This window comes from Ostrea edulis, chromosome 7, assembly GCF_947568905.1.
Source record: "Ostrea edulis chromosome 7, xbOstEdul1.1, whole genome shotgun sequence".
NCBI lineage: Eukaryota > Metazoa > Mollusca > Bivalvia > Ostreida > Ostreidae > Ostrea > Ostrea edulis.
Window position 1 is genome coordinate 69,211,236 of NC_079170.1, and position 72,089 is coordinate 69,283,324.

General features: G+C 37.0%; 2 protein-coding genes and 1 long non-coding RNA gene across 8 annotated transcripts; 2 read left to right on the forward strand and 1 right to left on the reverse strand.

Moving 5' to 3' along the window:
- The first annotated feature begins 7,886 nt into the window (after positions 1 to 7,886).
- Positions 7,887 to 11,987, forward strand: LOC125672969 (uncharacterized). The gene is made up of 3 exons (XR_007369196.2): positions 7,887 to 8,276; positions 9,130 to 9,279; positions 11,483 to 11,987. It is a non-coding gene; the product is annotated as an uncharacterized LOC125672969 (long non-coding RNA).
- Positions 11,988 to 16,639: 4,652 nt separating this feature from the next.
- Positions 16,640 to 18,577, reverse strand: LOC130048754 (uncharacterized). The gene has a single exon (XM_056145799.1). The coding sequence runs from the start codon at positions 18,575 to 18,577 to the stop codon at positions 16,640 to 16,642; it is 1,938 nt and encodes a 645-aa protein (XP_056001774.1).
- A 2,717-nt stretch (positions 18,578 to 21,294) lies between these two features.
- LOC125656335 (uncharacterized) lies at positions 21,295 to 56,746 on the forward strand. Of its 6 annotated transcripts, none has more exons than XM_056145206.1 (5): positions 21,295 to 21,584; positions 21,937 to 21,988; positions 45,216 to 45,850; positions 50,209 to 50,256; positions 51,354 to 56,746. In XM_056145206.1, exons 3-5 carry the CDS (start codon positions 45,238 to 45,240, stop codon positions 55,388 to 55,390), a joined length of 4,698 nt encoding a protein of 1,565 aa, XP_056001181.1. In that variant the 5' UTR covers positions 21,295 to 21,584; positions 21,937 to 21,988; positions 45,216 to 45,237; the 3' UTR covers positions 55,391 to 56,746. The 6 variants fall into 6 exon arrangements, with proteins under 6 accessions (XP_056001181.1, XP_056001179.1, XP_056001178.1 ...); XM_056145204.1 differs by having other exon boundaries at positions 21,296 to 21,584; positions 21,937 to 21,992; positions 45,211 to 45,850; XM_056145203.1 differs by having other exon boundaries at positions 21,296 to 21,584; positions 45,211 to 45,850.
- Positions 56,747 to 72,089: the final 15,343 nt, after the last annotated feature.

Consider the following 72,089-nt stretch of genomic DNA (forward strand, 5'->3'; position numbering starts at 1 on the left):
TCCTGCATTGTCTAAGATAAAAGTCCATGCCATACCTTGAGGAGTTTCTCTCACTCCTTTGACTCTTCTATAAACTGGCACGTATTCCATCTTTTGGCAGACTGATTTTTTTTATTGTGGCAAACCTGTCTTATATAGGTACACACAACACAGATTTTTTTTTTTTTAATTTTTATTTTGTAAACAATTAAACATTTGAAAAATTAAACATTTGAACAATTAAACATTTGAACAATTACATCAGTGACAAGTTAATACCATGACATTGACAACTTTGTCCTTTATGGGTTCTAGGTTTACGAAATGTCTCTTTAAACCATTGGGCTACATAACGATCTCGTTGTAACGCCGTGCCTTTCCAAGGAAGTAACCAATCTTGAACCGTTTTTCTTTTACGATGGCGTTGATGTAGATAATGCACACAATACTGTCCACAGACATCCGTGTTCAACGCTTGATAACAATTTGTGTTATGAATCCAAGTGTCTCCGTGGCGTCGCATAAACGCTTTGATTTATTGATGCATCGGGGGTAATCCGTAAGAATCAAAATATTCTATGATGGGGCTGTTCAAATACAAACACACCCAGTGGGTTCCGGGGCGATGATGAGGGTCTGTATTGATCACGATCGCTTTTTGGTGGGGTAAGATCTCCGGTAATACATCTCTAGGATACACACCTCCAAACGCAGGGCCTAAATCTCGAGATAAGACGTCTCTCAATTGATACGTGTCCATCAGTAATCGATGCTGACTTCTCGTTGTTTGTTGATTTCTAGCAAATTGTCAAAGACGGCATACACCACGCAGTTTAAGGTCGTCGCTATGCTGTCGGCAAATTGTACTTCTACTCTCAGGTTCCCCGTCTGTATGAGATGAAATTTATCCGTCTGAGCTTCTTGATCTTTGGTGAAATCCATACACCATAGGGTGTAACCGTTTTTATACTCTTCCAGAGTAATGTCGGGAGCCCAATCTTGCCCTAATTTTCCCAATCTTTTGTACAGACTTAAATACGATCTCAGATACTGATCGGCCGTGAAATTCGGTTCCACGGGACGAGTTTCCATCATGTCTCCATTGATACTGACTTCTAATTTTTTGATTTTCTGATTTTGGAAATTAAACGGATTTTTAGCATCATCCCCGTTAAAGGCGGCGTTTTCCACAAACCCCAAGAGGATGAGTTTGGGCATCTGGCCTTGAAATAGGTGATCGGTGATTTTCGATTGGGTCCCGGTGGGAATCGTGAACGTTTTCACTTCCACTCTTCTCAATGGGTATTTAGTTGTTTGAGTACTCAGCTGTTGATTGATCAGATTGATGATCGTTGGAGTCGGTTTGACTTTTCTCACCCACAACACCATACTTTGAATGACTACTTTCCCACTACTTCCGCCATCGGTCATCATGTAGAATTGAGGTCTGGCACGATTGAATCGGAGACGTACGTCTACTCCGTTCGGCAGACATTTCTCTTGCTGAAACAAATCCAGATGTAAACGATCCATCAAGACAATTTCCTTACTGTTATTTATTTTGTGGTGACGTTTTCTCAACCCCACATTCTGAGAATCGTCGGGATATATTGGGGTGGGTAACATTGCATTGATGGTGACTTTTTCACCAACTACGGTAAAATCCTTTGGAGGTTGAACCAGACCAGAATACTCTCGATCTTCCATTTGACCGGCGATATCTTTTTCCCACAAGGTACAGGCTCTCATCTGAGTTTTCAGAGTTTTGGGGGTATAAGACAGTAATTTTTCCAAGTAGGCTTTGTACGGATAAGTATCCGTTCCGGGGGTAATGACTTTGCCATTGAGACTCATATCGATTTCACTGAATAAGGAATGTAAGATGTTATTGACCGGGGTGGAAGTAGAACCCGCTCCCGTGAGAGCCGTCCCGTCTGCTTTGGTGAATTTACAGACCATCTGGAGATACGATTGAGATAAATCCAGATATTCATCTCCTTGACCTTTGATTTCAAATTCAATGGGAGCCGTATCCGAATTTAACGTACTGGAAATCGGATAATATTCCATCCATTTAGAGTTTTCTAAAGTGACGTTTGTCGGGGGAACTTTAAACAGTTCCAAACTGTCGGTCCCACACGCGCAGGATTCTCTGTGCATCATTTTTGAACGATGTGTTACTGATCGTTGTTAGGAATCAAATGGGTTCACCCCTCCCTCACATCTCCTTTTTATAGGTTCAGTCGAAAATGTCGAGAGATCGTTTCTTCTTACCCCGGACCGGTGGATGGGGCTTTCTTTTACGCGGTCCTCCTAAGAGACGTTGTTGAGAGGGGGTCTTGGACTGTTTCTTACGATGTCCTCGTGCACCGGCCTGTCTTTTACGGGGTCCCCCTCTTGCTAAGAGACGATGTTTGGCCATACCGGCTGTATTCTTAGCGGCTCGCATACCATGTGTCTTAAGAGCGTCTTTGAGAGATCTCTTATTTTCTAAAACATCTAACCCCGTCTTTGCGGCGGCCGTCAAAGCTTGTTTAGCTCCCGTTTTGAGTAAATCGGTAAAAAAGCCTTTTCCTCTCTGTTTTCTTCTTTTCTTTCTCCTCATAGTGGTTGCTAACGCCTGCCTTCTGTGAGTTCTGAGCGCTTGTTTGAGAGATCGTTTATTTTCTAAGACATCTAACCCTGTCCGGTACCCGGCTTTCATGGAATGTCGTGCTCCTCGTTTCACCATCCCCGCTAAAACACTGTCCCCTTGACGGGATCTTAATTTTTGTTGAATTCTCGGCATGGCCATACGACCGGTATTTTTGATGGCTTGTATTCCGTGTGTCTTGATGGCATCTTTGAGATACCGTTTATTTTCTAAGACATCTAATCCCGTTTTAGCGACTGCTGATAAAGCACTTTTAGCTCCCGATTTGAGCAAATCGGTGAATAAATCTTTTCCCCATTGCGTGGGGTTAACCTTTTTGAGGAAATCGATGTAACCTTTCCCCCCTTGTGGTGGCGGTACTATATTGGGCAAGAGAAATCCTCCGATGACTTTACCGGTCGTGTTAACAATCCCACGAGCCAAACTCTTGGACCAATCTCCAAAATATCCATCGCCTGTTTGTGGTGCGGGGCTCCCTCCCAGTAACCCTCCAACGACCTGACCGATCACGGGAGCCGCTAGTTTACCGACTGTTTTTAAGAGACTACCCCACCCATGACCCCGCTGGTGTAATAAACCTCGTTGATACTGCATCTTTGTCGAGACTGACCCCTTTCAGAGCCTTACCCGCTTTTTATACTTTTTGCGACCCCTCTTCTTTCTTTTCATACCTTTGCCTCCTTGAACGGCCCCGGCTATGGCCGTAACCAGCATGGGAAAGAGAATGGAAAATAACCCGTGTCCTTTCTGTCGTCTGACTCCGCGATGATACTTCATCATCACACGACTTTTCTCTTCAATACACTTTTCGGAAATGAAGTTTCACGATCGTTCTTCCATTTAAAAAGGGCATGGGGGTCCCCAGAGAGGTCATGATGTAAATATCGATGGTATCGAAATGTTTTTTACTCAGTTTCAAATATTCTGCTCGGATAGGTTTCCATTTAACTTGTTGTCTATCATCTTGATGAAAGGTACAAGGAACCACTCTTAATAATTTCAATTCGTTGGACCCCACCACCTGCGGATCCACCACATCGCAATACACGTACATGGATTTCAGATTTTCGTACAAATCCATGGTATGGTTAGCTAAGTAAGTCACGTTTAACCACGTAGTCATGGGTTCATTGGGAATGATGAGTTTCTCACTCCCTATTCCGAGTTTGTAAGCTAAGCCAATGGGAAAACGGATGGCTAAGGCTGTTTTTTTAAGTATACTACCATGAAACTGATACATGATTCGATCATATTTCTCGAAGTACACTAATTTCATAGAATTCTCTTCTCGCGGATCGCCGGCTGTTTTCCATATCTTTGCGAATGTTCTGTGCAAGGCTTCATTGATTTCATCGATTAAAGCCGTGGAATGAATGTAAGCCCCGGTTCTAAAGTGAATTCGGTAAATAGTCATCATAGCATTGAGTGGAATGACATCCCCCCAATCCGTATGGGTCCAATCAACCACTACAGCACAACGATTTAAAGGGATCGAGGTTTTTTTGGTCAGTGTAAATCGCCCCCATTTAAACGTATCTGGATTTTTAACCTGTTGGGCGTAAGCTGTAGGGATAAGGATGTCAAAATAAGCCTCTTCCTTTGTAATGTTTTTCAAGGCATTGGTATACATCATTTCGGTTAGCCCTACTTCCCATTCTCCGTCCGTTAAATCCAGGGTTTGTGGTAATAAGGTTTTAAATTGAGCAGTCGTATTATTTGAAAAAGCTTCCATAGACCCGTCACTGAGGAGAGTCATGTAAAACCCTTCTCGGTGAGCCATGATGATTCAAATGATGACCATGTCTCCGTTCCTTCTCTATTTATACTCATAACACAATGAACATTTTCATATTTTATTGAACATACAACATAATGTTAATACACAATTTTACATGTCATTCTTCTTGATCGCGTCCACCACCGCAAGTCAACGATTGTAGAAAGGAGTCTTCCAACTCTAGTGTTCCTCTCTCGACTAAACGGCGGTGCATCATCAGATAGTGTCGGGTTCCCCAGCAATCGGCCACATCATACCCCTCCTGTAATCTGTCTTTGAAATGTCGGAGACAGTCCTTGGAATTGTCAAACCAAGGACTCTCAATCAATGTACATTCCGATTCGTGTTGTCGTCCGAAACATCCCCAATGGGCTTTCACTTTCCAACGAAAATCTTGATACTTGGTCTTCATGATAAAGGCTGACCATCCATGAGGTATCAGTATACGTTTGTACAAGTACACCGGTTGATCTAACACTTTGTGTTGTTTACAATGTCTCAAACACATCTTCTTATCCGCAAACCATGCCGTTTTCTTTCCCTCCTGTTCCCATGCGTACTGTGTGTTAGCCATGGTGAACTGGTGAATCTGAAGAAGATCGTTCCTGTTTTATACTCGGGCTCACTAACGTCATTTGTGGACTAGGCATGACGTATCCTACGAGAGAACTTAATGTGACCATCCAAAAATCACGATTGGAATCGCCCAAGGCTAACATTACGACCGACGTAATAATGATTGTTAAACACAGGAATAATTGTGCAAAATACACAATTTCTGCTCGAGGGACTTTTTCACCCAAGAATTTCCATTGGACGGTCATGGCAGAATGAGATCCGCTTGCGGAATCCATGAGTCAAAACTAGGGGGATATCCTTTCCAACGCACTTTGACTTCTGAAATGACTTTTTTCCCCACGCGGCGCTGTTTATACCCTAAGATCTCCTCCACTTCGTAGACATCGTCTTTTTTAATTACTGCTTGCAATTCTTTATCGTAAAACGTTCCTTCTAATTCTTCTCCATGGTCGTCTTTAATTCGATATACGTTGCGTCCTGGAACTTTTCTGGAGATGGTAAACAATTCTGTCGTCCACTTCGGTAAATAGCCTTTTTCAAATGTACGTTTCGCTTTACTGATCCGTACACGATCTCCCGTTTGTAATGAAGAGGTCGATGATAGTCTCTGTTTTCCGAACAAGGTTTTCCATATTTCAAGACGTTCTTGGCATTGACTTGAGCAGGAGCTCTCTGAATACTGCGATGATACGTGTGATTGTAACCGTGTACCAGATCGGGTAAAACATCCACATACCGTCGTGTTTTATGACGTGTAAAATATCGCCACATACGTGCTTTCAGGGTGCGTTGAAAACGCTCCACGATACTGGCTTTGGTTTCGGCATTACGAGTCGTAAAGAAATGAATGGATTTGAAGGCTTGCAGAAATTCTTTATTTGTGAATTCTCTCCCTTGATCCGATTGAATGCGAACGGGGCGACGTCCGTCTCGAAATATCCATTTGAGGCCTCGTATCATTTCTTTCCCCGTTTTCTGTTTTAAAGGCACCACCCACGCATATTTCGACAACACGTCAATCCCACACAATAAAAACGTATACCCATCATTGTATTTTTTCAAGTTCGAGACGTCGGCTAAATCTAACTGCCATTGTTCGTCTATATCCGTCACTCGCGTCTGTTGTCTTTTAAATTTCCGACGTATGGGCTTATGTAGGGTATACGTATCCTGTTCTTTGAACCATTCCCGAATTTGAGCAAGAGTAATCTTATGACCTAATTTACGCACTTGCCGGTATAAAGCCTGTACTCCTCCATACCCTGTCTTAGGGTCGTAATAAAGTCGCTGTAAGATCTGATTCCTAGATTTTTTCATTGTAGCGTTAACCATTTTCCAATTTCACGTGATGTCTTTTTACCAGCCTCCCTGATATTTTTAGGGGTCATCATTCGTCTGGGAGTTTCATAGAAAGATTGGTCAAAACCCGAGATTTCTTGAAATCCGCTCTCATCTTCATCTATAGGTTTAGGAGTACTGATTTTTCCGGGCTTGTCCATCGCTTTTATAACATCACGATTGGTCACATATCCTTTAGGGCATTCGTTTCTTTTAAAGCTTGGGCAAATTGCTGTAACCCTGCAGGGGGTTCACGATGTTTTAAAGGTTTTTGTCTCTGGGACTCGGTGATTAAATCCACGATATTGGAATCGGGGACCTTATGTCCTCTATAACTGATTTCTCCTTCTTTACTCCAAGTTAAGACTTTGGATTTCTTGAGATGATCGAGTAATAAACCCGCTTTCTTTTGACCCGGTTTTCTGACACTTTTGATAATCTGATCTTCTAATGCATTGGTATCTGCGGCTGTGGCACCCCCAGGCGGTGTCGGTGGTAAAGGTTTAGACGGAGTCTGTTGTCATGCTTGTTGTAAATATTGTCGATATCGATGAAGTTGATGGCCATACAAAACTACTTTTTCCCCCTCGGTTAAATCATCTCGATGTTCGATGTCATCTAATTCACTGCGTAACCCCACGGTCGATTGAAATTCGGGAGGCTTGGGTAATTTTCCCTTCAACTCATTCAGCATGGCTTCGGGTACTAATACCATTTTACGACTCATCTTCTATTGGGATATTTGCAAATTTTGTTAATTCCACAAACGAATGAAGCCAAGCCTCCTTTCTGATTTAGTAACGCTCGTAGTTTTTTCACGGGTTGCGGCTGCACCATGCGTCTTAAGATGTGCTTCTTCGGACCAAGTTGTCGCTTCTGAGCGGGAGTGAGAGGAATCACCCCTTTTAATATATTGTACACGATCTCACAAATCTTTAGAATGCAGTCATTGGAACAATATTTGATGACCTCTCTCTTTAATTTGGAGGAATAATGAGGAGCCGCTAAGGTTTGCAAGAGGGGAAATGAGGTCTTAATCGGAATTCACACTTCTTCGTATCAGCCATAGTGTAATAATGAAGGTCTGTGCACATTCCCCCTGCTTTTTATAGTGTTACACGCTCGGGTGCTGGGGATTGAAACGCCCGTGATGAACGGTCTCCTCGTGACGATCGCGACTACTTTTCAAATTGTATTGCAGAGGACAATATCGACATTTGTATTTCTGCTTAGGGGTCGATGTGCTTAAGGGAGTAAAATGTGCCATACCCCCAAAGGCTTGACCAAAAGTGGGTAAGGCTGTATCGGTGGTTCTGGAAGTTCCTATGGGTCCTCTCATGGCTCGTTCCATTTTCTTTTCAGCTAATCCTTGTTTCAGTTCTGCTAAAGTCTTCATTTTCCTGGGTGGGGTTATTTGAGGTGTCATATATTTCGAAAAAGGGATTTTCACGATGAGTTTAGGGGTCTTCTTCTTCTTAGGAAATTTAGCCATGCGTAAGAGATAAGGAGCCTGGACCCATATTTACTAAAGTTCGTAGACGTAGACGTAAACGTAGGATTTACGTCTGACTTAAGATTAAAGTTACGTACTCGTGAAATGGTATTTACAAAACCGTTCGTAGCCGCAAACGTAACTTACGATGTACGATTGCACGTACGCGTGCGCAGTGGCTATTTTCACTTCGAAGCGTAAAACGTGTGAATTTGCTCATTTACTTTGACTTCCCTGCGCTACCGCCGCATTATGACGAAAAAGAACACAGAACTTTGTGAGAAAGCAACGAATTTCAACGTATACGTATGCCTGCCAACGGCATGTCGATCAACTGTACCGCTATTCAGTGTTGTTTACAAATCCAAATGGAAGGTTCATCAAATTTAACGCATTTGACTTGTGCATGGATCTGCGATGCTGTAGGTCTTCAAAAAGAAGTCGGCATGGACTGACAAGTAAGTTAAGTTGTTTGTGTAGTAATAACCTTAAATGTTTTACCACTGACTACTCGTCACTAGGCCCCTAAATAATGTTAAATTGACTTCAAGGGGATTCAGTACATGACACACATGGTAAAATCACAGCCCCTTATTCATTTTGTTCTCAACCTATGTAGCTGCTACAATGCCTGGATCTTAATTTCTAAATAGTGAGCACATATACATATGTGTAAGTTATTTACAATTTGATGTGTGCCCACTATTAACACATTAAGACACAAGCTCATTTGTGTACATGGTAACTTCAAACTTTTGACAATACCACAATTGAAATTCAAAATTATTTATCCCATTTTTTTTAATTTCATGACTGGAACAACATCAAAGCAGTATCATAGCTACCTGTACACAAGTACGCACATGCTTTCACATCATTTCGCAAAAAAAAAAAAAAATATTGGTGAAAAATGAATCTAAAATATACATTATATATACAGGCACTTATTCTAAAATGTGTGATTTGTACGTGCCCCTCTATTGCATAGTTATAAAATATGAAAATTATTATTGCTTTAACAATATATACTCTGGGCGAACAGGTAGATAGGGTGAATGGACTCGGTACCAGATGAGGACAGTTACAGTCTCTTTTAGCATCATTTCAATTATTGCTTGTCCACATCCATGTGCAAAACTTTCAGAAAATATTGTGAAACAAAATCGCATTCAAATACAGTTGTACAACTGTGTGAAGTCAGTGTTAATTTATTTAATGTAGAATAACATTGACTATATATTAATTGGAGATATTAGGTGTGATATAATGCACTAGATATCCAAGTTAGCTGACCTCTGTTATTTTTCAAAGGGTCATAAAGGTGGTCAAGAAATAAATTGCCAAAAGACAGCAGCATTCCTTGAATTAGATACATTTCTCTTCATGTCCTCTCCTGAAAGATTTTCCATGATGCCTCAGGGTTAGGACTGGGATACAAGATGTACAGTACATATATATGATGTAAGTATATCCACTGTTTGTACACATTTAATCATTTCTGTACTTACAAAGTTTTTAAAAAATCCGAAACAAATTATGGTACATGATGTAATGATTTTTGTAATGCATTGATGATTAAATCCTTAGGCAAAGATTTAAGAACATAAATTTATGAGTTTTTATGATCAAAGTTTGTCCATTTTGCATGTTTTGTACCTGTCTGTCTAAGCATATCTTCACCTTTTTGGCAAATAGAAATTTAACCAATCTAAGGACATACACTATGTTTCTTTGAAATTTTATTTTTTATCTCCTCGATATTAAAAATTCTTGCATGATTTCCAAAATAATAGCTGTAATTTTGTCACCAAAATTTGAAATCAACACTCAATAAAAATTGCTCTATATTATATATTTCTGATCAGTAATAACACATGTATTCAGTTATTTGAAACACCTTTTAATCTCAAAGCAAGCAAATGAATATATGTAATTTTGGTGATTAAATAATTATTATCTTGCAAGCCAATAATTCTTCTTTATATATTTCTTTACACTAAAAGCGGTTATCAAATGTACTTTTATTAGGTCACCTGAGTTTACTCGGTAACCTATTGCAATTAGTTTTCATTCGTCCTGCGTTAACAATTAAACATTTTTAACTTCTTAATAACTACCAGTCCAATTCTTTTCAAATTTGGTATGAAGCATCATTGGGACAAGGGGGACTAATTTTCAAAAATCTTCTTATCAAGAAACACACACATATAAGAAAAACTAAATGCATAGTGATGTAGAGCAGACAGGCCTCTACCAAAATTGTAAATTTCATGATCCTCGGGGTAGGGGTTTTGACCCCAGGGCGGGGCAAATCTTGTTATATAGTGTTTATGTGTATAAAACACTTAAATTACATCTTCTTTAATGCTATTGATACTAAATTGAAACTAAATGGATAGAGGAGGTAGTCTTTTACCAAAATTGTAAATTTGATTTCCCCCAGAGTAAGGGTTTTGACCCCAGGGTGGGGCCAAACTTAGTATATAGTATTTATGTGTAAGTTTGCTGATACTGTATAAAATATAAATGCAGAAAAGGATGTACAAAAAATGGTGAATTTCACAACCCAGGGTTATGACTTTAAGATGAGTCCAAATTAGTCATATCTTTTGATGTTTTCATGTGAATACACCTATTTAAAGCCTTTCATCAGTGTATGCACTTTGAGGGATGTGAAGTTTTAAGAACACATCTTGTTTTATACTGTTGCTGAACATTAGAATATAATTAGCTTAGATATTTAGAACAGGAAATTTTTTCTAGATTTCATAGTCCATGGAAGTAATGCTACTTTTCCACTAGTATTCGGGTGACCGATAAGGCCTGTGGGCCTCTTGTTAGGTTTCTGTTGTTTTTTTGGGTTTTTTATTTTACTAAAGAAATATTTTTCTTAGTCAGTAATACATATTCCTTTGCCATTGGGAGATTTTGAGAGATAAAAATGGCTGCCATCACTTTCACAGCAAATATGCCCCTTTAAATTTATAATGTTGTACTACCATGTACTATATGTCAGCCTGAGTAGCTCAGTGCAAAGGTACCAGGTTCAATACTCAATTGTGCTAAAGATTTTTCTCACCTTCTTTGCTACAGTAAAATCCCATTCATATACCATACTGCAGTACATATCAGCTGATTTTACATTTTTACTTGCCACAACCAGGAACTATCAAAATATGTTAACTCTAGATTAATTAAACCTGAGAATTTTGTAGAAAGAAAATAGAATGCAAGTGAATTGTACCTGAATTGTCACAAAAAATTATTTTTTATTTATAAACGTGAATGACCTTAACTGAAACTTACCATTCTTGGTTAAAAAGTATTTTTTTCTGGTTTGGAAAGAAGCCAATTTCATTACAAGGGGAATGGTTAATGAAAAAATACTGAAGTTGACATTGGGGTCATTTGAAATCTTTTTCTTAATATGGGCTCTTAGGTTATAAATCATTAAAATTAGAAATTGTAGGTGATACTTAATGATATCTTCCCAGATATGGTGTACGGTAGATGAATATACAGTAAATAAAATGAGTATTATCACAATTTTACAGTTTATTTAACTAACAATTATGTTGCATGTATTTTTCAAGCCTTATGAAATTTGATTGCAGTGTAATGACAGTTGTTTATTTAAATCAATGTAATACTATTATTTTTCTAGGTCTATGGGTACATTGCTGTAATGGCCTGAAAAATCTTTTGCGAAACCGAGAAATGTTCATCTTCCATTGCCATGATTGTGTAAAAGGACGAGCAGAGGAATGATTCAAAAATATATGGCAGGATTGAGAATCTAACCCATGACCCGTAGTCTGGTACTCTACCCACTGATCAATCCATGCTGATGGTCCATCTGCTACATTGATGTCATCTTATATATTTATTTATTCATTTATATATCATATGGACATTTAAAAATTGACAGTAAAATAAAAAAAAGTTTGATATTCAGCAAAATAGAATTTGTTACAATACATGTTTAAGAAATTAAGTACATGTACATGCATTGTTATGCATACAATTATGTACATGTAATTATATTTGTTAATAGATAAATTCTTAGATGAATTTTCATGTTGTTATTGATATTGACATGTACATGTATTACTTCCATTTCTAGAATGATTTTAACATCTTGATATTAAAATGATGACATAATAAATAAATCTTAAATATTTGTCAACAAAGTTGTCTGGTGGGTTAAAATTTGTAAAGAGGAGCATTAGTACATATGTCGGTTTAATGTGAGAGGCCTTCAGAATGAACTTTTATCAGTGAAATTTTTGTAAATTGGGGGGGGAGGGGGGGGATGGACTTCAACAAAATAATATGTATGTTTAAGGCATCATCCTTGGAGTTTGGTAATATACACTGCAAAGACTTTTACCTAGCTAATCACATATAAAAGTCAATTACATACAAATCATGAATGGTAGAAAGATTCATATATATGCATTATCAATGAAGGTTTGACTCCTGTAGGATTATAGTTAAAGGAAATGGCACTCTGAAAGATTGAAAGTCTACACATGACTACACTAGTAGGCATCACAATTGCTCTCTGAAACAAATTACACCAAATTGTATTCTTGGAATGAAATGCATATCTTTTTTTTTTAAAGAAATATTTATTTAGAGGCTCATTTCCCTGTTGTGTAAGTAACAATGTAACAAATAGTTATTTGGACTACCAATATTTGCTTATAACCACAAAGTAAAGATCACATATCTATAAGTAGAAATAGTTTTTCTATAGCTGTCGATCACCATGTATTCTTGTACACACAGTGACTCTTCTTTTCAAATCTAAAACATTGCATGTTTGATTGCATATGTATACATTAATTCCACCATGTTTGGAAAATTAAAAAAATGTATTTCCCTGAAAGATGCTAGACCTACCCTATATAATAAGATAAATGGCAAATATTCTTTTTTTTTAAATAACCTGCATGACTAAAATAAAAAGCTTCCCAATTATTTCTAAAGGCAAGGTTAGATCCACCCAGTGTGATTAAAATCAAATTTCGCACTTTGCTCGATATACGGACACCGACTGTCCGTATTCCGAGCGAAGTGAGCGGTTTGATTTTAAATCAGACTGAGATCCGCCACAAGGTAAATTAGATCGGGCTCAAAATTTTGAGAATTGTCACACAATTGCAGATGATCTCAAAGAAAACGATAATCTGAATAAATACAATTAATTTGTGTATTACTAACCAGCTTATATCCATCTAGAGGGTTTGTAAGGTCTTTACGCAAGAAATTATCGATAAAAATGACAAGTCGCCATTTGCTTTGTTTATTCTTAAAGTTACGATCAGCTTACGTGTACTAGTGTAGCACACGTAGAGTTACGCTTATTTCTGACGTAAATCTACGTCTACGACTGTTCGTGAATACCGTCCCACACGTAAACGTACACTACGTCTAGATTTACGCTACGTTTACGTCTACGAACTTTAGTAAATATGGGCCCAGGACACTGGTTTTAGGATCGTGGGTCTTCCGGTGAATGATGAGTTTCGGAACTTTCTTAGGAACTTTAGGAACTTTCTTTTTTCTTTTCTTAGCTAAGGCTAAGAGGGAAGGGGGTAACACACGTGTTTTCTTTTGCTTCACGACTCTCGCCACACTACGGGGACGTCTTTTACGTTTTTGCCCCGTTTCCCATTTGAACAAATGACGAATGATGGTCCCTCCTAAGAATCCGGCTCCACCCCGTTTCAAAATGGCTTTTTTACGATCTTCTTCATTCGCATTCTTATTGGCAATGACATTCAAGTCGTGACGATGTGCTTGAATGAAACGCCCCGTGAGTTTATTCACGGGTAAGACTCCTCGTAATAAATTTTTAGCGCCCATGGCAAGCCAGTTGAGTAAGGCTTTACGTCCTAATTCAATGAGATGGGCTCGTTGAACGGGATCCCGTTCCCGCTGTAAACGTCGTAACGTTTTCACTAATTTACTCTTGGCTGTAGGTCTACCCATGATGAAAGTTGTTTGTGAAATGAAATGAATAGTCATTCATAATGATATTTATACTCTCGGTGGCATGTGCACCGCTAAGGTACAAAAGAGTTGACTTCTTAATCTTAAATCCTCGGGTGTCTGAGGACTTAAATCGACTAGTAAATACCCGTGAGGAATACTGGTGGTTTCATCATACGCGGGTAATAAATGAGGCATTTGTAATTGGCGACTTAATACCCCAATCTGAGATTTATCTCTAGGATTTTTAAACAACACGAGATAGTGGGCATTCAGACTGATAGTACGATGTTGCACGGCGCGATCAAATAGATTTTGCGTGATATATATAACACTGGTATTACGATGATGCGCTTTGCGCGTAAACCAATCTACAATAGATTATATGGCTTTACCGCCCATCATATCATCAAAAATGAGTAAATGTAGAGTAGTGAGATCGGCGACTAATTTCTCATCGTCTTGAGGAATGTTGTGAACGAATGTTACAGCTTTTTGTAATGATTCGTAAGCCGGTTGCCATTCTCGATAACACCATACTATTTTTTCTGGTGGTGGTGATATCCACTGCGTATTTTATACCAGTTGCTTCACAAATTCCGTTTTACCCGATTTAGAGGGACCCGCCACCACCATAGTAAATTCATGTTTCAATTGAAACGGGGCCAGTGTCTCGTAGGCATACATCTTGATAAATGACACAAGTTCATGGGATCATACATATTTATTAACAAGTAAAAATACGAACCGTTTCTACAAAAGAATCTCTACAAATAGGACATGTTCTAAGTCCTGAAGCACACATAGCACAAGTACATAAATGACCACAAGGTAAAAAAGCAATTCTCAAGTCTCGTTCTAAACAAATGTGACATTTCTGGGTACACATTGGATTCCCTGCCCCGTCTAAGGGTAAGTCTCCCCAATCGCGATCACTGTCTTTAGCACGGGCATAGGCATTGAAGGCTTGTCGTACCCATTTGACACTTTTATTGCACAACACGTAAGCACAATGAGGGCTCCAATAGGCATGTTCTATCCAAGGATCGTCCCCGGGTTCCCAATGTTTGAGAGACAATGTGCAATGAAAACAACGCACATGATCATCCATTCCTTTGTAAAAGAATCCGGCTTCTGCAATGTTAGGTAATAAGTTCAACAGAATATCGGGGGCTGTATGAAATGACGCTAGACGAGCCGATAATTCACCATAGAATGGCACTGAAGGATTCTGTAGTGATCCGTATTTACTCATTTTGCAGACTGATGTTTTTCTCAAGACGCGTTTCCTTTTTTATACCTAATATCCATAAGGAAGCGTGTTGTAATGGTGAACCCGCTGTCGCTTGTCGTACACTACGCGGTATTTCTTTACTAAGGGGATGGTGCGAACATCATGCTGGCGCGTTCTCTGAATGTAGTGAGGATAACGCACATTGACTTCTTCTTCTTCTCCTTTTAACATTTTTTCTAAGGTAGCGAGTGAGACGATCTTAGAAGCGCGATAATTGAGCGTCAGTCCTTTAACTTTGCACATTGATTTTCCCCCCTGGGTCTCGTATGCATAATTTTTAGGGCCTCCCGATATGTACTTGATGATCGATCTCCACTCAATTCATCGGTCCAGCCGTCTAAACTGTTGACAATGGTAGGGTTAAATTGGGTCTCGTCATGTTGATAGATAATACTATCCGTATCAAAATAGAGGACGCGTTCCCCCAAAGGTTCTAACGTCTCGTAGAGATGTAAACGAGCATGCGCTGTGGTAAAACAAGCCAGCACTACGTTTCCAAAAGGACAGTCTTCTAGGAATTCTTCTTTCTCCTGATAATTGATCAGCATCATGTCGGTTTCGGGGTGATCTCGATTTTCCAGCAGCTCGACTCCTTTGATTTCTAGAGTGGCATCTTGTAATTTTTTCTGTAATTCTTCTTCTTCGGTTAAATACTGTGTTTGTGGTAGTTGTAATCGTTGTGCAAATTTTCCCCAGAGACAATTTAAAAAGAGTTTGGCAATGGTTCTACGGACGGGTTTTTTTCGATGTCTATTAGATTCATGAAGATGCCTTCCCGGCGCCGGATCTCATCGATGTAGTCTTGTTTTTGTTCGCTCGTTTGACAATGATCGGGGAATCCGGAAGCTTCTTGTTTAATTTTTAAAAAAGTATCGATGTAAGATCGAAACAAGTCCTGACTGGTCTTTTCAAAATGCCAGACTTCATAGATGCGGTCGAGCCGATAGCCGAGATCTAGAGCTTTGTGTACTTCTACGGTCACCCAGGTGCCAGTCAGACTGCGTTCTGAATCGCTGTGACTGCATCGATCGTCGGGTCCTAAGTTGCGATGTTCGGCGCAGGTTCGGCATAAGGGGAAAAGTAATTTTCCTCCCGTCTTATAGGGTAAGACGGGGTGATACAGACCTCGTGGTGGTAAGACACGACAATGAATGAGACCAAAGTACTCTCTCACATTCTTGAAATCGCTGGTGATGACTTGAGGATGATCGATGGGAAACGTTCTGTATTTCAACACGTAAGGATACAGAGAACACACATCGACGTATCGCATGTCTCCCTCCTTGCAATACAGGCGAGTAGCATTGGTACGACCTCCGTATAAGGCATCGCGGGGATTTAAGGGGTCCTGAATATCGAGGTCTCGTAGTAATGTTTGTAACTCTGGATTGTTTTTCACTTGTCGATCAAACTCGTGTTCCCAGATGCTCACGACTGTATATCCTTGTTGCTCTAAGGCGGCGGCGCGTTTCAAGGTTTGCTCATACAGGGTTTGATACGTCTGCTGGACTCGATGGGGGTGGGTTTCCGTCAACAGATTCGGATAACAGGTGGGGCACCCGTGCCAGTAGCAGCCGTAAATTCGTACACGGTGCGGGATTCCTCCTCGTAGCCGTCCACCGTATAAGGGCCTATGGTAATTTCGCCCCCGTTCTTAGCATGACGTATGTTGCGGTCCAGGGAGGTGAGCCAGCGACAGGCCTTGGCCGAGTAGCGGCGCGACGGTTGATATCCCATATTGGGTATGATGGCTATGGTGTCCTGTGCCATGAATCCTCGGCGATACGCTAAATTAGCCGTGCTAGCAAAAGTGATGGATTCCTGAAACGGGTCGACGCGGACGAGTCCGTAGAGCGTCGCCTTAAATTGCGCACAACAACGGCGTAAAATATCCACATCCGAGATACAGTAAGCCAGGAATTCCTTCTGGAAATCGAACACTTTCCCGGCCTGTTGAGTGTACCAGGTATAGAAGGCTGCACGATTAGCGATCGACATGTCGTCAGGATTGTAGTAGTGAGCATCGGGATAAGCCCCCACGTAATTCTGGTTTTGTTCCGTGTTAAAAAAGTGGGGGAAATAACCTTTTTTCAGTTCTGCTAATCCAAACGCAGAGGGCATCTTGGCGAGGGCAAAGGGGAGGGAATTGTATGAATCGATGAATCTCAAGCCGAACACACCCATACACAAGATTTTACTGCCGTTGAGGATGACTGCGGGTTTGATACAGGCCGTATGCACTAGATAGTTCAAGATGAACTGCCCATCGTATCCCTTGAAATTGTGCGCAATGGCGGTCGTTTCATCATGCTTAAAAGTCACTTTACCCTTCTCGTCCGTCTGGGATTGTAACAACCATTCCATAAACTGCTTTAAGGTGTCGGGGCCTTGAAATACGAAGCGGCGTTGCGAGCCAAACGCATGACAGTGATCACACCGCATGTCGATGTCTAAACTATCGCAATGTTGACACACGCGTTCGGCCACACAGAGGTTAGGGGTGTGAACTCCATTTTCCTGGGTACATTCAAAATCGTAATAAATGTACATTTTCAAATCCTTGTTGCGTTTGGGCTTGGGTTTCTGTTGAACGAAGCAGAGATGTGGGGTGGTGACGAGTTTCTTGCAGATGTGACATTGTGTTTTTCCACCGCACGCGTGCTGTTTTAATAATTTCTTTGTCATCCATTTCTGACACTGGTCACAACGTCCCATTAAACTACACACAGTTGTCGCGGTATTGCTACTGTAAGGTTTCAAGTGGGTCTGGTAACACGCAGCATTTCTAAAAAATCCCTTACAATGAACACATTCCGTGCGGGTGCCGTCCGGGGAACAGGGGGTGTCGGCTAAACAAAACGAACAGCGGTGAGGGCAGACGGTACGGTGTTCTTCGATGTGGCTATATCCAACATCACAGTAATCACAATAATATGTATTTTCCGTCACTCCCGGCATCGATGTTATGGTATCGTAATGCTCGTTATCCAGCAGGATGTGCAAACATTTTCCGCTCCCCTGACCTCTGTAGATGGGGTCTAATCGTAATCGCTGCGTGTTTGTCTTAAAATGGAATATTTTCAAGCGATACTCGGGAGTCAAGACCTGATGTAATTTCTCCCATTCCTGAGCCCCACACGGTTGGTCGCTTGCACACCCGGCGAGTTCCATGAGCGCTAAGGCCTGTCGTTTCTGGTCGAGAGCTTGTGTATCCCCTTTTCTCATCTTTAACCATTTTTTCTCCCATTCGGGGTCCGGAACCTCAGGTTTTTGACTGTGTAACTGTGCCACGGCAATAGCTCGAGGGAGACATAATGAATCGTCGGGGTTGTTAATACGAACGATGGCTCTCTTGGAGATCTTAAATTTCTTTTTATCGACTTGTAGATGCTTTTTCTTCATGCCGCCGCCACTCCCTTGAGGATATTTGACATGAAAAAAATCTAACTGTGTGGCTCCGTCTGTCATCAGGAACTCTTTTTTAGATTGCTGTACGGCTTCTATTTTGTTTAAAATTTTTATCCTCGTTGAGGTTTTTAGACTGGGTAAATTCGACCCAAATCTCGGAATCCAAAGACGGGTGTCGAATGTTGAGCCGTACATAATCATTGGGATTCATTTCCCGTTTCACATTTTTGAGCATATCTTTGAATAATCGCCGAATAAAGGAAGAATCTGGAAGCTCTTTGAAAGTAACGTTGTACACATTTTGTTTCACTTTAAATTTCCTGGAATGGCGGCCTCTGTCGAGCTTGATTCGATAATATTCCGACACTAACTGGCGTTTTTCTCTGGCTATCCCCCCTCCCCGCTGTAAAAATCTCACTCGTTGCCAGTTTTCTCTGCGGAGTTCTAATTCACGCTCTCGCTGTATGTGTAGTTGTTCCTCTAAAAATCTCAATCGCTGTTCAATATAATTGGTTGGGAGCCCATTTCTGCTATTCCGTAAGTCGTTGGGTATTCGCTCAGACATGGTGATGAAAGTGACAACGCGAAATGTGTATTGCGTTTATATACTTATTGTGACGTCATAGAAAAGCAGGTTTTTCCACAACGTCAGCTATAATGTTCCAGTCCTAGCTCGGCCACAGCGTCATATAGAATGTTCCACAACGTCAATAACACTCTAAATTAATTAAATTGTTTATTTAATAAATGTGTAAACTTAAAATCATGCGTTTATTATTCATAACACTGTGGATTTTAAAGGATTTTAAAGGATTCACACACGGCTCAGGCCTCGTCGTCATACCAACTTTGTTATCGATTTTTCCTACACCTGCACAGTACGCGCTAGGCACGCGCCTCCTTAGCAACGCGCTACCTCGACACGCGCTAGGCACGCGCCGCCTTAGCAACGCGCTACCTCGCCCGTTCTCGAGTGCGTTCTAAAACTTGACCTTTTGACCTCAAAAGTGCACTCAGTTGAACCACCCATCGAGCCGCCTTATACTACTGTTATGAAATTGATCACTGTTCGTAATCTTCACCTTTTCACACGCGCAAAATTAAGACCACGTGGCTATTTTTGTAGATTGAATAAATTATAACTATTTCACTACCATTTATTGATGCTTACGTAGTTATATACAGTTTCTTAGATGATGTGCAGAAAGCTCTAGGAATTGAATTTTAAATTTTAAATAAGATCATGCACAATCTTAAAGATGAAGGATAAGTAAATGTCTGACGTTTAAGTACAAATTCTTGCATTTTAAGCAATGAGGAATTGTTTACTAGTGTAAGTCGTGCCAATCTTCAAGAGGAGTTGTGGGAGGAACAAAAAGCTAAAACAAAACAGCATCAACCCAAGAATCATTAAGTTAGATGTGGAGTTTTGTCAAACACGTTCTTGTGCTATTTTTATTTTGGAATAATTCTCACTCCCAAAAGCATCTGGAGCAAATCTACATAAAATCAACTCCTATCAGTACTTTGATAATTTACATGGTATTGATTTGAATTGACGTAATGAAATGTTGAACTGGAAGGTGTTTAAAGGTTAGTAAAATTACATATATGTAGCTATGAGATGTAAATGTTGTGTTTGGTTGGTTGTGTTAGTAAAGTTAGCTATGAGATGTAAATGTTGGGTTGGGTTGGTTGTGTTAGTAACGTTAGCTATGAGATGTAAATGTTGTGTTTGGTTGGTTGTGTTAGTAAAGTTAGCTATGAGATGTAAATGTTGTGTTGGGTTGGTTGTGTTAGTAACGTTAGCTATGAGATGTAAATGTTGTGTTTGGTTGGTTGTGTTAGTAAAGTTAGATATGAGGTGTAAATGTTGTGTTTGGTTGGTTGTGTTAGTAAAGTTAGCTATGAGATGTAAATGTTGTGTTTGTTTGGCTGTGTTAGTAAAGTTAGCTATGAGATGTAAATGTTGTGTTTTGTTGGTTGGTTGTGTTAGTAAAGTTAGCTATGAGATGTAAATGTTGTGTTTGGTTGGTTAGTTGTGTTCGTAAAGTTAGCTATGAGATGTAAATGTTGTGTTTGGTTGTTTTCTTTGGTAAAGTTAGCTATGAGATGTAAATGTTGGGTTGGGTTGGTTGTGTTAGTAAAGTTAGCTATGAGATGTAAATGTTGTGTTTGTTTGGCTGTGTTAGTAAAGTTAGCTATGAGATGTAACTGTTGTGTTTGGTTGGTTTTGTTGGTAAAGTTAGCTATGAGATGTAAATGTTGTGTTTGGTTGGTTTTGTTGGTAAAATTAGCTATGAGATGTAAATGTTGTGTTTGGTTGGTTGTGTTAGTAAAGTTAGCTATGAGATGTAAATGTTGTGTTTGGTTGGTTTTGTTGGTAAAGTTAGCTATGAGATGTAAATGTTGTGTTTGTTTGGCTGTGTTAGTAAAGTTAGCTATGAGATGTAAATGTTGTGTTGGGTTGGTTGTGTTAGTAAAGTTAGCTATGAGATGTAAATGTTGTGTTTGTTTGGCTGTGTTAATAAAGTTAGCTATGAGATGTAAATGTTTTGTTTGGTTGGTTTTGTTGGTAAAGTTGGCTATGAGATGTAAATGTTGTGTTTGGTTGGTTTTGTTGGTAAAGTTAGCTATGAGATGTAAATGTTGTGTTTGGTTGGTTGTGTGTTAAATAAATGTGTCTTATATTCAAGGATATTTCATTGTTGTAGAAACGTCATACAACATCAAATAGAGCTCTGATATGAATATTCTAAAACAGACAATCCTCGTTTCCTTTGTTGTAATCATTGGGGAGAGTAAACGCTGAATAGCTATATGACAATGTAGTCATAATAATACAATCAATTCATGTCTTGGGTCAAACGTACTATAACTGACTGATTTTATGTCGAAATAAGTTGAGACCAAAATAACTAGGGTCGAACTTCCCTGTTCTGAACACAAACTTAACAATCCATTTCCGTTAGAAAACTTGACGAAGCGACGGATAAAATCCCTGACAGACTGCGCAGTTCAACACAACATAACCATCATCTAGACGGTTTTTCTGCGGCACAATCAGGTAAATATATAACAACATAACTATTTGTAGGCCGATTTACTGCGGCGCAATCAGGTAAATATATAACAACATAACTATTTGTAGGCCGATTTACTGCGGCGCAATCAGGTAAATATATAACAACATAACTATTTGTAGGCCGATTTACTGCGGCGCAATCAGGTAAATATATAACAACATAACCAACTGTAGGCCGATTTACAGCGGAGCAATCATGTAAATATATAACGACATAATTATCTGTAGACCGGTTTAGCACGGCACAATCAGGTAAATATATCAATGATGAACAAAGAATGTTAAGCGTTATGAACGGTGTACATGTATATTATAGATGTCTATTTATTTGTAGATATGGTATCGTCGGCTAAAGAGACCAATTCCACTCCTGTTTATCGCTAGATGTATGTATGTATTTATGCACTCCTGTTTATCGCTAGATGTATGTATGTATGTATACACTCCTGTTTATCGCTAGATGTATGTATGTATGTATACACTCCTGTTTATCGCTAGATGTATGTATGTATTTATACACTCCTGTTTATCGCTAGATGTATGTATGAATCACGGTTGGGAGGAATTACATTGTAAAGTATCACACTACATTACAGCTATCTTTATAAAGGCGTTTTATCACGACTATTATGCAATGCATGTGTAAAAGTGTATTATAATCAGTGTTCAAAATTATTTCCAATGGGACCAAAGGGCCCACAGCAAAAGGGTCTACATGAGTCCTTCCAAGGCAATGTAGGCCCAAAAATTACCCATCGCATTTTGTTCGGAAGACTTGAAATTGAACGCGATTGCTTAAATCATGATACAATTAACTAGTTTTACCAATCTCATACGTAATTTCTTTTAAAGACGCCCATTGGTTCATTTATTTCAACAAATCCAACCAAAATGCTGGATAGATAGAAACTAGGTAATCTAAATGCATACACTAACGCACGTTGTGAAGTTTTATACTCGGCAACCGCGTCAGCCCAAAAAATTGAGAACCCATTTAGTCGTACTATTCGCGAGTCCTTCGATGCGTATGTCAACGGACAGACGCTTATTTCAAACACTGATTATAATACCAGTATTTTGTGTAAGTAATCCATTACATTATCATTATATTTAGTTCCGTGCGGATCAGGGTTAGAACAGTATGAACCCAAACCAAACCATTAACAGGGCTTTTTTATTACCATTATTTTGTTTTAGTATTGCAATTTTACATTTTCCGCAAGCAAATTGCAATATTTTCATTATTTTGTTTAAGCATTATATATTTTTCTATACTGAAAGCAACATGCTATAATTTCATTACTTTAAGTATTACAATTTCTCATTTTCTTAAAGCAATGAGTTACATGTATAATTTCATTATTTTTAGTATTACAATTTCTCATTTTCTTAAAGCAATGAATTATTATTATACCCCCCGAACGAAGTTCTGGGGGTAAATAGGAATCACTCTGTCTGTCTGTCTGTCTGTCCGTCTGTCCGTCCGTCCGTCTGTCCGTCTGTCTGTCTCCAGATTCGTGTCCGGGCCATAACTTCTTTTTTCTTTGACATAGGCATACCATATTTGGCACACAGGTGGATCACCATGAGACGATGTGTCGAAAACCTTCATGACCTCTAGATGACCTTGATCCTTGACCTTAATGTCAAAATTGAAGGTTTTTTACAATGGATTCGTGTCCGGGCCATAACTTCTTTGTTCTTTGACATCGGCATACCATATTTGACACATGAGTGTATCACCATGAGACGATGTGTCATGTACCTTCATGACCTCCATATGACCTTGACCTCAAGGTCAAAATTAAAGGTTTTTACAATGGATTCATGTCAGGGTCATGACTTCTTTGTTCTTTGATATAGGCATACCATATTTGACATATGAGTGTATCACCATGAGACGATGTGTCATGTACCTTCATGACCTCCATATGACCATGACCTCAAGGTCAAAATTAAAGGTTTTTACAATGGATTCATATCAGGGTCATGACTTTTTTGTTCTTTGATATAGGCATACCATATTTGACACATGAGTGTATCACCATGAGATGATGTGTCAAGTACCTTCATGACCTCTATATGACCTCGAACTTTAACCTCAAGGTCAAAATGATTATAGGGTTTTTACATAGTCATACCATAAGACATGGGTGTATCACCATGAGACGATGTGTCATGTACATTCATGACCCCTTTATGACCTTGACCTTTGATCTCAAGGTCAAAATTATAGGTTTATGCCATGGATTTGTGTTCGGACTATATATTCCATTTTTTTCTATAAAGGCATACCATATTTTTACACTCAGGAAAGAGGTAATTTATACCTATTAACAACACCCTTTGGGAGATTGGGGTAAGCGGGGGGTATTCTTAGTGAGCATTGCTCACAGTACATCTTGTTTGTTTTTTTATTTTAAGTATTACAATTTCTCATTTTCTTAAAGCAATGAGTTATAATTTCATTATTTTAAGCATTACAATTTCTCATATTTTTTAAAGTAATGAGTTATAATTTCATTATTTTAAGCATTACAATTTCTCATTTTCTTAAAGTAATGAGTTATAATTTTTTTAATTTTAAGTATTACAATTTCTCATTTTCTTAAAGCAATGAGTTATAATTTCATTATTTTAAGCATTACATATATAGTAATATCAAACTATAAAGAACTGAAACAATTTCTCTAAATTGCTATCTTATGTCATATACATATGTACCGGTGCATGTGTTCATTGGATATCTTAAATCATTCAAAAACAGTAATCGTTGTTCTTAACTTTTATCCGTTAATGAACCCTTAAATTTCACTACTTCCAAATATATAATAAAAATAACAATGCATGGCCAAATCTGTATCACGCTCCATATCAACCCGAGACTCCAAGATCAGCCCGAGACTCCAAGATCAGCCAGAGGACCGTAAGCAAAGCATTGGCTGGATAGTTACTAATGGTGGGGGGGGGGGGGTGTTGGGAACTTTATAAAATAAGATATATAGGTTGGTGAGTTGCATAATGGTAGGAGGTGATGTACTGCTATTTATAGATTAGCTTTGATTGATGTATCCAGATTTGAGACTGCTGTAAGTGAATGTTAAACTCTTATTAATTGATAACAAGTATATTAACAGATTGTTATTATTATAGGATTGGAGATGCAAATTATTTTTTATCAAGAAATTAATAATAAAAAAAACCCCAAAAAACAAAAAACGCATCGCAAACTTCATTATAAAAGCCGAAGATAAATCGACATTTTCTGATAATCAAAATTTTCAATTTTCCACATCTGTTTTGATATTATAATGGTACGAGTTTTGAATTTATGTGCCGCCAAAATAAATGATTTTATGTCAGAACATGTATTAAGAATTTGCCTTATTGGACAGCTATAGTACATGTACAATAATTTAGATCCCTCTCTTTCTCTAAAGGAATCAGAACTATCCATTCCTCTCAGTGCTGGGTTACGTAAATTTTCCATTCGCAGTGTCTCACAATTTTTCAACATACATGGAAAATTCTGTTTGATGCAAAGAGAAATTTATCATGAAATGATTAACAAGTCTAATGTATGTGTCAATTAATAAGATACTCTTAATTACAACACATTTTTCAGGGGTATCAAATTGAGCTCATTGGAAGTATGCTCTGCCAGATTGATTGTTTGTATATTGTTTAACACACCTCTTCAGAATATTTCACGCATATGAAGACGTCACCATTGCCGTTGAAGGGTTGCAAAATTTAGGCCTATACTCGGCGCTTACGACCTTTGAGCAGGGAGAGATCTTTATCATCAAATAATTTTCATAAACAATCGATTCATTTTGGTGACGAACCCATTAAAATTGTATGTCTTACGCAATTGCATAAAAACGCTTAGTTTAAAATCTTATTGTCTATATTCAATTAGTATTTGAAATTGGTACAAGGTTGACCCTCTTTCGACGTATGTTAGTTGATACCCACCCCCACCCCCCCCCCCCCCCCCCCCCCTCCCTTACGAATCAACACACTCTTTGAAATGAATTTCCTAATACAAGTAACGATATTTATTGTCTTTAAGGTAGACGGAGATCAAGAGTTCGAGTTCGAGGTCCTTATTTCAGATTATATATAATGCAAACAAAATATTCAGCGTTAGGTTTCTGGTCTGTTTTTAATCGCCAGTGAATCGATAATCAGGGTCCAGTTTTACAAACTATCTTACGACTAAGATCTGTCTTAAATCCAAAATATGTCATAAGATATAAGACACAGCTGTTTGAAAAAAAACCCTGTCATATCTTAAGATAATCTTTAAATTGTCAGAAATCTTAAGACATTCAGATACTTGTCCTAAGTCAATACAGTGGCGTAGCTAGGTTTGAAATATTTGTAAAGAATTCGAAGCTGAGGACATTTTTCATAATATGTAATAAAAATTTACCGAAAATATTTCTAAGCACGTGCTTACCGTGCTACAATATAGCTACACCACTGTAATACTGAACTATGTTGTGCTAAGAGCTAGGTAGCTTATCAAGAGGGAACGTGGTTTCAGGGACAGAAACAATCTATTAGACTATATGGAGGATGTGGACATCATTGATAAGCTTCTAGTCCAGTCATTCTACTGTTTTACCTCAAACTAATTGCAACAGAAATGGTTTTTGCGAAACTTGTAGTGGAATATGCTTACAATGGTCATATAAAAAATCGAGAAAAATCGAGAGAGGGGAAAGTCGTCGATTTGCTAATTTAAATTAGCATATTTTCATAGAATAAACTTTGTTACGGCATGGCTTCCATAGAAGCAGAAGAGTTTACAAGGGAGATAATTGAAGTTATATAGACGCTCTTTGTAGTACTGCATACTGGTAAGTCAATTCTGTCCTCTAAAATACTAGTTTGTTTCAGCCATGTGCTATTTTTTACCACTAAATACATTTTCATGCAAAAAAAATAATAACTTTGTATACAAGCTAATTAATGAAGTTCAACGTTATACGATATTTTAGCACCCCCCTCCCCCCTTATGTACATACTATCCATATTGTGTCTGATTCTTACAGACATCGGTTCCAAAGCATCTAAAACCATGTGATCATATAATCAAAGAACTACAATTTGAAAAATATAAAATATTAGACTCTAGCTTCTCTCCAAAACAAAAATATCATATCAATATGTAAGCCTTCGCTAACAACAACAAAAAAGTATGGAAAGCAGTTATACCGCGACATGTAATCTTTATGATGAACTCAATATTCGTTTAGAATATCACACAGCCAATTATTTTTTCTACTTTCGCTGCTTAGGCATGTCCAATTTTTCCTCATTTCTTTCCCCGACTGGACAAAATCTGTTAAATTTACTGCATGAACTTTAGAAGTAACATTTCCCCCAAGTTTCCTTCATAGCATTGGAAACTATGGAGTTTTGTTTAGAAAACAATTATTTATACTTTTTTCCACATCTTCAGTCAATACTGATATTTGAGCTGGTGAAAAATGTGGACATCGTTTTATAGACGTCTTTAAAAAAATATTTTGACACCGATTTATCTGAATTCACGGACTTTGTAGCCACTCTGTGGTCACAAGTAAACGCATTCAACTATCTGTAGACACAAAAGCAGTGGTGGATAAATTCATTTCTTCACATTCTTATCTTTGGTAGCTGTCGTACTTTTTCGTTTTATTCAGTAATTGGCTTTTTCACGCAGGAACGCTTTCTTATCCAGCATATATAGTCGAACACGTATGTCGAACACGTGTTTTATTCGATTAATGCGACGTTCGTTCTAGGTTTGCACAAATACATGTATTACCTGTGTCTTTGGTTTTCCCGACCAACCCACGTCCTTGATTTCGGAACTTTTTATTTAGTATGTTATTTTGTTAAACGAGACAAGTGCGAAGTTGCGAACGTGTAATGGACGCATCAATCCTAGTATTATATTTTATGTTCAAATTAGTTAAGAAAATCAATTCTATTATTGTATATCATGTTCAAATTAGTTAAGAAAATCAATCCTATTATTGTATTTCATATTCAAATTAGCTAAGAAAATATTTATTTTCGGATGAGTGGAACGAGGCAGAATACCGGTACATGTATAGAATTTTACGTTTATTGTTTATTGTTTTGATATACACGTTTTATAAAACATCAATGAATACTTTCATTTCATATTACAATTTCTGTAATCAAAGGACCCACAAACGGTGAACCGAGCGTAATGTTTGAAATACAGAGTAACGTGTACAGTTGCATAATTTAAAAAGAAATACAAATTATTAAATCTTATAAAAACATTAAATCTTATAAATACATTAAATCTTATAAATACATCAAATCTTATGAATACATCAAATCTTATAAATACATCAAATCTTATAAATACATTAAATCTTATAAATACATCAAATCTTAATACATTAAATGTTATAAATACATTAAATGTTATAAATACATTAAATCTTATAAAAACATTAAATCTTATAAATACATTAAATATAAAAACATTAAATCTTATAAATACATCAAATCTTATAAATACATCAAATCTTATAAAAACATTAAATCTTATAAATACATTAAATCTTATAAATACATCAAATCTTATAAATACATCAAATCTTATAAATACATCATCAAATCTTATAAATACATTAAATCACATTAAATCTTATAAATACATTAAATCATTACAAATGACTAAAATCGTAATATTTCAACTTCCTGTTTATATTCTTACATACTTCAATCTTTCATTTAGCATTTAAATTCACCCATGCAGTTAAAAGATGATAAAAGAAACACGGTATTTTACAATGTACCGAGTATAACAAAGTCTTAAAGATCTATCTTAAGATTTCTTGAAATCAAAATAGTTTTGTGAAACGGAAGTGCTGTATCTTATGATTATCATAAGTCAGATCTTAAGACACTCTAATGATCTACAATATAATTATGTGTACCGTGTGCAAAACGTGACTCGTTCTGTACTTCTGTATATATAAATACAGATATTTAGGATGTTGATAACGATTCTCTGTAAACCTCTTATACTTGGGTTTAACATGGTGACTAGCACGCGAAGTGTTTTTTCCGTCCGCTTGCAAGGGTGCTTTTTATATGAAGAATGTTTTATATGAGAAGTTTAGATGATCGACTCTCTACTTAAGACATTGTAAAGGATTTCAGAATTTATTGGAATAAACACTTCCTAAATCAGACAGTGGACCTACATGTACTACTTAAATATTTTTCAAAGAAATATGTAACTGATTATTATAAATCTGTGTGTGAACACGATTCTATTTCCTTAAGTAGATCAGACAAGAGGAGTGGCGGATCCAGAAGCGTTACAACGATCACAAAGTCCTCCATTAGTTGAACATTTGCTTCTCCCTTTTACGACAGAAGAAGTACCATCCTGAGTCCAAACCCTTAACATTTTATAAATGTTCTGGATCCGCCCATGTAAAAGTGTGATAAGATCGAGAGGATTCAGTGATCATTGAATGCACTTGAGTCATAAGAATACAAGGACATTGTACTTCATGTTTCGTGAAATTTTATGAACTTTGCTTCAGAAAACAAAATTTCAAGAGGAGCAGTACGTAATCGTGGACAATTGTCCAAGTTTATTATTACAGCATGTAACTATTGTACAAGTTTATTATTACAGCATGTGACTATTGTACAAGTTTATTATTACAGCATGTGACAATTGTCCAAGTTTATTATTACAGCATGTAACTATTGTACAAGTTTATTATTACAGCATGTGACTATTGTACAAGTTTATTATTACATCATGTGACAATTGTCCAAGTTTATTATTACAGCATGTGACTATTGTACAAGTTTATTATTACAGCATGTGACAATTGTACAAGTTTATTATTACAGCATATGACTATTGTATAAGTTTATTATTACATCATGTGACAATTGTACAAGTTTATTATTACAGCATGTGACAATTGTCCAAGTTTATTATTACAGCATGTAACTATTGTACAAGTTTATTATTACAGCATGTGACTATTGTACAAGTTTATTATTACATCATGTGACAATTGTCCAAGTTTATTATTACAGCATGTGACTATTGTACAAGTTTATTATTACAGCATGTGACAATTGTACAAGTTTATTATTACAGCATATGACTATTGTATAAGTTTATTATTACATCATGTGACAATTGTACAAGTTTATTATTACAGCATGTGACTAATGTACAAGTTTATTATTACAGCATGTGACTATTGTCCAAGTTTATTATTACAGCATGTGACTATTGTACAAGTTTATTATTACAGCATGTGACTATTGTACAAGTTTATTATTACAGCATGTGACTATTGTACAAGTTTATTATTACAGCATGTGACTATTGTACAAGTTTATTATTACAGCATATGACTATTGTATAAGTTTATTATTACATCATGTGACAATTGTACAAGTTTATTATTACAGCATGTGACTATTGTACAAGTTTATTATTACAGCATGTGACTATTGTCCAAGTTTATTATTACAGCATGTGACTATTGTACAAGTTTATTATTACAGCATGTGACTATTGTACAAGTTTATTATTACAGCATGTGACTATTGTACAAGTTTATTATTACATCATGTGACAATTGTCCAAGTTTATTATTACAGCATGTGACTATTGTACAAGTTTATTATTACAGCATGTGACAATTGTACAAGTTTATTATTACAGCATATGACTATTGTATAAGTTTATTATTACATCATGTGACAATTGTACAAGTTTATTATTACAGCATGTGACTATTGTACAAGTTTATTATTACAGCATGTGACTATTGTCCAAGTTTATTATTACAGCATGTGACTATTGTACAAGTTTATTATTACAGCATGTGACTATTGTACAAGTTTATTATTACAGCATGTGACTATTGTACAAGTTTATTATTACAGCATGTGACTATTGTACAAGTTTATTATTACAGCATGTGACTATTGTACAAGTTTATTATTACAGCATGTGACTATTGTACAAGTTTATTATTACAGCATGTGACTATTGTACAAGTTTATTATTACAGCATGTGACTATTGTACAAGTTTATTATTACAGCATGTGACAATTGTTGCTGCGAACAAGTACAACCTATTGTTCACATGCGTGGATATAGAGTGCACCCCTACTAACGTTATTGTTATAGAGCGGGCGGCCTGGCATTTCCAAAGTATATATACTATTACGTCAATATCACGTCCTTATCATTCAAATAGCATTATAAAAATGTAAAAGTAACTAGAGAAATAGCCGAAAATCGACATTATCAATTAGCATAGCGTGATTTGCCAAAACAGAATGGCGGCATAGAATTTACCTTGCCCCACTCCCCCGGTACTACATGTATCCTAGCTGCAATAATGTAGCCCTCTCTGATTTTTTTTTAGGGAGAAGGCTACAACTCCTTAGGATCTCCGTAATGGTGCAAATGCAGGAGTGATTCACCCCCGCAACATTTGCGCTCATTCTAAACATTTCCTGACTTTCTTTACGTAAATAAAATGATATTCTATGTTTCTTAGTCAATATATAAATTTACAACCTGCAACTTAAGATTTGTGAGGCTCTTTTCTACCGTTTTCAACAATTTCGATAAATTCCAATTTCTCGATTCATATTTGTGCGCCATGTTTGATGTACTAAAGTTTCAACTTCCGATTGTCGAGTCATTTGCATATGCCATATAAGGTATTGTTTACATCAATGGACAAGTATGGAGGCGAAAGCTATTTCGTCGGTATTGAAAAGGTTTGAATTTAATATCAAGTTAAAAACCGAACAGCAGAGTGTAAATTCTTTCTGTATCAATATGATTTTCCTTTCTTTGTTGAAGTAGCTCGAGTAACTACATTTTCGCGCTGATTGTCAGTGTTTAGGTTTTTCATTAGATCCACCTACGAGATCTCGCGATAATAAGCATGGTGGAGCAGATGAAGAATTTTGCATGCTGTACATTATATTTAATGAAAAACACCTTTATTAGACATGCCCGAGCACAAAGTTGGTACTCCTTTTGGTGTAAACAACATTTGGGACTAATACACAGAGTTTATTGTCGGTTATTCATAAAATTATTTTGCACCATTACGGAGATCCTATGGAATTGTAGCCTTATCCCGAAAACGTCAGAATAAAAAACAATTGCATAGGGCTACATCATTGCAGCTACATGTATCCCCAATCCCCCGGTACTACATGTACCCCCATTCCCTCGGTACTACATGTACCCCCACTCCTCCGGTACAACATGTACTCCCACTCCCCTAGTACTACATGCACCTTCACTCCCCCGGTACTACATGTACCCCCACTATCCCAGTACTACATATAACCCACTCCCTAGTACTACATGCATCCAACTCCCCCGGTACTACATGTACCCCACTCCCCCAGTACAACATGTATCCCCACTCCCCCAGTACTACATGTACCCCCACTCCTCCAGTACTACATGTACCCCCACTCCCCCAGTACTACATGTGCACCCACTCCCCCGGTACTACATATACTCCCACTCCCCCAGTACTACATATACCCCCACTCCCCCAGTACAACATATACCCCCACTCCCCCAGTACTACATGTACCCCCACTCCCCCAGTACTACATGTATCCCCACTCATCCAGTACTACATGTACCCCACTCCCCCAGTACAACATGTATCCCCACTCCCCCAGTACTACATTTACCACTCCCCCAGTACTACATGTACACCCACTCCCCAATACTACATGTATCCCCACTTCCCCAGTACTACATGTATCCCCACTCATCCAGTACTACATGTACCCCACTCCCCCAGTACAACATGTATCCCCACTCATCCAGTACTACATGTACCCCACTCCCCCAGTACTACATGTATCCCCACTCCCCCAGTACAACATGTATCCCCACTCCCCCAGTACTACATGTACCCCCACTCCCCCAGTACTACATTTACCACTCCCCCAGTACTACATTTACCACTCCCCCAGTACTACATATACACCCACTCCCCTGGTACTACATGTACCCCACTCCCCCAGTACAACATGTATCCCCACTCATCCAGAACTATATGTACCCCACTCCCCCAGTACTACATGTACCCCCACTCATCCAGTACTACATGTATCCCCACTCCCCTGGTACTACATGTACCCCACTCCCCCAGTACTACATGTACACCCACTCCCCCAGTACTACATATACACCCACTCCCCCAGTACTACATGTGCACCCACTCATCCAGTACTACATATACACCCACTCCCCTGGTACAACATATACCCCCACTCCCCCAGTACTACATGTATCCCCACTCATCCAGTACTACATATACACCCACTCCCCCAGTACTACATGTATCCCCACTCCCCCAGTACTACATGTATCCCCACTCATCCAGTACTACATATGCACCCACTCCCCCAGTACTACATGCACCACTCCGCCAGTACTACATGTACCACTCCCCTAGTACTACATGCACACCCACTCCAGTAGTACATGTATCCCCACTCTCCCTGTACTGAATGTACACCCATTCTTCCAGTACAACATGTATCCCCACTCCCCCAGTAGTACATGTACCACTCCCCCAGTACTACATGTACCCCCACTCCTCCAGTAGTACATGTACCACTCCCCCAGTACTACATGTACCCCCACTCCTCCAGTAGTACATGTACCCCCACTCCTCCAGTACTACATGTACCACTCCCCCAGTACTACATGTACACCCACTCCCCCAGTACTACATGTACCCCCACTCCCCCAGTACTACATGTACACCCACTCCCCCAGTACTACATGTACACCCACTCCCCCAGTACTACATGTATCCCCACTCCCCCAGTACTACATGTACCCCCACCCACCCGGTACTACATATACCCCCATTCCTATAGAACTACATGTACCCCTTCTTAATCGAAGAGTGGTTATATATGATTAAGAAAATAAGATTTACATGCTTTTACGGATTTTATGTAACATCTCAGAACGATGTGAGCTTGGGTACACGAGATTCAAAATGGAGAAATACATGTCCACACGCTGATATTCGAATTGACGCCATTGGGACAAAACTTTTTAAGTTCCATATAGGTATGGTTTAATTTTTCATTAGTTTTCTATATCCATGTATATGGGTCATTCTTGTAAAAAACTAGATTTGCAAAACAATTTATGACATAAATAATGGTCACTATGTAACAAGCGTTACACTCTGGTGTAGGTTTTAAAATGCTTCAAAATGTCCACAAAACACTTGCTAATATCTTTTTATCATACTTTTAAGCTATTCTAATCTCTAATCTACAAATTAACATTGAAAGTAAAACTATAGGGCCTTATCTAAAAATCTCTCTATTTGTCCCATCATTTATCACCTGAGTATCGTAGAATGACCCATATACGTTTTACCTATAGAGAGAGCCTTTGGACCGTGACAGGGCCTCTCCCTCTATTAATAAAGAAAATAGCTTGCAAAAATGATACTAAAAAAACTTGAATTTTCATATTAATAAAATATGATACCCCCCCCCCCCCCCAAAAAAAAAAACATTGTAAAAGATATGATAAAATAATTCTTTTTCAACAATTTTCACCAAACATACCTTCTTAAATTGAACTTGCTTTTATTCGTAATTTAGTTCTACACCTGGTATAATACATATATTTATTGATGTATCACATCAAATATTAAAGTGAACGAGTCCGATGTGTATAAAAGGTTCGCCTCATTTGGGATGAATTTATGTGAAAGTTCGTACATTGTTCCGATATCATGCGGATTAGTGTTGAACCCGAAGAGATACAGCGGGAAAGAAAGATTGAAACAGAACTAATGAAAACTAAGGTGAAGTTTACGATCCACAGTATGAGGAATTAACAGATATGTAATAGTCAAAAAGACGAACTGACAATTTCTGCTTGAATGGATCGAATTAAAAGGTCGTTTCATTATTAATCTAAATATTAAGATACGAGTATTTGAAATAGAAATAAACTGCAAGAAGTCGTCCCTATTTAGGATTGCAGTGCCGCTACCACAGTCTTTGTTATTTAAAAAATAATGTATCAAACACAAGATGTTTAACTTACTGACTTAATAAGATCACGAATTGTCGTTGTTATATACATACCACACTCCCTGTTGTAAGTATGCACGTAACACGGTATTATATGTAAATTTACATGTAAATGTGCGTTAATGACGTAAAGTACATGTGTTCTTTCCATTCTCTATAGCCATAGGTGTCACTGCTCGCTAACACATCTGTCAATGACGATATTAAAATTCCAGTAAAACGCTTTGTAAATTCTTATACAAACGCTTAACTTCGCTTAATCGATTAATGATGCAGAATTTTAAGATAAAATTGTTTTACCTCTTGTATACAAATTCCCAAACTTTGGATTTTAATCATAATAAAGTATTTTCTTCCGATTTTTTGATGTTATGTTAGCTACATTAATCATTCTAATTCTTAACTCCCTTCCGTTCTGTTTTCCATTCCGCGTTTTAGCAACACCCCTGTGTGAAGGGTACGCAATCACAAAACTTTGACTTGTGAGGATGGGTTTGATCGAAAAGAAGTTTTAAAAATTTGAAAAATGCATATTCCATACAGATACTTAGGTGTTAAGATATGAATACAAATCGATGTATAGCTTTAAATGTGTAATAATCATCTGTTAAAATCCAAGCACTTGTGATATTCCAAACTGAGGTGATGTAACAGTTTTATACAGATATGCAGGTCAAGCACAATCTCTTCATTTCAGCTGTACATATAGCTAAAATCATTTCGAGAATCCACACATTACGGAAAAATATCGCTGCAATAAAAAACAAGAGGTCCAAGGGCCACATTGCTCACCTGAGTCACTTGGCTCATATATAATTTCCCTATATATCTTTATGTAAAACTTTGTCCCCCCCCCACCCCACCCCCCTTGTGACCCCATCCTCCCCTTGGGGCCATGATTTTAACAAACTGAAATCTGAAATATGTCAGAAAGCTTTCATGTAAATATCAGCTTTTATGGCTCAGTGGTTCTTGAGATGAAGATTTTAAAAAAAATTTCCTGATATATTCTTGAGATGAAGATTTTTAAATATTCATCATATATATTAGTATGTAAAACTTTGACCCTCTACTGTGGCCCCATCCAACCCCCGCGGACCATGATTTGAACAAACTTAAATCTACATTATGTCAGGAAGCTTTCATGAAAATTTCAGCTTTTCTGGCTCAGTGGTTCTTGAGAAGAAGATCTTTAAATGACCCCACCCTAGTTTTGCATTTTTGTGATTATCTCCCCTTTGAAAAGGGACATGGCCCTTCATTTGAACAAACTTGAAAGCACTTCACCCAAGGATGCGTTGTGGCAAGTTTGGTTGAAATTGGCCCTGTGGTTCTTGAGAAGAAGATGAAAATGTGAAAAGTTTATGACGCCGACGACGACGACAGACAACGGACACATTTTGATCAGAAAAGTTCACTTGAGCCTCCGGCTCAGGTGAGATAAAAATCAAAAGGGGGTACATATAGTAGCGTCCATAGTTCAGGTGCCTGTGTTTCTTCAAGTGAGGTCATTGAATGATTCGGAAATTACGTGTAAAGTACACGCTAAAGCGTTGTAGTTAATGTTAACAACGAAGTGAAAGTGGATTTTATTGAAAGTAATTGGGGCCCTTGTAAAAACGAAATCATGTTGAGGTATTTTGCCAAACCTCAACTCAAGTGAGAAAACTCCGAGAAAGTTTGGTGGCACGGCGTTGTAGCAAAATCTCTGCCGAGGTGAACAACGTGAAGTTGAGTTAGATTTTTATATGTTGGTGGCCCTGAAGTCCTCAGCTAAAACATATTTATGGGGAGATAAGTATTCTGTTCACATCGACATTTATATATTGTTTTAAATTTTTTACAAGTTTTTGACTGACTGCCAAGAAATGAACTCATTTGAAGCTGTCAGTTTTCGGGTCACTGCCAAGAAAATATGGGGCTTTATTGGATGTTTGATATTTAAACACAAGTATTGTGGGAAGATTTGTTAAGAATTCCTTGATATCAATTTTTGAGACGCTGATGCAAAAATACTGACATAAGGCCCTGGCCGTGCAATTTTTTTTGGCATTGTACATTTAATGTTTTTACATGTAACTGTCTGGTCTAGTTAGTTGTCTCTAATTTTCCTGAGTGCTACAGATCTGCAGCTATGTATACATACATGCTAGCTTTTGAAAATTCCCATGAGGGGTTTGTGCATACCATCATTTCAAAGCAAAGCTCTAAGTGTGTGACATTTTGTTGTGAAATATCTATTTTTTTTTTTGTAAAATATTAATCTACATTGGCCTTAATTAAATTGTTGATTTGGCGTTGCTGGCCCACACCTGAAACTGCTGGGTTGGTAGGTTTTTAGCTCACCTGAGCTGAATGCACAATTGAGCTATAGTCTGATCACCTTTTGTCCGTCGGTAAACCTTTCCACATTTTCACCCTCTTCTCTTATTATAAACGACACAAGTTATCCTTAATAGCTGAAGGGAATTCAAGTTTGTTCAAATGAAGGGTCATGCTCCCTTCAAAAGGGAGGTAATCACAAAATGCAAAAATAGGAAGGGGTCCTTTAAAAATTTTCTTGTCATTAGAACCACTGAGTCAGAAATGCAAGCTTTGTGACTATGAATTAACATAGTAACAAATTAACAAACTCAAATAATTGAAGATATCTTAAATTATTTGAAGATATCATCCATTCATTTGATGCGGACAACAAATTAATTAAAAATCTCTTCAACTAATTAATGATATCTTCAATTCTGAATTATTGCGCGCATTAATTGAATATATATAATTAATTCTTCAGCTGAATCGATTTATTCATGAATTAAATTAATGCGCGCATCAAATCAATTATTGCTCTCATCATTTGAATTAATGCGCGCATTAAATCAATTATTGCTCTCATTAATTCAAGTGATGTGCGCATAAATTCAATTGATGAGAGCAATAATTGAATTGAAGCGCGCATTAATTCCTTTGATGAAAGCAATGATTGATTTAATGCGCGCATTAATTCAATTAAAGAGAGCAATAATTGAATTGATGATATCTTCAAATAATTGAAGATATCTTCAATTATTTGAGTTTTTGTTAATTTGGCGCTCCATACATGACATAGTGAAGATTTATTAATAAACTTCTTCTTTGTGGAATTTTTGTTTGTGAAAACTTGAATAGAAAAACGACTCCTTCGCTTCTATTGATATAAAAATAAATATTTTGAAATGTTAAACGTGTCAATGGAAAAGAGTCTAGAAGAAACTGTAAATCAGATACATATATGTACATTTTTTTCTGACAAGGATTTGGCATTCAAGAGAACTTTTCTATATATTCATACATGAATATTAAACACCTTTGGCTTCATTTATTCAAAACACAACTCCGAAAATCTGTCCTATGAAATCTAAGGCCAAAAAAATATAAGTTGTTTTCCACTTTCCCGACCGACATTTTTGCCGACCCTAAAACATGTTTTCCATTCTCACACCTAAATGTCAAACATTATATAAATATAGTAATCGTGATCTTACACACAAGTACCATGAATATGGCTAATGATAATTATGGGGATCACTCGGCTCGGCGGGGTATTTGGAATAAAGCCGTTGCTGAATATTGGTACACTGAGTCCTTCATATATCTTTATAAGTCAACTAAATTCAGCCAATTTAATGCAAACAATTATTGTGCACCTTCACAACAATGTTGTCTGCTTCAGTATAAAGCTATTTGTATAATGAACTAACTTTTCATAGTTATGTGCAATACATGTCTCACCGTTTAGTTAACTTAAAAATTAGCGCAACCAGTACTTCATTTTCATTCAAAACATAGCAATATCCATGACAGTACACGAATATCAGGACGCACTAAATACTGAACTTTTAAAAACCCTAATTTACCCTACCAACACAAATTTTGTCTCATATTTATTTCTAAAGTTTTATTTATGCAGTCAAGGAAGGCTATATATAAAATTCATTAACCCTGTCAACTATCAAGCAAAATATAAATTGTATATTAGTCAGGTATTGTCTATTGGTCAGGTATTGTATATTGGTCAGGTATTTTCATTCCTGGTTATTGGCATTTATTATCTTGTTGGGTTTTTTTTTTTTTGTTCGTTGTTTTTTATTTTTTTCTTTGGGGTTTTTTAATGATAGAATTTGTACAATTTGATTAAATGTGTACATGAGTTCATTAAAATTAAAGACATAAACATTACCATTAAAATGTAAAACTTATACAGTACCAATTTTGATGCACCAGATGCGTATTTCGACAAATAATGTCTCTTCAGTGATGCTCAACCGAAATGTTTGAAATCCCAAATAACTATGAAGTTTTAGAGCTAAATATAGCCAAAACAGCGTGCCAAAAATACTTCTTTAAAAAATTCATAAATAAAACATCAAAAGTGTATCAATGACAAACTTTATGCTTGGTAAGGTTGAGTCAGGGTCTTAGTAGTTCAGGTGTTTAGTGCATCACGGTATACGTCATGGAGACCATAATAAGTTATTGGCTTTATTTGGGGATTTACATATCTATATGTTAAGCAGTGCATGACTAATAGTAATGGGAAATTAGTTTAATAAAAAAATAACTTATTTGAAGCGAATAGCATCCTTGCCAAGGTGTACAGTGATTGCTAGCACCGGCTGAAGTTGACTGGATTACCAGACACGAAGGTTCATCGACAGAGTCAGTCCAAAGAATCTCAGCCGAGATTAGTCCAACGGCACCATATAGTTTTGTGCTGTCTATTAGATTTTACGAATGTCATGATACTACAACAACGGTATATATTTACTGACTTAAGAAGTTATTTAGTATGCACTAATACTAGATAAATTCCAAAACACAGAAACAGTTTTTGTTTACAGTACAGTGGAAGAAATGTTTTGATTCATGATATATCTTTTATTGGATTACTAGATAACCACTGTATTTTATGCATATTAGAATACTGAATTATTAAAAAAATAATTCAATCTATAAAATAATTTAAAAAAAAAACCTTTACATAACTACCGGTCTTTAAAAATGTGTCGGTGAAAGTGGAAACCAACATATACACTTTTTTGGCCTAAATGTAGGTTGTAACCAAGAATTATTTACACATTCACTGATTTTGACTACGGATTACTCCATTTACCGGATCTATAGAACTCGCAACAGGTGACATAAAAATCAATCCTATATTTTGTGATATCTTGATGTGGGTTTGCAACGCTAAACAAACAAATATCTACAATATAATTGTGGACTTTAAGCTATTAATGTTTCTCTCATGTGTGGCACATTACTTTAATTGTATTTTGCATGTTGATTAAGTTGGCCCAGGTCTGCACTTAAAGACTTCAAGGACGTAATTTTAAAGGTATATGTGCAATGTTAAGGTAGCTCACTACACCATTCGAGTTAGTCTTATACTTCTTATGATACGTTACAAGATGGCAATTTTTGTTTTGCGAAATTGTTTGTTACTCGCTTTGGTTGTCTATCATCATAGCTCAATTGTTAAATCATAGGGCTGATGAACTGCAGATTCTGAGTTCAAATCTAACAGAGTCTTTTCTTATGCCCCCCCCCCCCCTTCAAAGAGGGGCATATTGCTTTGCACCTGTCAGTCGGTAGACTACCTGTCCACTCAGTATATTGAGAACCATTCACTTGATCGTAATGATATTTCAGAGTGGGTTGGTTACGAGTAGAAGAGGACCCCTATTGTTTTTCAGGTTGGTTAAAAGATCAAGGGTCAATCTACTCTGGACATTGGAAGATATTGTCCGCTCAATATCTTGGGAACCTTTGGCAGACAGCAAACTTAATTGGTACACTGGTACATCCCAAGGAGTAGATGACCCCTACTGATTTTGAAGTCACATCTTCAAAGGTCAAGGATCAAACGGACATAGGAATAATCTATCCGCTCAATATCTAAAGAACCATTTGCTTCATAAACATCAAACTTAATAAACTGGTACATCTTTAGGAGCAAATGACCCCTATTGATTATGAGGTCACATGGTCAAGGTTCAAACTGGACATAGGAATATACTGTCCGCTTAATATGTTAAGAACCGTTTGCTTGACAGACATCAAACTTGTTCAGGAGAAAATAAGCCCTTTTGATTTTTAGGTCAGGCCATCATTAATTTTTTTTGCTTGATGTACCCCGACCCACATTTTTCAAGTCGGGTAGGTAGATCGGTATTTTTTATTATTTTTTTTCAAATGAGATTTACAAATTTTCTGATGTTTTCATTAAACACATAACGCTGCCAGACAGAATAGAGTTTAGGACATTCATTTTGTACACATTGTATATAATACACGTAAATCTTCCAATATCTCCTGAAATTTACTCAGGACGTTTTGCATTCGTCACGGATGAGGACCTCTACAGTTGTTAATAAATAAATTAACACCCCTTTTTGTTACCACCGGTTTATTCCGACATTCATAATAGCAATCACTTAAACACTTTAATGTGATCCATGAATATCCAAGTGAATTGCATGATGACAGCAATTTACAATAAGTTTTAATATTACCCAATATAATTTTAATGACGACTTTCCCGCATCGTTCAAATTGTTGTGACGATCGTGTTCCATTCGTGTGTTTAGCTCAGATAAAGAGCAAAGTAAAAGTGCCGTTCACCTATTAAATTGTCATAACATTTAGATAATCCTATATCAAAATAATATGCATGCCTTTTCAGAAATATAGACCATCAACTTAAGCGGCGACTTGTGGTCCGCCATAATTTTGGTGCGCTAATATCCTACGTGATTTTTTATCTAAATAACATGGCTTTCAAACTTTTGTACATAAATACGATCAGGCCTCGACGAGGGAGTTCTTAGCTCCTTGTTCTATCTTGTTGGTAGATAATGTGGTAATTCGGAGCTGTGATGCGGTATATTCGTTCGTTCACATATAAAAGTGTTTGAAAGGTTCCCGGATTAACAAATGGTCATTATCAAAAAGAAAGTAGAACCGAAAGACGCCCTATAAGGACATTTTCATATCAAGAATTCTGTAAAACAACTAGTCCAAATAAAAAGAATGGCATCAAGTTTAATACCAATTCGAAGTATGTCTATTTTCCAGGGAGCAAATAAAAAAAAAAAAATTCCAAGTGCGGAAAAAATGATCGGGTCGGGGCAAATTTCACGGGTCGGTCGGAGTACATTAATTTTATTTTAAGCCTCAAATAGTTAAAGGTCAAGGGTCAAACTGGACATAAAAATATACCATCCACTCAATATCTTGAGAACCCTTTGCTTGACAGGCATCAACCTTGGTACACTGGTACATATTCGGGAGTAGATGGTCCCTATTTATTTTGAGGTCATGTGGTCAAAGGTCGAACTGGACATATAGGAAAATACTGTCCTTGATATCTTGAGAACACTTTGCTTGATATACATCAAACTTGGTACACTGGTACATGTTCAGAAGATGACCCCTATTGATTTCAATGTCACATTGTCAAAGGTCAAGGGTCAAACTGAACATAGGAATATACTGTCCACTCAATATTTTGAGAACCCTTTGCTTGACAGACATCAAACTTGGTACACTGATACATCTTTCGAAAACAATGACCCGTATTGATTTTGAGCTCATATGGTCAATGGTCAAGGCTCCAACTGGACATAGTAATATATTGTATCCTATGTTTTAAGAATTAGTTGCTTGATTGACACCAAACTTGGTATACTGGTACAGCATAAGGAGTAGATGACCCCTATTGATTTTTAGGTCACATGGTAAATCCACTCTTGACATAGGAAAATATTGTCTGCTCAATATTTTGAATTTGTGATGCTAGGTGTATAATCCTTTTCAATTTTGCACCATGGGGGCATACATGTTTTACAAACATTTCTTGTTCATATAAAATAGACAGAGATAATGTTTTGAAAATCAACTTTTTTGAAAACTAAATTGCATAATTTTTGACGTATTTACTTATTATTTACACTGTATCACCATACATTGCATAATCAAATTACATATGTATTTCTTGTTGATTTGAGAAACTCTTTCAAGGTATAATGAGCCACTTTAAACATTATTTTGTTCGATTTTAAAAACCAGACTAGGTATTTAGTTAGTATTATTGCACAATTTGACAATTTCAGCAAATGATATTTATAGGTTTTAAAGGAGTACTGGTCTACTCAATGTTTTCCATTGCATTTTATTCATGCAGACTATGAGTAAAATTTTGTTGACTGTCGGACATTTCCGGTAAAAAAAACAATGGGTTGGTCCGGTAAAATTTTGTATTATTTCAGACCAAATGTCTCGTTTTATTTATTTATTTTTTTGGTGTGTGTGTGTGTTTTAAAATATTTGTTGTTGTTGTTTATTTCGTTTTTCAAAATATAAATGTTTAATCAATGTTTGGATTGAAATATAGGCCTACTCAAGGTAAATCAGGGTAGATATAATATATTCGGTCAATAATGATATTTTGCACATTAGAAATTTTGGTCTGTTAGAATTACTTTTGATCTGGTAAAGCTGTAAAATAAACAAAATCATTTGGATAGTTTAGCTTAGTTCTCATAGCAGTTCTTTAATGTGTCACCACCCGCTGTGCAGACATGGGATCTATGTTTTTAAGGTAGTGTCACAGGTCCAAAGATAAATTCTAATCAAAAAGGGAATTATTATCTTATTCTATGGGATAAATGATTGATTTTTTTTTCAATAATAAGTTTTTCAAGATGTGTTAAGGTGTGCTTTCTGGGGATTTTTCAGTTCCAGTTTGAATTTTCTCTTTGATCATATAGTAAGCAAAAAATCCATAGTTTCGAATATTTTGAGATAAAGAATAAAACTAGAATCACATGGAGCACCATAAAAACAGTCTTGACATATAGTAAACTACCTTCAGTAAATCTTACCAAAACAAAGCTAAGCACAAGGTAATAAACGTATGATGAAAGTTTCAGACAATGAATGTATAGTTATTAGATTTAGCCTAGTCAATGACAGGAAGTCTGAATTATTATGCCCTCTTCAAATCAGAGGGGCATATTGGTTTCAATGCATCTGTCGGTCGGTCGGTAGACCACATGTTGTCAGCTCAATATCTTAAGAACCAATCACTTGATCGTAATCCTTCATATGGAGGTTGGTTATGAGTAGAAGAGAGTCCCATTTGTTTTTCAGGTCTAAAGGTCAAGGGTCACTCTACTATGTACATAGGAAGATCTTGTCCGCTCAATATCTTGAGAACCCTAGCTTTGCTTGACAGACATCAAACTTAGTACACTGGTACATCTTAAGAAGCAAATTACCCCTATTGATTTTAAGGTCACATGGTCAAGGGTCAAACTGGACATCAGAATTTACTGACCACTCAATGTCTAGAGAACCCTTTGCTTGACATACATCAAACTTAGTACACTGGTACATCTTCAGAAGGATATGATCCCTATTCATTTTGAGGTCACCTGATCAAAGGTCAAGGGTCAAACTGGACATAGTAATATTCTGTCCACTAAATAACTTGAGAACCCTTAGCTTGACAGACATCAAACTTAGTACACTGGTACATCTTCAGGAGAAGATAACCCTTATTGATTTTGAGGTCACATGGTCAAATATTACGGGTCAAACTCAACATAAGAATATACTCTCCGCTCAATATCTTGATAACCCTTTGCTTGACATATATCAAACTTGGTACACTGGTACATCTTCAGGAGATGATCCCTATTGACTTTTAGGCCACATAGTCAAAGGTCAAGGGTTAAACTTGACATAGTAATATATTTCGTCCTATATTTTAAGAAGTATTTGCTTGATTAACACCAAACGTGGTACACTGGTACAGTATAAGGAGTAGATGACCCCTATTGATTTTTAGGTCACATGGTCCATCCACTCTTCAATTAGGGAAATACTGTATGATCAATATTTTGAAATGATGATGCTACTATCTATTAAATGATGTGTGTATAACCCTTTTCAATTTTGCACCATTGGGCCATATGGTTTGTTTTTTTTTACAAACACCTTGTTTTGTTTAGTTTGAACTGTCTTTCAAATGGAAAAATGGGATGCATTGTAGTTTATAGGTGTTTGATTTCAAAGCAAAAAGTCAAGGCTAAATGTGATGTCACAAATGCATGGTTTTCGTCTGTTGACGTCATTTTCCCCACGTTAAACGAATAATCAGATCCTTTAAGTATCCTCACCCCCCCCCCCCCCCCCCCCACCCCTTGATGTTAAGGGGCATTTAGAGCAAACGTAATTTGGTAAATAATATATATTTTTAATTGTATTAATTAATTTACCATCTTTAACCAAATTATATGGTTATCACTTAAGACACACCAATGAGTTTTTCATGATTTGCTCTGTCCAGTGGTCATACCATATATACATATAGATAGAAATCACATGTACATTACAATATTCATGTTTTCATTTCCCCCATAGATTAGTGCCCTGACTCGGTAGAAGGTGATGGCGAGTGTATATGCATCGACGTCAGAGACAACGAACGCAAACAGAGCGTGTCGAGTCGTACTCGGTCCCTGTACGGATGGTCTACGTGACTTACTGCGTCACCACGTCCCACCTCTAACATTCCCTCATGTCATCAAACAAAACCAACTCAATCTTCCACGTCTGACGCCTGTTCAACGAGACCTCATTTTACCACAACATGGACATTATAAAGGGAACTATACTGACATGGACATTTCTTTACTGTATATCTTACTGAGGAACATATCTGGAATATCATCACACTCCAACGGCTGGAACAGAGATCCCGACCCCAACGACAGGAGTCTCTCTGCCAACATCGAGAGGATTCGATTGGTCCGGAATCATTGTGTTCACTCATGTGATCCATTCATGTCGAACACAGATTTTAACTCCATCTGGTCCACCATTAGATTGACAATGGTGGATCTGGATGTCTTCCTCGTGAATGGAAACAAATATGAAAAAGCGGTGGATTTCCTACGTCATGAGTCGATGGACCCTGAAAATGACCTACATTACGAAGAAGAACCGAGGAAGCAGGTGGAGGAAGATACCAAGACAAGGGAAATGGTGGACAACCTTGAGAGTAAGTCAAAAATCTGTAATCAGTTTTGAATTATCAGAATATTACTGTATCATATCATACTATAATAGTAAGTTATAATCAACAGTATGATATATTATGTTAAACGTTTGGAGTAAGCTATGTATCTTAATTATTTATTGTGCAACGTTGGAAATTTTTGTGATATGATATAATAGGTAGCTAGGAGATTATATTCTATATTGACAATTTCTGTGGTTGCATTATACCAAAAACCTGTCTATTCATTTGTATTGCGATTTTTAATACATCTGTGGCGGAGTGGTTAGAGCATCGCACACACAATCGCACGGCCTCTCACCTCTTGTAGGCGCGAGTTTGAATACCGATCGCGCCGGTAAGTGAGAAAATTCCCCAGGTTACTTTTCGAAGGTCGGTGGTCTCTTCCCAGGTGCATTGTATTAGGGTTCTCTCTTCCACCTATAAAAAACTGGGCGCCATCAGATAACTGAAAACTTGTTGAGTGTGGCAGAAAACAGCAAAAACAAAAACATGTAAATTTTGTGGGTTAAATTTTCCTAATCCACAAATTACCAGGAAATGGGGCAACCACAGAAGAACCCTTATGCAACATTGTTCTTTATATGATTGAATAATGATAAGGATAATGACCCTATGTGAATCACATTTTAATTTAATTTCAACTTAGATTCAAAACTGAAATCTAGTTAATAATGTATGAGTACCATATTTTGTTGTGGCAGAAACACACTGATGGTAGCGTAATTTCTCTTTGAAATAAATACAAAAGTCCAAATTAAATTCAAAACTTAATTTGATCATGCACACCAAGTCCTCCACCGGATGGATCTGCCATTTTGTTCTTAGCAAACACTGAAGTTCGAAACTGTCTCAATCTGACAACAACAGAATCGGATAAAAGCAGAATTTACAGAAAATTTGATGAAAAACATATTGAAATAATTTTGTCTCAAAACTATTTCAGTTCGTAGAATTTTGATGGAACATTTACGTTAGGAGAAACATAGATATTTCTAATTTTTGCTGAATTTTATTTTGTTGTTCCTGCCTCACCCCCTCCAGCAAAAATTGGAAGACATTTTCGTTCTGTCCTGTCTGCCTTGTTTTACCTTGTGACCTAATTATAAACATCCGGGTATCCCGTGGAGATCTGAATTTAGATGGCCATATTCTCAGTACCCCTCTTCAAAATGAAGTAATTAACACATTGTTAATATTTTTGGAGCTATCCATTGAAATGGTGTTCATGTTAATAGTTGAATTATCAGTACTATATAAAACGTGGTAATTTTAGCTCACCTGAGCCAAAGGTTACAGTGAGCTCTTCTGATCAAAATTTGTCTATTGTCTGTCGGTAGCGGCGAAAACTTAAATTTTCACATTTTCATCTTCTCCAGAACTGCTAGATCAATTTCAACCAAACTTGACACAAAGCATTTTTGGGTGAAGGGGATTCAAGTTGTTCAAATGAAGGGCCTTTTCCCTTCAAAAGGGAGGTAATCACAAACATGCAGGTATCATTTACAAATCTTTTTCTCAAGAACCACTGAGTCAGAAGAGCTTTCAAAATTTACATGAACGCTTCCTGAGATAAAGTTTGGGGTTAGGAAAAGGCCACAATAGGGGATCAAAGTTTAACATGCGAATGTATAGGGTACCAAACTTTGTACAAAGCATCCTTAGACGAAATGTGTTAATAAAGACCACATTCGTCAACAGGGGATGATAATTGACGAATTTGTAGTTATGTTTAATAATTAAGTTTGAAAATTAACAGAGTTTTAGTTGTTATCTTTGAAAAGTTTTTTTTTCAGAACCAGTGAAGTATAATGATAGTTTTGCTCATGCAAGCTTGTTTATTGCTTTGAACTGTTTCTCAGGTGCGCGATGTGGCACATGGGCCTCTTATTTGTTTACATTACTGAATCCAGTAAATGCTCTATCAAGCTTTATCAAATTTGCTCCACACGCAAATATTAACAGCTGTGCCACAACATCTGCCAGAAATGGTGTAAATCAGACTGATGTGGATTCTTAAACATTCTAAACAACTTTTAGTAAATTTGAAGTTACAAAACTTTCTTTCAAATCAACATCGAAACAAGAGAAGTGAGTATGCGAACATTGATCAATTTAATAGCTCCTGTAAGGAATACAAAATATGAGTCGGGCAAACAAGGACCCCTGGATATACCTGAGGTGGGATCAGGTGCCTAGGAGTGTATGACTTTACAACATTTAACATTCATACGTTAATTCGATATATTATCTCAGTGAATTCGAAATAAAGTATTCTATATTTTCTCTATACTTATATATTTTATTGAACATTAGACGTGAATGGCAAACTAACAACTCAACTTTATAACACATGAGATGACTTCATGTTCTCCATAAAAAGTGCCAACCTCCCATATTTATGTAGCAATATTTCATTATTAATTGCATATGGTGTTTATGTCTCTCAACTGATTCAATACGCAAGACCTTGTTCTGCTTATGATCAGTTTTGCATACACCCGTTGTCAGATTATGATATGACGCTGTATGTTCTTGTATCCATCCGTCTGTCCGTCTGATGTCATGTTTTCTGGACCTTTTGCTTTAACAGTTGCATACGTACGGTGTACAGCGTTGAAATTGGTTGCAATTTCTCCCTCAAGAACCGGTCTTGGTAGCTGAAGGTAGAACATCAGGCTTACTCTTCCTAGGCACATGTGTGATCCTACCTTTGGTATGTCCAGGGATCTGTGTTTTATCCAAAACTTAATTTTGTATTCTTTATAGGAGTTTTGAGATTTATCACTGTTTGTACATTTGTATCAAAATTACTATTCGGCATATCATCAATCATTAAAGGTCACATCTGTATAATATCAACATTACTGTTTAGCATATCTTAGATTTAAAAGCTCATATCAAAGTACACAATAAAGCTTAAAGCTTTACAGCCGTACTAAAATGACATTTTCCCTGAGATACAGAAACTCGAGACATTGACCTCTATATAAGAACAGAATGTACCTAGCATTTCTCCATTAAACATTCATCTGCCAGACTTCCTGTCAACATACCATTAGATATAGACTGTTGATACTGATGCCCTGATGATGTTTTCTGAAGGTTTTACAGTCTCGTTGTAAATCTCTAACTCGGGCATTTCACAAATTTATCATTGGTCATTATAACGATCTACTTTACAATTACAACCTGTCTTTAGGCCAAATGCTGTCTTTGACTTGTTTCATACCATTTTGTTAATATTCCATTCTTTAATTTTGACTTCATATTACTAATACTTCAATTATCTGATCAAGATATAGGGCTCATCGCAGGTATGGCTGATCGACAGGGGATGTTTACTTCTCTTAGGCACATGATCCCATCTCTGGCATGTGTAGGGGTGCATGTTTTTCCTACTCTTAATGTTTTGTTAGTCCCCTACCGACAAAGTCTAAGAGTACTTTAGGTTTGCAAGAAATATGAAGAAAATGAACAGTGATCACTCTCATAACTCTTAATTAAGCAATACAAAATACATGTAGAGAGTTGGGCAAATACGGACCCCTGGACACACCAGGTTTGCACTCGTCGGTCTGTCTTTCAGTCCTGCTAATCCGTTTCCACATCTCAGTTCTTGCAGATATTTATTTCATATTTAGTATATTTCCTTTAATGCCATAGCAAATGGCATATCAAGTTCGAATTTGATTTTGGTGCGTTAATTTTTTTTACTAAGTTATTGCCCTTGGACTTTGCTGCGTTACGGCCCCTTAACTTCAAAGAATAGTGTGAATTATCAGTTTCCAGACTTTTTTTTCTTTTTTGTTTTGTGCTTGCATACATTCATTTGATAATTGGTACACTTTTAGTTCACCTCTACAAAGTTGATTCGAACTAGTGAAGTCACATCCACACTAGCTTAAAGTTTACATGCAAGTTTTTTTTTATTATTTCTGTAGATAAGAGTACTACACTTATAAAAACCTCTCGCATAGTAATTCAACAATGTAGCTAGGTCATTCATGATTACCTATATATGACAGTTCATTGACTTGGTTAAAGACCTAAACCTAATTATATATTTGTCATTTCCCCTGGTCTAGTCTTTGTAACTGATTTCCTACCATCCCCATCTTGGTTCCCCAAGTCTCCCCTTTATTGATATTGTTGTGGTACAGTAATGTTTGCAACCTGCAGGGAACTATATATTGCCATGCAATACTCTGAGAATGCTTGTTAATAGGACAGGAGATTGATCACTATTTGTTACCTTTACCTTTTCATAAATAAGAGGACATAAATGTGTTTGATAAGATATATTGTGATTAATATAATTTTCTTTTCTTTGTTTCTAGATAAACTGGAGAAACTAACAAAGTCATCCATTCCCCAAAATGTGCGAGGTATGTCACTACAGAATAACCAATCACTATTGAACGCATTTATTTCTTTGATTAAGTTTGGAACGTAATTGTGTGTGTGTGTTAATGAGTTACAGATTAAAGTAATGACGCTTTCTTTGCATTTATTTACATGTCTTGAACGTTTTGATCCTTCAAAAGAAAATTTAAAAAATGATTTGATGTTGATTTAATCATCATTGATCAAAGACATAAACATTTCTCTTTTAGAAGCCATAACATTCTATTGCAGTGTTTTAGCACATCAGAGTCGAAGACTTAAGAGAGCTTGTCTGATCAAAATTTGTCCGTTGACTGTCGGCGGTGTACATTTTTCACATTCTCATCTTTTTCTCCAGAACCACTGGAACACAAAAGAAACATTACACCTAACAATTCAGGCATGCAGCATCGTTTTTCAGGGGAGGGTAGAAATGCAAAAGAATAAAGAAACCTTAATTAGTACCTTTGCTAAACCAAATCCTAAATCGGGGCGGAAGGCGGGCACACACATCATAGCATTTTCAAAGATTACTTTGATTATGTGACCCGTATCAGAATACAATGATTGTCCAACTCACAACATTTATTATAGATTACATGTATATAACAGGCGCATGTTATCGTTCTTCAAACGGAGAGGGGCGGGGGGCAGTTGAAAAAAAAACCGATTGCCAATGATTACAAACTAGGAGGATTCCATTGTAAAGCTTTTTAGAACAAATGGTACATTTACCCATACCTAAAACCAGGTTTTACATTCATACTTATTTAAGAACAAATTACACGCTGACATTAGTTACAAGTTTTGAATACAACTTTCTATTCAAATATTCTACGGATAATGAATCTAGTAACAAAAGTTGTAGTCATTCAAACCCACTGGATTTCCATTACAAGTATTACTAATTACTGCAGTTGTCTCGCTACATTTATCATTTCTACATTTTTACATTTATATTTAACATTTCTTCATAAACATTTCTATACTAACATTGAACGATTGTTGCATTGTGTAGTTACAAATACACAGTTACAGGGATAGAATATTGACTCTGTTGACTTTCCATACTTAGCTGCTTCTTCACATATAATTCCAGAGCAATATGATATTGACATTCAGAAATGGATAGAGGAAGACAAGCTTTACAATGAAACCCACAGCTTTCCGTCAATGATGGAGAAAGTGAGGAACCAACCTTGTGTGACGTTTGTTGGTGTGCCTGGGTCCGGGAAGTCTGCCACGGCTCAGCACATCGCCCTCAAGCTCCAGGCGGAAGGTTACGAGATTCTTCCAACAAAAGATGTTAGGAAGATCGAGGACTATGGTGACCCGAGGAATCCGCAGGTTTTTGTTATTGATGATGTGGTGGGTGTCTTTGGCCTCCGGAAAACTGATTTAAATGTATTGGATAAATATGAACAGAAAATAACACAGCCTTCCATGGTTAAGTCTAGAACTTTGATGACATGTAGAGAGACTGTGTTCAATGAGACCCTACCTTACAAACCATTCCTTACAAAAGAAGAAACTGTGATTAAGTTACACAGTTCTGATCATGCATTAGATGACAATGACAAAAAACAGATTCTCCAGAAGTATGGTTTGAATGTTAATCTAATGTCGCCTGCATTGCTGACATCAACATCTCGCATGTTTCCTCTTCTCAGTAAATTGTTTTCAAAGGAACCAAAATTGCAAGCTCTTGGTTCAAAGTTTTTCATGAATCCATTTCAATGTATCATTGATGAACTTGATGGTATGCAAATACGTAACAAACTGAATTATGCAACACTTGTTTTGTGTATGCTAAATGAAAACAGGCTCTCAGAAGACATTTTAGAGGATAAAAATAATGAACATTTCATGAACATGAAAAAAAAACTTTTGAAAAATTGCAGATTAGAACACAACACTGATACTTTCAAGTTTATGGATGCTTTGTTAGCAATGGAGGGGACATACACAAAACAATGTGGTGCACGGTACACATTTATACATGACTCCACGTTTGAAATTTGTGCTTATCAGTATGGCAAACAGTTTTCTGACCAAATGTTGCAGTATATGAGTAGTAGTTATATTGCTAATAATGTCAAAATACAGACAAGTGAACCAGGAATTGTTAACAAAGTGAAAGAGAAACAGAGTGATTCTCAACCTATTGAAAAACGTGAGAGTAGTGATGGAAAAGACCAGGAGAGTGATGATAAAAACAGTGAGAGAGAGGAATCGTTTGATCTGTGTATAAGGATACGTGAGGATCGGTACCCACTGCTAGCAGAGAGATTGTACAGAGATATACAGAACATGGAACTGTATGATGTTTTCAGGAATCAGGTTTTAAAACATTCCCAATTGTGTCAGGCTTTTATTGGTGTGTTAGAGAAAAAGTCATACGCAGAATTAAAAGCCTTATTTCTGTCCAGTCAGGGAGAAGTAGATAAGATAGCGAGTAAACGAGAGTTTGTGGAGGAGGAGGGTGAATGGAGTGAGTGGCGGAGACAGGAGGTGCTGATAGGAAGGAATTATCAAGATGATGTGGGAGAAACAAATAGAGAATACAATGTGAGAGTGATCAGCTGGGTGATTTACTATGGACATTATCAGATATTAGAGTACATAGTACAACAGACTGAACAACACAATGAAATATATGAATTGTTTGGGATAACAGAAATTTCTCCTCAGGAATCTGAATCTGAGATATCTTCTAGTAATAAACAGGAAAGTGAAAACAATAGGCCTGTAGGACAGTCTAAATCTGGGATATTTCAAAAGATTAAGAATAAAGTTTTTAATAGATTTAGAAGAGAAATAATGTTTGAGAGATCTGGAATAGATACATGTGATAATCAGGAGAACAATAGGCCTGTAGAACAATCTACATCTGGGATATATACATGTAATAAGCAGGAAAGTGAAATCAACATACTTATAGAAGAGCGTAGATTGCTTGTATTGAGTTGTTATAGTGGTGATGTACAAACAGTCAGAGTTCTGCTTCCTGTCTGTAGGAAAGCAATCAATGGGATAGGTCAGGTCAGTGAAGATATTGATCGGTGCCATGATACTCCTCTTACTACTGCATGTGAGGAAGGACATGTGAGTATAGTGGATGAGCTGGTGAAGGCGGGGGCTGATGTCAATCTACGGGATATATGGGAGAATACACCACTGATTGCTGCATGTAAGAGAGGACATGTGAGTATAGTGGATGAGCTGGTGAAGGCGGGGGCTGATGTCAATCTACAGGGAAAAGGGGGGAATACTCCATTGACAGCTGCATGTGAGAGAGGACATGTGAGTATAGTGGATGAGCTGGTGAAGGCGGGGACTGATGTCAATCTACAGGGAAAAGGGGGGAATACTCCACTGACAGCTGCATGTGAGAGAGGACATGTGAGTATAGTGAAGGAGCTGGTGAAGGCGGGGGCTGATGTCAAAATACAGGATCATTTCGGGAATACACCACTGACAGCTGCATGTGAGAGAGGACATGTGAGTATAGTGAAGGAGCTGGTGAAGGCGGGGGCTGATGTCATTACACAGGGAAAAGGGGGGAATACTTCACTGACAGCTGCATGTGAGAGAGGACATGTGAGTATAGTGAAGGAGCTGGTGAAGGCGGGGGCTGATGTCAAAATACAGGATCATTTCGGGAATACACCACTGACAGCTGCATGTGGGAGAGGACATGTGAGTATAGTGAAGGAGCTGGTGAAGGCGGGGGCTGATGTCAATCTACGGGATATATGGGAGAATACACCACTGATTGCTGCATGTAAGAGAGGACATGTGAGTATAGTGGATGAGCTGGTAAAGGCGGGGGCTGATGTCAATCTACAGGGAAAAGGGGGGAATACTCCACTGACAGCTGCATGTGAGAGAGGACATGTGAGTATAGTGGATGAGCTGGTGAAGGCGGGGGCTGGTGTCAATCTACGGGGGAAAGGGGGGAATACTCCACTGACAGCTGCATGTGAGAGAGGACATGTGAGTATAGTGAAGGAGCTGGTGAAGGCGGGGGCTGATGTCAAAATACAGGATCATTTCGGGAATACACCACTGACAGCTGCATGGGGGAGAGGACATGTGAGTATAGTGAAGGAGCTGGTGAAGGCAATGTGTCAATCTTATGTCAATCTACAGAATATTACGGGGGCTGATGTCAGTCTACAGGATTATTATGGGAATACACCACTGATAGCTGCATGTAAGGAAGGACATGCGAGTATAGCGGAGGAGCTGGTGAAGGCGGGGACTGATGTCAATCTACAGGATGATATGGGGAATACACCACTGACAGCTGTATGTGAGGAAGGACATGTGAGTATAGTGAAGGAGCTGGTGAAGGCGGGGGCTGATGTCAATCTACAGGATAGACTTGGGAATACACTACTGATAGCTGCAGTAAGAAAGTGTCCGTTATCAACAGTGAAATATCTAGTAGAACATGGAGCTGACTGGGTTACTCAGGTTGTTAATATCTATGTGTCAGCAGTATATAAAGAATTAATGCTGAACAAACCAGATATAATGAAATATCTCATACAGGAACAAAATAAAATCACTCCTGGTCAATGTAATGGAAATGTACACCTATTTAACTGTCTGGTGGACATCAGACATGCTGGAGTTAAAACAGACAGTAGGGATGATGTGGTGGTGACAGACAGATCAGTGTGGTGTATGTATAGACAGGGAGATTTGTGGAGGACAATCAGTAGAGGAGACTGTGATGTACTGAGACATCTGTTGAGGGTGTGTCTGGATGTCAACCAGTCGATACAGTTATATGATATGTTCAATGATTACAAGCCTGGTGTGACACCTCTATTGTATACACTGATTGATGAGAATGGTATTAATGTTAGTCAAATAATGGAGAAGGTGAGGATCCTACTGGGGGCTGGGGTGGACGTCAATATCAGGGTGAGGTATAGAGATTATGACACTGTGTTAGACAGGGAGGGTGTGTCTGTTCTAGAGTGGATGAGGCGACTGGTGTGTAAGTACAGTAATAGTAGAAGTATGTTTAAGTACAGTGAAGATTGGCTAAACAGTGACAGAGCGCCAGAGTACAAGAGAGTGATGTGTGAGATAAAGAAACATGTCAGAAGACACTCTGTATAGTCCCTGATAGAATTGTAGAGAGATGTTGTTACTGAGTACAAGAGAGAGATGTGTGAGATAAAGAAACATGCCAGAAGACACTCTGTGTAGTCCCTGATAGAATTGTAGAAAGATGTTGTTACTGAGTACAGGAGAGTGATGTGTGAGATAAAGAAACATGTCAGAAGACACTCTGTATAGTCCCTGATAGAATTGTAGAGAGATGATGTTACTGAGTACAAGATATAAAGAAACATGTCAGAAGACACTCTGTATAGCCCCTGATATAATTATAGAGAGATGTTGTTACTGAGTACAAGAGATAAAGAAACATGTCAGAAGACACTCTGTATAGTCCCTGATAGAATTGTAGAGAGATGTTGTTACTGAGTACAAGAGAAAGATGTGTGAGATAAAGAAACTTGTCAGAAGACACTCTGTATAGTTCCTGATAGAATTATAGAGAGATGTTGTTACTGAGTACAAGAGATAAAGAAACATGTCAGAAGACATTCTGTATAGTCCCTGATAGAATTGTAGAGAGATGTTGTTACTGAGTACAAGAGAGTGATGTGTGAGATAAAGAAACATGTCAGAAGACACTCTGTATAGTCCCTGATAGAATTGTAGAGAGATGTTGTTACTGAGTACAAGAGAAAGATGTGTGAGATAAAGAAACATGTCAGAAGACACTCTGTATAGTTCCTGATAGAATTATAGAGAGATGTTGTTACTGAGTACAAGAGATAAAGAAACATGTCAGAAGACACTCTGTATAGTCCCTGATAGAATTGTAGAGAGATGTTGTTACTGAGTACAAGAGAGTGATGTGTGAGATAAAGAAACATGTCAGAAGACACTCTGTATAGTCCCTGATAGAATTGTAGAAAGATGTTGTTACTGAGTACAAGAGATAAAGAGACATGTCAGAAGACACTCTGTATAGTCCCTGATAGAATTGTAGAGATATGTTGTTACTGAGTACAAGAGAGAGATGTGTGAGATAAAGAAACATGTCAGAAGACACTCTGTATAGTCCCTGATAGAATTGTAGAGAGATGTTGTTACTGAGTACAAGAGATAAAGAAACATGTCAGAAGACACTCTCTTTTGTCCCTGATAGAAATTAAGGGAAACGTGTTACTTTTGTCAGTAGATGTGGTGAGTCTAAAACCCAGTAGGTTACCAGTATCTTTGTACATAATATAATTTACTAGATTGTACGCCCGCGCATCTCTCTCCTTAAGTTTCCATTTGTTTGTGTACAGTAATATAGTGTTTCACATGCATATATCCTGTAAATATTGGAACCGTTCTGAAAATACCGGTATGCTGAATAAAATCTGTGATTAATATTAAATGTTCACTGCGACAGTTTATTGTCTAAGTCATTGATTATAATTAAGTGGACCGCCGTGGTGTTCTGGAGGTAGAGCATTTGCCCCGCATGCAAGAGATCAGGGTTCGAATCCCGTCCGCGTGAGATTTAAGGTAGCTCACTACACTAAAGCGTATACTCTGTATGACACCACATCACAAGATGGCAATTATATGTTTTGTGAAATTATTTGTATCGATCGATTTGTTTGTCTATCATCGAAGCTCAGTGGTTAAAGCATTGGGCTGGTGAAACGCAGATCTTGAATTCAAATTCCCCAGGGTCTTTTAATCACATGTGTTGAAAGAATTTGTTTTTAAAATCATGTTTTTATTTAAATTTGTATATGTTTTGCCTTTTTGGCATATACACTTTTGTATATCATCATATCTTTTATAATTAAATCAATTTGTATTGATTTGAGAAACTATTTCTGGGTGTAGTGATCCAACTTAAGTCGTTAAAACAAGTAGTGACAATTCTATTGTCAAACGCTCGGCATCAGGTTTGAATGACATGGGTCCTTGGAGATTGTATTTTTTTCGTATATCGGACGGTTGAAATAGATCATAATTGGACTGATTAAATACTTTGCAAGTGTGCTACATCTTTCCCTTCTAAATTTCGTACTAATTGAATTTTAAGTTCAGGTAAATACCAGCTTAATATAGTGTCTTCCTCAAGAAAATGAGTCCCAGTCAGATGTTATGCCTGTTCTGGGGGGAGGGGAGGGGCAACACATAAAGCTAGGGTAGCTTTTCACATAACGCCCCCATGTAAGCCAAGATTAAACAGACTTATTGACAATTTGCCTTTTTGTCTACATACCAGTGGTACTAGTAAATACGTTCAAGTAAACAAACTTAATCTTATAATTTGCTAGTTGAAGGTTCCCCCTAAAGTTTTCAGAGATAAGAAATCCATGTGCTTAAAACGCACAGATTACCCTTGAAATTTCAAACAATATATCCCGTACGTAAAGGGGAGACCCCCGATATGTTTAATCCACTCCTTTATTCTAAAGCCCCTGTAGACTAATATGCATTTTCATAGGCTTAAATGCATATACATGTATCAAATATGGTTAATTAATGTTGATGTGCGATTTTATATTCATAATGTCACAGTCTGTGTGTCTAGAAATTAGATTATAGAGAGCATGTACCCTATGATGAAACTAAAGTTGGTTATTCAATATGTACTCCTTTATAGAATGCAGTATCACCATTTCTTTGTTAATGTTTAGAGGGCCCTGAAAAAATAATATACATGTACCAAAAGTACAGCTCAGCTGAAAATTACAAGATTGTATGTGTACCAAAATTAAAGTACAGATGAAGAAGACTAGATTTTGTAATTAAAACACTTAAAAACGCGGCGGTTTTACCCCCTTGGTCCCCAAGCAGGGTTTTTCCCTGGACTTATTGGAGCCTTGAAGATAACCACTAGGCCCCTGAGGATTAGTCTCTCTCCCCTCCTATACTGAAGTCCTGCATCCACCCCTGTGGGTTGCACTAATTACATATTTATGGGTATATTTTACATTTGGGCTGGTTATATTTTTACTAAGTGAGAATTTGAGCATGTATTTTTTTTTAGAGTGATTATACATGTATATATTTTTTTCCAGTAGAGCGGATCTAATATGAACCCGTTCAATATATTGAGGAGAAGGGGTACAACACTCACCTGGATTTGCAGGATCACAACCCCCTTTTCCTTTTTTATGTGTTTATAGAGTCAGTTATACTCTCATTTTTTTATTACAATTTCTATATAACTAGAATTTTAGTGTAAAAAAATACCACATCCGTTATTGATACTAGACATTTTCTGTATAACTAGAATTTAGTGTAGAGAATACCACAACCGTTGTTAGTACTAGACAATTTCTATATAACTAGAATTTTAGTGTAGAAAATACCATATCTGATGTTATTTGTACTAGACAATTTCTATATAACTAGAATTTTAGTGTAGAAAATACCATATCCGTTATTGGTAGTAGACAATTTCTATATAACTAGGGTTTTAGTGAAGAAAATGTGTGGCGGTTTATTTACAATGTATACAGTTTAATCGGTTAATGATTACATTTTATCAAATGATGTCAAAGTAGTTCAGCCAATGGAAATATTGCTGGAAAAAGGGAAACCACCACCAAAAAACACCTTCGTGCAACTGGGTCCAGGATAGGGTTACCCTTGATACAGTTTTCAAGGTCATATGGAAAGGGGGGAGGTGTCAATGAAAATGTACCAAATCGAGGCAGGCTACTTCCAGTCGAGTTGATGGTACAGGGGTTTCAACAGTCTCGTTTAAATTCAGCATTTCGTAAATTCTATGGTCGTGATAACGATCTAGTTTGCTAATACAACCTATTATTGAGTTGAGTCAAATGCTGTCTGACCTGTTTACCTGATCAAGATATACACTGTAGGGCTCACGGCGGGTGTGACTGGTCGACGGGATGCTTACTCCTCCAAGGCACTAGCTGAAGAACTGTAACTTTCTGATAAATATTGGGACAAATCAGAGAGCTACAGATCCACCCCTTATAAAAACCTTCGATTTATGGCGATTTATCTCCCATTAACGTCGACAACTCGCATTCAAAGTGCTGACCACTAGAAATACCATAGTTACGCATTTTAAACATTAAAAATGGAAAAATAGAATTTGAAAATTTTCAACTAAAAATCGTATTCATGTCCCTTTTTTAATATTGAGAGAGAATTTTTAATTGTCTGGTTTCTTGATAGTTGAGGTAGTGATAGTTGTTGCACTATATCACGTACACTGCGGTCTTGGTTTGATATTGTAGCATATACAGTACTAGGACTCTCGATCATGTGACCCAGAACTTTATATAATCGATGTAGATTTTTTATTTTTTATGCATTTAAATATATTTCAGCAATTGTTATCCAGTTTGTTGTCAACCTATACATGTACAGGACATTTTTCTCTGTGTTGACTCCAAGTTTATAACTATTAGAAGAAATTAAAAAGTCGAGAGTTCGGACTTTACACTAGAGGGTCTTTGGGGTTAGTACATTGAGTTTATTCCAACTGTTTCTAAGAAGAAGAAAAAGAACGAAATCATTTAGCCAGTCTAGAAAACGGCGCATTGTGTTTGTCAACTAGTGTTTATTTACAAAAATAAGAGACAATTGAAGAAATAATAATGATAATTTAAAATTAAACCACAACCAGAAAATATTTTCATTGCATTGGAGAAATGGAATATAAGAATTATATTTCCAGTGATTGACACCGTCAGAACCATGGATCTTCCCTCCAGTCCTCTACACTTTATTGTAACGAAGAAAATACATGTGATTTCTTTATTTGTTCTTTATTATAGTCCCCCTCCTCTAAATATCGGAAAAACAGGTATCAGGTTGATTTGGCTTTACTTAGAAGCTAAAATCATTTTCGAATCAATTAGTCTTATTTCATATTAAACTCTTGGAAACAATTAAACGCATTTGTTTTTCTTTAAATTATCAAATAACCCAGTGCGCCATGATGTACATAGGATTGTATCTGTGTACATATGTTAGTGCGACACGTCATCTAATCTTAAATTAACCGACCAATGCGATTATCTCATTTATATGGGGGCATGTTTCTGCCATCACGCGTCCTATCAATATGACATTGACCACTTCTCAGGGGCGGATCCAGTAATTGCAGTTACGGGAAGCGCCAGGAAGCTCATGGATTTTACAGATTTTACAGGGCTTGAAATATGTCTCCTGTTTAGTCATTTGTACTATTTTCTATCATTTTTAATAAGGTGAAATTAATGAAACGACGCAAATTTTAAGGGTTCTTCGAAAAAAATAAGTTCTCTCAATAAAGTAATTTAAGAAATCAAAAGATTTTGTCTTTTATTTCTCCGGGAGTGGAAGAAATTATCGTTTCTCGTATCGTTGAAAACATTTTTCTAAATAAGATACAACCCCCCCCCCCCCTTAAATCCGCCACTGCTTGTCGAATGATAAAAAGTTGAAAATTTTAAGGCCAATTCAACTTAATTAGTAGATTATCATCCGGGGTCACAAAAAACATGGGGCGGGTGGGAGGATTTTATTTTTCAATTTTTATTTCCCGAGAAAAAAAATAATGACAAAGGGCATCACTCAAAGTGTTAATCAAGTTAACATTCAAAGAATCCTTGGTAGAGGATATAAATAAAAACATTCTGTGACTTTAACCATTCACTCATATGTCACTGGGAAGGAAGTTTGTTTTTAATCGTAATTTTTGCGAAAATAACCCTGAGGGGCGGCTGGGGATAATAATCTGTCAGTTAATTTTAACTCGCCTAACCGTAAAAATCTTATAAATATGTAATCCAATTATCATCATAATCTGACAAGTCGACATAAATGTATGCCAAATGGTAAGAGGACTGTACCACGGTGACTTATCATAGAATGACATTATAGACACATGATTTATCATTGAATGACACGCTATAGACACATGACTTATCATACAATGACAGGCTATAGACAGGAGACTTATCATACAATGACACGCTATAGACACATGACTTATCATACAATGACACGCAATAGACACATGACTTATCATATAATGACACACTATAGACAGGTGATTTATCATAGAATGATACACTATAGACACATGACTTATCATACAATGACACGCTATAGACAGGTGATTTATCAAAGAATGATACACTATAGACACATGACTTATCATACAAAGACACGGTATAGACACATGGCTTATCATACAATGACACGCAATAGACACATGACTTATCATACAATGATACACTATAGACACATGACTTATCATACAATGATAATCGATAGAAAGGTGACTTATCATACAATGACACGCTATAGACACATGAATTATCTTACAATGACACGCTATAGACAGGTGACTTGTCATACAATGACATGCTATAGACACATGACTTATCATACAATGACACGCTATAGACACATGACTTATCATACAATGACACGCTATAGACACATGAATTATCTTACAATGACACGCTATAGACAGGTGACTTGTCATACAATGACATGCTATAGACACATGAATTATCATACAAGGACACCCTACAGAAACATGAATTATCATACAATGACACGCTATAGACACATGAATTATCATACAATGACACGCTCTAGAAAGGTGACTAATCATACAATGACATGCTATAGACAAGTGACTTATCATACAATGACACGGTATAGACACATGACTTATCCTACAATGACACGCTATAGACACATAAATTACCATATAATGACACGCTATAGACAGGTGACTTATCATACAAAGACACACTATAGACACTTGACTTATCATACAATGACACGCTATAGACACATGACTTATCACACAATGACATACAATGAACGTTATAGACACATGACTTATCATACAATGACACGCTATAAACACGTGACTTATCATACAATGACACGCCATAGACACATGACTTATCATACAATGACACGTTATAGACACATGACTTATCATACAATGACACGCTATAAACACGTGACTTATCATACAATGACACGCCATAGACACATGACTTATCATACAATGACACGCTATAGACACGTGACTTATATAATGGCATGCAATGACGTACTATAGACACATGACTTATCATCAATCACACGCTATAGACACATGCCTTATCATACAATAACACGCTATAGACACATGACCTATCATAGAATGACACGCTATAGACACGTGATTTATCATACATAAACACGTTATAGACACGTGACTGATACAATGACACGCTATAGACACTATACTTATCATACAATAACACGCTATAGATATATGCCTTGTACAATGACACGCTATAGACACATGACTTATCATACAATGACATCCTATAGACACGTGACTTATTATATAATGACAAACTATAGACACGTGACTTATCACACAATGATACGTTATAGACACTACTTATCATAGAACGAAACGCTATAGACACAAGACTTATCATACAATGACATGGTATAGATACATGACTTATACAATGACACACTATAGACATATGACTTATCATACAATGACACGCTATAGACATATCACTTATCATACAATGACATGCTATAGACACATGACTCATAATACAATGACATGCTATAAACACATCACTTATCATACAATAACACGCTATAGACAGGTGACTTATCATACAATGACATGCTATAGACAAGTGACTTATCATACAATGACACGGTATAGACACATGACTTATCCTACAATGACACGCTATAGACACATGAATTACCATAAAATGACACGCTATAGACACATAACTTATCACACATTGACATACAATGGCACGATATAGATACATGACTTATCATACAATGACACGCTATAAACACGTGACTCATCATACAATGACACGCTATAAACACGTGACTTATCATACAATGACACGCTATAGACACATGACTTATCATACAATGACACGCTATAGACACGTGATTTATATAATGGCATGCAATGACACGCTATAGACACATGACTTATCATCAATAACACGCTATAGACACATGACTTATCATACAATAACACACTATAGACACGTGACCTATCATAGAATGACAAGTTATAGACACGTGATTTATCATACATAAACACGTTATAGACACCTGACTGATACAATGACACGCTATAGACACTTGATTTATCTCACAATATCATTCGATAGAAACATGATTTATCATAGAATGACACGCTATAGTCACGTGACTTATCATACAATGACACGCTATAGACACATCACTTATACAATGACAATCGATACACACATGACTTATCATACAATGACACGCTATAGACATGTGACTTATCATATAATGACATGCTATAGACACTTGACTTATCATACAATGACACGCTATAGACACATGACTTATCATACAATGACAAGCTATAGACACGTGACTTCTAAAATGACACGCTATAAAAACATGAGTTATCATAGAATGATATGCTAAAGACACATGACTTGTAAAATGACACGCTATAGACACATGACTTATGATACAATGACAAGCTATATGCACATTACTTATCATACAATGACATGCTATAGACACGTGACTTAACATAGAATGACACACTATAGACACGTGACTTATCATACGATGACATGCTACAGACACATTACTTATCATAAAATAACACGCTAGAGACACATAACTTATCATACAATGACACCCTAAAGATACACGACTTATAGAATGACACGCTATAGACACATGAGTTAGCATACAATGACACGCTATAAACACATGACTTAACATAGAATGACACGCTATAGACACACGAATTGTCATACAATAACACACTAGAGGCACACGACTTATCATACAATATCAGACTATACACACACGACTTATCATACAATGTCACGCTATACACACATGACTTATCATACAAGGACACACTATAGACACATGATTTATCCTACAATGACACGCTATAGACACGTGACTTATCATACAATGACACGCTATACACATATGCCTTATACAATGACATGCTACAGACACATGACTTATCATACAATGACACGCTATAGGCACGTGAATTATCATATAACACGCTATAGACGCATGACTTATCATAGAATGTCACGTTATATACATGTGGAATATCATACAATGACACACTATAGACACGTGACTTATAATACAATAACACGCTATAGACATGTGACTTATCATATAATGACACGATATAGACACGTGACTTATCCTACATAAACACGTTATAGACACATGACTTATACAATGACACGCTATAGACACATGACTTATAATATAAAAACACGGTATAAACACATGACTTATCATACAATGACACGCTATAGACACGTGACTTATCATAGAATGTCACGTTATACACACGTGACTTATCATACAATGACACGCTATAGAGACGTAACTTATTATATAATGACACGCTATAAACACATGCCTTATCATACATTGACACGCTATTGACACGACTTATCATACAATGACACGATATAGACACAAGACTTACCATACAATGACATGCTATAGACACATGATTTATGCAATGACACGATATAGACATATGACTTATCATACAATGATACGCTATAGACACAAGACTTATCATACAATGACATGCTATAGACATATGCTTTATAATACAATGACACGCTATAGAGACATGACTTATCATACAATGACATGATATAGACACGTGAGTCATCATACAATGACACACTCTAGACACATGACTTATCATATAATGACACGCTATAGACACGTGATTTATCTTACAATAGCACGCTATATACTCATGACTTATCATACAATGACACACTATAGACAAATTACTTATCATACAATGACACGCTATAGACACATGATTTATCATAAAATGACACACTATAAACACGTGACATATCATATAATGACATGCTATAAACACGTGACTTATCATACAATGACACACTATAGAATATCACTTATCCTACAATGACACGCTATAGACACATGACTTATCATAGAATGACACACTAGAGACACGTGACTAATCATACGATGACACAGTATAGACACATGACTTATCATACAATCACACGCTATACACGCATGACTTATCATATAATGACACACCATATACACATGACTTATCATACAATGACACACTATAAACACGTGACCTATCATATAATGACATGCTATAGACATATGACTTATCATACAATGACACGCTCTAGACAAGTGACTTAACATAGAATGACACGTTATAGACACGTGACTTTTTATACAATGAGAAACTGCAGACACATGACTTATCATACAATGACATCCTATAGACACATGATTTGTCATACAATTACACGCTATAGACATGTGACTTACCATACAATGATACAGTATAGACAAATGCTTTATCATACAAAGACACGCTATAGACACGTAACTTATCATACAATGCCACGTTATAGACATGACTAATCATACAATGACACGCTATAGACATATGCCTTATAATACAATGACACGCTATAGACACATGATTTATCATACAATGACACACTATAAACACGTGACTTAACATACAATGACACGCTATAGGCATTTGACTTATCATAGAATGACACGCTATAGACACATGACTTATCATACAATGACACGCTATAGACAAGTGATTTATCTTACAATAGCATGCTATATACTCATGACTTATCATACAATGACACACTATAGACACATGACTTATCATATAATGACACGCTATAGACACGTGATTTATCTTACAATAGCACGCTTACCATACAATGACACGCTTTAGACACATGACTTATCATACAATGACATGCCAGAGACACATGATTTATCATACAATGACACGCTATAGAAACGTGACTAAACATACAATGATACGCTATAGGCACGTGACTTATCATACAATAACACGCTATACACACATGACTTATCATAGAATGACACACTATAGACACGTGACTTCTCACATAATGACACGTTATACACACATGACTTATCATAGAATGACACACTATAGACACGTGACTTATCATATAATGACACGGTATAAACACGTGACTTATCATACAATGACAAGCTATAGACACGTGACTTATCATACAGTCACACACTATAGACACGTGACTTATCATACAGTGACAGACTATAGACACATGAATTGTCATACAATGACACGCTATAGACACATGACTTATCATACAATGACACGCTATAGACACGTTAATTATCATACAATGATACGGTATAGACACATGATTTTTCATACAATGACACGCTACAGACACCTGACTTGTCATATAATGACACGCTATAGACATGTGACTTATCATAAAATGAAACACTACAGACACATGACTTATCATAGAATGACACACTATAGACACGTGACTTATTATAAAAATGACACGCTATAGATACGTGACCTATCATACAATGACACATTATAGACATATGACTTATCAGACAATGACACGTTATAGACACGTGACTTATTATACAATGATACACTATTGACATATGACTTATCATACAATGACCCGCTATAGACAAAAGACTTATCATACAACGATACGGTATAGACACAAGCTTTATCATACAATGACACGCTATAGACACATGACTTATCATACAATGACACGCTATAGACACATGATTTATCTTACAATGACACGCTACAGACACATGACTTGTCATATAATGACACGCTATAGACATGTGACTTATCATAAAATGACACGCTATAGACACGTGACTTATCATAAAATGACACGCTGTAGACAAGTGACCTATCATACAATGACACACTATATACACATGACTTATCAGACTATGACACGCTATAGACACGTGACTTATCATAGAATGACACGCTATAGACACATGACTTATCATACAATGACAGACTATAGACACATGTTTTATCATACAATGACACGCTATAGACACATGACTTATCATACAATGACACGCTATAGACACGTGATTTATCATACAATGACACGCTGTAGACACATGACTTATCATACAATGACACGCTATAGACACGTGATTTATCATACAATGACACGCTATAGTCACATGATTTATCATACAATGACACGCTTTAGAAACGTGACTAAACATACAATGACACGCTATAGGCACGTGACTTATCATACAATGACACGCTATAGACATGTGACTTATCAGACAATGACACACTATAGACATATGATTTATCAGACAATGACACGGTATAGACACGTGATTTATCATACAATTATACGCTATAGACACATGAGTAAAAGACAATTGTTGCATTCCTTTTCTTTTTTAAATTGTTTGCAGTAATGGTAATGTCTTCCATCAAATAAGCATGCGCCTTGTACTTCCCTTGATGTCAAATTAAGAGTATCTCTGCATCTCGAGAGATTTCAGGAAAGTTTTCTTCTCTTGTGAACAGACTAGTTTTACATCCTTATTCCGTACCATAGTTACAAAACCTTTAGAAATAATGTTTTCTCAAGGGCATCTAGCAAATAAACTGTGTAATCATACTTATGATGAGCAGAGGTAGGGGGAGAGGGGCTTCTACAAATATTGTGAAAATGTTCGTACATGCCTAGTCCGTAGATAAATTTCTAACTACTAAACATCTATTTATCAATGTAGATATATTTTTTTTTATAAAATCTAGAATGACGCTATCTTAAAAGTTCATGCATGATAGATGTCGCTTTTTGATTGATTTAACCAACTCGCTTTGGAATCAATGAATGGTATAGCGACATTCGTCAATGGTTTGTTTGCAGTTATGATGTCATAAACCCTGGAGTCCTTGAAGATGGTCAATTGGTTATAATACAGAATAGAAAGGTACTGCACACGTTCAAATAAGTGAAAACGAGTCTCTCTCTCTCTCTCTCTCTCTCTCTCTCTCTCTCTCTCTCTCTCTCTCTCTCTCTCTCTCTCTCTCAAACCTATATTAAGTAAAGAGTCATAACCGAAGATGATTTTATTGCATTGATTTGGTTAAAATCAGCAAAAAAGTTGTTACATTTATTTTTATGTTTAACTGTCATAAGTACTGAAATCAATTTGATATTGGGTCGGACAGTAAAATTAAAAATACAAAGTCGGACGATGTTTAAGTTAATATCAACATCAAAAATCAGATGGAAATTCGTTCGGATGATATAAGATCCTAATGCAATGTAGAAAGTTCTATTGTAAAACTACTTTTAGCAATGATTATATGCACATTTAAGGGTTGTTTGTTTTTAAAACTAAAATTCTTTTTTAAATTTAACTTTGAATTTATGCACACATCATTTCTTTTTACACGCAAACTGAGAATAGTCGGCGGGTCCCCCTTTTTAGCTCACCTGCGCTGAAAGCTCAAGCGAGCTTTTCTGATCCCCTGTTGTCCGTCGTCTGTCCCTCCGTCTGTTCTGCTGTATGTAAACTTTTTACATTTTCGACTTCTTTTCCAGAACCACTGGGCTAATTAAAACCAAACTTGGCCAAAGCATTCTTGGGTAAAGGGCCTTTACGTTTGTTCAAATAAAGGGCCATGCCCTTTTCAAAGGGGAGATAATCACAAAAATGCAAAAATAGGGTGGGATCATTTAAAAATCTTCTCAAGAACCACCGGACCAGAAGAGCAGATATTTACAAGAAAGCTTCCTGACATATTGCAAATTCAGGTTTGTTAAAATCATGCCCAATCCTCCCCGTAGGATGGGGCCACAATAGGGGATCAAAGTTTTACATACAAATATTTAGGAAATATCTTTAACAATCTTCTTCTCAAGAACCACTATGCCAGAAAAGCTAATATTTAAATGAAAGCTTCCTGATGTAGTGCATATTCAAGTTTTTAAAATATTGGCCCTGGAAGATCAAAGTTTTACATACAAATATATAGGGAAAATCTTTAAAATTCTTCTTCTCAAAAAATAATTGGCGAGGAATGCGGAAATTTACATGAAAGCTTCCTGACAAAGTGCAGATTGAAGTTTGTTAAAATCATGACCCCTGAGACTAGGATGGGGCCACAATAGGGGAAAATCTTTAAAAATCTTCTTCTCAAGAAACACTTAGCCAGAAAAGCTTATATTTACATGAAAGCTTCCTGACATAGTGCAGATTCAAGTTTGTTAAACTCATGACTTCTGAGGCTAGGATGGCGCATAGGGGATCAAAGTTTTACATAACCAATAAATAGAAAAAAAAATTTAATTTGTTTCTCCTTAAGAACAATTGGGCCAAAGAAGTTTACATTTGCTCGAAAGCCTCCTGACATAGTGCAGATTCAAGTTTGTAAAAATCATGGTCCCCAGGGGTAACATGGGGACTAAGTAAGGAGTCAAAATTGTACATACAAAGATATAGGGAAAATGATTAAAAATCTTCTGAAAAATAACTGGACCAGAACAGTTTATGTTTACATGAAAGCTTCCTGACATGGTGCATATTCAAGTTTGTAAAAAGCATGGTCTCCGGGAGTAGGTTGGGGCTCCAATAGGGATCAAAATTTTACATACGAATATATTCGAAAAATCTTTAGATATGAGCCAAGGTGACTCAGGTGAGCGATGTGGTCCATGGGCATCTTGTTTGTCTTTAAGACAGAAAAAAGATTAACCTGGTCTTGATCGACTTCTCCCCCCCCCCCCCCCCCCTCGCCAAGACGATTTAGAATTTGAAGATGTGGATTGAAGAATTTGTTGAATGTTGTAATGTTACTATGTCAAAACTCAACGCCCTGGGTTTAATATATCAATATTGGTAAGTACGGAGAATTGTTTTTCAAAGTGCGCATATGAGGGTTGGAATAGCGCAGCTTAGATCAATTGTCTAAAATTCCTGTCAAGCATAAATGAACAAAGGTGTTTATTTTGCCCAAACGTTCAAATTCTAGATTGTATGGAGAGGGGGGTACGGGGGGGGGAGGGGAGGGGGGTACTCCTTCACTGCATATGTTGAATACATCGGGTCAGCCCTGCACTCTTACCATTAGAATCTGCCATTAAAACAACAATGGAAGGGGAGGGGTGGTCACCCAGTCTATTCTGCAATTAAAACAACAATGGAAGGGGGAGGGGTAGTCACTAAGTCTATTCTGCCATTAAAACAACAATGGAAGGGGAGGGGCGGTTACCCAGTCTATTCTTACTTTGAATGTGAGAATATCAACTAACTTTATATATAGAAATAACGGAAAATGAACGTTGTCAAAATAGTTCCCTCCATGATTCTAAATGCCTGATTCTACGTGCCTGATTGGTACAACACGATTCGTCACACCGGATTTAATACTTTTTTTTTTAAAATCAAGTACCTTCTTATGTTATTTATGATTTTAATGGAAATCCACACACTTTCACAAAAACAGTACATCATAAAATAGTTACAAGTTGTCAGTAGAATACCTGTAACAGATTACCTGCCTGTATAATTCATTATATATATGAGCGTCCGATTCAAAATCAAATGTGTCCGACTTACGAACGAATTTCATGTTCAAAGTTTATTGCACCTAGATGAATAATGAGGTAAAATACTGGGGTGATCCGAACAAAAAAAAAAAAAGTAAACATTCCAGCAACATCAAATACCAAAGGGATACAGTCGGGATATAACAAATACATAAGTAATTTATCCAGAAACTCCGCAAGGTGGGATATTCTCTCGCAGTAAGCGTCTACAAGCTTTTTATATTGTGACCTTAACCTTCGATCTTTTAACTCCAACATCAATAGGGTTCTTCCTCTCTTGATAATGTTCAAAGCCACATGTGAGGTATCAAATAACTCGAACAAAACATTGTAGAGTGTAGACTGTCTACAAGCTCAATATTACACCACTCAACTCTAACACCCCCCCTCCCCCACGCACAAACACACATACAAATGATTCCATTACTATATTTCCTCACGCAATGCGAGGGGATAAAATATCACGCAAAATGCACTTTGACTTTCTTGGAATTTTCTCACAGTGAAGTCTTACATGAGATCAGGTACAGGAGGTGGAACTATACCATCATATCGCAACATTTCTGATTATCATTAAGGTAATTGACATTTAGGCACAGTGACTCTTTATCGTTCTTCATTGAAAACAAGACATGTTTGTAAAACATATGTGCTCCCCATGGTGCAAAATTGAAAAAAAGGTTGTACACATGCATCATTTGATAGAATTGTCAAAACAATTGAAGATATTGAGCGACAATATCTTCCTACGTCCAATTTGACCCTTGATCATGTGACATACAAATCAATAGGGGTCATCTACAACTTAGGATGTACCAAAGTACAAGTTAAATGTCTGTCTAGCAAAGGGTTCTCAAAATATTGAGCAGATGTAGTATATTCCTACATGTATGTCCAGTTTGACCTTTGACCATGTGACCTCAAAATCAATAGGGGTTATGTACTCTTTAGTGTGTACCAAGTTTAATGTGTGATATAGAAAGGGTTCTCAAGATATTGAACAGACAATAACTTTCTATGTCCAGTGGATTGATCATTGACCTTTTGATCTGCAAATCAACGGGGTCCTCTTCTAACCATAACCAATATAGACATGCAATATCACAATCAAGTGAATGGTTCTCAAGATATTAAATGAACAATATGTGAGTACAGTAGACTGTATATTCCTATGTCAAGTTTGATCCTTGGCCTTTGACCATGTGACCTAAAAATCGAGAAGGGTCATCTGATCCTTAGGATATACCAGTGTACCAAGTTTTAAGTTT

What these genes read in the sequence shown, in the direction of transcription:
- LOC130048754 (XM_056145799.1), bottom strand. Translation starts at nt 18,577, where the DNA reads ATGACAGACGGAGCCACACAGTTAGATTTTTTTCATGTCAAATATCCT.
- LOC125656335 (XM_056145206.1), top strand. Translation starts at nt 45,238, where the DNA reads ATGGCGAGTGTATATGCATCGACGTCAGAGACAACGAACGCAAACAGA. An exon ending in AATGGTGGACAACCTTGAGA is followed by an intron (nt 45,851 to 50,208) that starts GTAAGTCAAAAA and finishes CTTTGTTTCTAG; the next exon opens with ATAAACTGGAGAAACTAACA. An exon ending in CATTCCCCAAAATGTGCGAG is followed by an intron (nt 50,257 to 51,353) that starts GTATGTCACTAC and finishes ATATAATTCCAG; the next exon opens with AGCAATATGATATTGACATT.